The sequence below is a fragment of the Zonotrichia leucophrys genome, unplaced genomic scaffold (genome assembly GCF_028769735.1).
Source record: "Zonotrichia leucophrys gambelii isolate GWCS_2022_RI unplaced genomic scaffold, RI_Zleu_2.0 Scaffold_245_77583, whole genome shotgun sequence".
Lineage (NCBI taxonomy): Eukaryota > Metazoa > Chordata > Aves > Passeriformes > Passerellidae > Zonotrichia > Zonotrichia leucophrys.
This window is the reverse complement of record NW_026992450.1, coordinates 1-71,356: the sequence shown is the minus strand read 5'-3', so window position 1 is coordinate 71,356 and position 71,356 is coordinate 1. Positions and strand designations below refer to the sequence as shown.

The following is a 71,356-nucleotide window of genomic DNA, read 5'->3' as shown; positions in this document are numbered from 1 at the left end:
AAACTACAACTACTACCCAAACCACATCTGCTCCTAAGGAGGGCAAAACTCATTAATGCTTAAAGTCACTGATGGGAGTCAAACCTCCTTCATTCTCCTCTCTCAAATCAACAGGCGTGAGGTTTATCAAGCTCATGATCCAAATCCAAGATGAAGTGGCAATAAGAACAATAGATGCCACTTCCCAACACTCTCACATCAATGCTTCTGCTCCTCTAGGCCTGAAGATCTTATTCTTTTTGGATTACAAAAACACCTTTCACATGGGAATATACATTTCTAACCATTCTGAGATTGCACAAAATTTTTAATAAGTTGAGATTCAGTACCAGGACTGAAAACAACTTGTGCCAAGGATGCATCCAAGGTTAGATACACCTGACTAGTGTGCAGGATAAGTTTGAAAAGAAAACTACAGATGCCTTGCAACATTTTGGGAGGCACCGGAGCAATGTGACCCAGGGCCCTGCCACGCCTGCTCCAAAGGCCGCAGCTGCCCCAGAGCCCCAGAGCTGCAGAAGGCCTGACTGCCCTTGCCAACATCCCTGCTCTGACACAAGCTGGCAGCAAGTTCCAGTCTTTTTTACCACACACACACATTTCTCCCTCCCCTCCTGCACTGCAAATTTGATGAGGGGATGGAGCACCACTGCTGCAGCTGAGCCTGTGCAACTGCACTGCAGGAAGGGAGGGCCCGGCCAGGGCTGACCCACCTCGGTGTTTATCTCTGCTCTGAGCCTTCCAGGCCCAACTAAACCTGCTCAAACTCATCCTTTCAGCACATGAAAAAGCTTGACACTGCACCCCACCGAGAGTGGCAAGGGTGAATTGCTCTTTTACTTACCTCAAGTAGGCTGCTTGGTCACTTCTTGCAGAGCATGTGGAGGCAATGGAGGTATCTTTTCTTGTTCCTGCAGAAAACCACAATTTTGACACTCTTTATCAGGAGATCGTTAAAAACTCAAAAGATCCCTACTGGACAGTCTTCAGAAAGTCTTTCAGAGCCTTCTTCTCACAGCAAATTACTCACAAGAAGCAACAACATTTAATTATAGTGCACATACAACCTTCTCCAAAATAGCCCTTCCTGGGAATTAGAAAGGGGGAATGGCCACTGTATTCTACAGGTTGTGCATTCCCACAGTGTTACCCCTAGCTCAGCTTTTCTTATTTGAAGGCATGAGGTGCATCTGGACAGCCATTCCAGTCATGCAGGAACAGATGCACCTTCACAAAAGACAACAGCTTGAAAAAGACAGATGGAGAGAGAGAGAGAGAGAGATAAACAACGAGGTTCTAACAAGAAATAAAGAAGAAAGCTGAAGTTCTTCTCATGCCATGTTTTTATCTCCACTTCCCTGCCAATTCCTGAGGCCCACAGTTCTAATGAGTGCCTGCACTCTTGTCAGCAGGAAAGCCAATTCTATTCTACAGAGCTTAATGGCACTAAGGCTCCAATACCCTGCAGCCAAAACCCAGTGCTCCTCACTAACATGGCAAAATTGGGTTGGAAACAGCCCTGCACTTGTGAATTGCCCTTTGGCTCTTGGCAAAGGCATTTGGGAAGCATTGCAAACATAACCTCAAAGCCAAATTTTCCAAAGAAATGTTGAAGAATTGCGATGATTGTAAAAAGAGCTGCCACATTGTAAAAAGTCAGCTGAAACAGGAAGGAACACTCAGGATCTTGGTAATCTCTCTCTGCTTTACATTTCAGGTTTTATGGCAAGCAGAAGAAACCCACACAATCCTCTGTATTCCTTATGAGCTTCCATTGCCATTGTTTACACAAAGTAGTCTTGTTAAAACTCAGCCATTCTTGCCAATCTTTAAGCCATATGAGCTTTAATTCTTGAGGAAAGTGCTGTTCTATGATGTTCCACTTGCTTTTGTTGATATTAGTGTTAAAATTATTACACTGACACAAGCTGACTGCTTGGAGCTGACCATGGCTAGCCCAAGCTCCTGGCCCTGCCAAGAGTGGCTGCCCCCTGCCTGCCCCTTGGGCCGCTCTGGGGGACAGTAAAGCAGGGCTGCCTCGCTCTCAGGGCAGCAAAGCTGCTCTGGGCAGCTGTGGTTACAATCCTGAGTCGAGGCGTCCAGAGTGAAGGAAAAAGGAGGGGTCACTTGTGTAGGTTCTCAAGAAGCTTCAATCCAAGAGGGACCAGGGACAAGTGACAGAGACTCCAAAGGGTAACAGCGTTTTACGTACGGGGGAGGGAACAGGGAAGATACAGACTTGGACCAATGGCGAGACACCTGGGGAGGGGCGCAAGGCGGGGTGCACATCATGACATCCAATGGGGGACAACAGGGGAGGAGAGCAAATCAAACATACCAGTAGGTACTTGAGGGACACAAGACGGACACAGAAGCTTCTGGAAACAAAGGTGGGGTTTCTGTGATGGACAGGGGAGGAGGGCAGGGTTTCCCTGAGTGACAGGGAAGAATCTGGAATAACAGGTCAGTCTTCAGGTAGATGGATGGGGAAAAGGTGGATGCATTTCAGGAACAAACCAATATTCATGTGCAACACCCAGAACAAACTACTTTGAACTTATGACAACACATAACAAAAGAAACTCACTAGCACATTACACAGTCTAGCAGAAGTATCAAAAGAAATGTAGGAGTGGTAATAAAACTGGACCTAAATACCAATAGTCACAGTATGTTCAACACAACTTGGAAGAACAGCTTTGCTGTGAGCATTTCACTTCCAAAAGTGTGTTTGCTCTCATGGCTCAGTCCACATGAAAGCTTCAGCCTAAGCCCCAACTTGAAACATAGAACAGATTTTTTCCTTCACCAGCTAGGCAGAATTTGGGAACTGGCTCCTGAAGAAAGCTGCTGACATGTTTATAGATTCAAGCAGAAATCCTTCCAAAGCTATCTCAGGTTTGCAGGTACTGTGTGTATGTCCAGAAGAAATGTGGAAAGACCATCTCAAAGCACCTGTCTCTACAAGCACACCACCACTTGCAAGAGGCATCTGCACACTCCAAACCTGCCTCCAGGCTAAACCCAGCTTGTCATTTGCAAGGTCAACCTCTTTGTCCTCTCCAAAAAGGGAGAACTCACAGATTTAAAAAAGCAACTGAACTCTGCCCTGCTGGGTGTGTCCCTGTCTTTAGAAATCAAGTGTTCTTTCTGCATTTCTGTTTGCTTTTCAATGTTGTTTCCAGTCTGTACCACTTCCACAGCTTTTGAAAAATGAAATTCTGCAGCTAGGATGGAGAGGAAACTCCCAGCCCAGTTCAAAACAGAACTCTAGGAAACCACAGCCCAGGTTTTGTAGCTTTTGCAGTTTCCATGAAAAGGCTGAGTTCAATGAACAACCATGGAATCAACTGAGATTTGATCAACTAGTTTCAGTAAACTAGTCTGCAATAAAGGTGTGACAGGTTTCTGCCTTCAGCATGCAGTCTTGAAAATCTGCTGATGGAAAAAGTGCTGTCTCAGTCCACTGTCAGTTTAGTAGAAATCAGATGGAAAGAAAAAATTCATTCCCTTTGGCTTTCCAGTGCCTGGCTCTTCCTTTTAACCAGCTTCTGCCAAGACCAATCTATTTCATATTTCTTTGTTCTTCATTGGTTTTGCACTACTTAAAGGCAGAATTTCTAAAGATTAGTTTAGAAATTGTCATTTTGTTGTAGTTTTTGACAAGGTACCAGCAGCACAGGTTCTGGGCTTTGCTGTTGTTGTCTTTTAAACCAAGAGGCAAAATCTTATGTAATGGTAGAAAAAAAACAGGTCTTGATTCATCATGACCGTACAGGAGGTATAATGGCAGAGCAGTCATGTAGAGCAGTGCCTTCATGTATCCAGTGCCCACTTTCAATGCTCCCTTTTCACAAGGTGCAAGAGCACAATTAACTATCTCAGAATGCAGTCAAAGAAGGATGTTCCCATAAGGTAAGCCACCACAACAGGAATTTGAGAGAAGCACAATTGTCATGAAGAAAAGCACAAAGCCTTGGCCTAACAGAGGTGAAGGTTTGGAATTAGGACACCAGACAAAAACCTCCACTGTAGAGACTGTAAGGAAAATCACTGCTTGCCTGGCTTCTACCTAAGATGTGGGGACAGCTGTGACCACCCTGTGTGTACTCCAATCTTGGACAGTATAAGGTGGTACCTCCAGAGAGACTTAGGGACCCCCACCACCAAGAAGATCAAGGGTTAAGAAGGACTGGGTGGATGACAGAGAGTCCATGTGGTGATGATATCTCCCTACTTAATGTCTCTCTCTTCCTCTCACCCTGCCTTGTCTTCTCTTATTTCTTTCTATCTGCCCAGTTGCATTTCCTCTTCAATAACATTTTTACTATTGACTGTGGAAAAGGGTCATAGTTGCACCTTAATTTGGAGAGAAGCTTCTCTTAATAACCAGATCTTTACACCACACTTATCCATACAGGAGTCAGGAAAACCAGCACATCAGTACCTTCATCGAAATCCAAGCGGTGCCACTGCTTCAATCTCCCCAAATCATTTTTCTCCCTGTTTGAATTGGGGATCTCCTTCTGCTCCGTGGCAGGTGCTGGGATGCTGGAACTCTGAAATTTCTCTGTTTGCTGCACCACTTGAGTGCAGGGGGAAACAGAGCTGGTACTTGGAGACATGTCCAAAGTGAAAGGAGATGTGGAAGGCAGAAGGCAGGAAGAAAAGTGGCCACCAGCTGCTGGCTGGACTGATGGCCAATTCTCCTCTTCTTGCTCATCACAGGACTGGTAAAGTCAGAAGCCAGAGGCTGTTTCTGCATCAATAACAAATTAATATTTCATTCATTAACCTATGATCAGGAACAGCTTTTGCTCCCACTCTGAACAAGCAGCATTTCTGAACTGGCCCAGCTTGAACACACATCTTTCTTCACTAAAAAGAGCATTCAAACTAGGAAGCACTACAGGCTCTCTCATTCTTACTTTCTCATCTTAGCAAGTCCTACTTCAAATCTGTAGCTAAAAAGCTTTGGGAGAAAGACATTCACTTCAGAGTTCTATAAAAGGCTTCGCAAAAGTAAAGGTCCTGCACATTCCCATCACAGCTTTTACACCACCAGCAAGTCTGCTGAAATTTATTATACAGTCCAGAATGTTAAAAATGCACAAAATACCTGAGCAGGCCTTGCTGGAGTGTCTCTTTTAGAAGGTCCCAGAGATGTTGCTTGGCTGCTGCTAGTGGTGTTCTGAGATGGAGCTGATTTTCTGTATGGATGGTCCAATATTTCATATTACAAAGCCTAAATATCAACTATCAAAACTTGTTCCTTTCAGAGAAAACAGACCTTCAGTGTCAGGACTCAAAAAAACAGCATGAAGCTGAGTTGAGGGAGCTTTAGGCAGGATATCAGGAAAACATTCATGGCCCAGAGGATGCTTGAGCCCTGCAATAGGCTCCCCAGGCCAGTGGTCACTGCAGGAGGCTTCAAGAAATGTTTGGACAAAACTCCTGGGCGCCTGGTGTGCTATTTGTGATGTCCTGTGCAGGACAAGGATCCTGGCAGGTCCCTGCTACCTCACCATATTCTAACAATCTAAGCTTCATTAACCAGGGATTTTTGGTTTTTCCTTTCTCTGAATGTGGTATTGCACTAAACAGTTATTTAGTTGTTTGCACTGGGTGTTGGGAAAATATGTTATTGGGTCACGTGGATGTGGATGGTATATTCCCCCTCACATGGTTTCTCCCTCACCCCCCTGGTCTCTGTATCCCTGGTGGTCTGCCCCACGGGTGGTCCCTCCCCTCGCCCCTCCCCAGTGTTATTCCATTGGCCGCGGTCCTCTTTCCCTGCTCCCATCACCTGGGGCATAAAAACATACGGCAGGTGAGGCTCCGCCTCTGTGCTACCTGGTGGTCACTGACCTCAGAAGTGTCCCTGTCCCAAGCTAATAAACTGGATAACTCATCTCCACGTGGCAGAGAGCGCTCTTCGTCTTTTTTCTCGTTCATGCGATTGTGTGTGGACTTTAGTATTGAGCAGGCTGGCTCTGGATTACAATAAGCCTAGAGACCCACGGTTATCGCACCTGAAAGACTGAACTTACCGAGAAAGTATTAACTTCAAATTCTGTCTATCTACTTCAGCGTAGCCAGGCCAGTCAGTCTGAAGGGTTTGAAATAGATGTTCCTTCAGACTGAAGGAATTATCCTTTGCATTCCACTTGGCTACTTACAGGCAGGATGTAGGAAAACAAATCTTTATTATGCTTGCTGCATGCAAACTACAGAAATACGATTGGTCCTGAACAGCTGCTTGTGAGCACCCTGTTTCAACTAATTATTGTCTTTTTGTACAGAGCTCGATTATTCCTCCATCACATGAGTGTTAAGCCATATTAATGTTTCACCAATTGGAAGCAACCAAGTATCTCCATTCCTATCTAGCAAGAGTTCCTTTGAAAACAACATTGAGAACTACAATGTGTAAGAAGAGGGGGTCAGGCCCAGAGTCCCTCTTCATGTGGCAGAGCCAGGAAAGTTCTGCCATGAGAAGGCCATGCACATGCCTTGCTGTATCCCTTTGAAATGAAATGAGGTTCATGTCTTCCTCAAGACTAATACAAAGGTAAATGGAGGTAGTAAAACATCAAGATCACTGATATCTAAAGTGCAGGTTTAGACTTCATCATCTGACACGTGCTCAGAGTTCCACAGAAAAGCCCATTGGGAAAGTCTCCGTCTATTTGATGCCTGCAACACACTGAATAACTCATCTAACATGCCGCCAACATCTGTCACAACTTTCACTTTTCTCCCGGAAAACATGAAAAACATTGATAATATGGGTCTATGTTGATACCTGTCTGCCCACAGCTGAAAAAGAAATGTAAAAGTGACAATGATACCCAGAATCAGGGATTCACTTCTTCGAAGCAGAACCCAGGTTGTGTTGGAAGGGAAGCAAGTGTGTGTGTACCAGATCTCAGCAAGCTCACACTGCCCATTTCAGATTTCTACAAAATAAATTCCCACTTGCTCTGATGTCCACAAAAGCCTGAGCAAGGCCTCTCAGGCTGCAGGGCTGCTCACACAGCACTTCCAGAATGCAAAGCTGGACCCTGAGGCAGTTCACACCTCCTGCAGCACACTGACACCAGGGAAATCTCGTCAAATATTGCAATGGAACAGGAGAAAATGTTTTCATGCTTTACCTTCTTAGGACCTGAACTTTGAAAATTTATAATCAACTTGAAGTCTAAATGGGCTACTTCAGTTGGGATGGCAGAACATGGCTCTCTATATTGTGAATATCTTCAGGGTAAAAAAGCCCAGCCACTGCCCTGGGCAAACCCAGCAACAAACTTCCTAGGTTCAGGGAATGAGTTTTTAAGTCACTGTGGGATCAACTGAAGCTGTATCCATGTTGAATTTTCCTCCCTTGACTAAGTTCTAAGACACTGTTGTTCTAGCTAAAGAGGAAATGTTCTTACTTGATATATTAATGCTGGCATGATTCAGCAACAGCCATCGGGAACAGGCGATATTGAAAAAGAAAGGAAAGAACCACTTCCTTTTTCAATGCGTCTGCATCCTATTGCTGGCTATAATAACAAAATAACCATGGAATTCAGAGGAGCGCTGGAGAAGTTACTGAATAAAAGAGTTCCAAGGAAGATGGAGATTTAAACCATGTGACAGCAAAGAAACCCTCTACTAAAAGTTTGGCTACCATCTCTGTCATGGAGGATTTGCCTGGAACACCCTTTTTCTGGAAGGCAATCCCCACGGATCCCAGCAGAAGCCAGGTACTACTGAGAGGCCACCAGCTCCATTCAAGTGAAATGCTGCCCTATGGCAGCTACTAAAATTCTCTCCTCTGAAACTTTCCCAGAATAATTTAAGGACCTCAGCTAAGTGTTTCACGCACTTGAGAGTTTCACCCTGTGATGTTACTCCATGAATCAGTTAAACAGGGCAAGGAGAAGAGAGATGAATAAAACAAGGCATGAGAAGCAACAGCATTACAAAGAATTTATCATTGCCAGCCATTCTAGAAAAACAACAACAATGCCTCTGAAGTTCAGAGGGTTTCTTCTTTCCTCACATGGACTTGCCATTGGAGGGAAACTGGGTAAAGCTGATGGGAAAATGTAAACAAGGAGCATTTCCTTAGCATCTCATTAGTTTCTGATTGAAAACCTGAAGTAAGACAGCTAAGAGTTAGCATTACCAGCAGCAACTCCAGGATCTCACCTCCTGAAGGATCTTTCCAAAGGATTCCTTGTCCTTTTACACAATTCCCTCTCTTTTTAAGTGAGAAAATAGCTCTGCCTTCAGAGCTATTCTTCAGAGCCAGCAAATTCTTCAGAGCCAGTAAATGAATCACCCTGTCTCTGATGGGTCCTTGAGAAACAGTCCTGAAAGGTCTCTGGAAGAATTTGGCAAGGTTCGTGGGCATCGTTCTCTTCCTCTCGGGCACAAGATCTGGAGAGCTCTGTGGGGCTCTCTGAGTTCAGGAATTTTCACTTCAGTAAAGGAAAAAGAGAAAAAGAATTGTCAAATGGGTGGGTTGTCAAATGGGTGGGAAGGCAAGGAAGTTGATTCAAAAGGATATACTGAGACTGTTGAAACTCTATTTGTTCAGCATTTATGGATCAGTAAGGATCCAAACACTAAAGCATTAGGAAGAAACAGTCATTAAAAATACCTGGTAAAGGAGTGATATTGGAGGGGTGATATTTATGAAAATTACTTTTATGCATGGTGCTTTGATATGATTTCCCCAGTTTGCAAGCCCAAGCATTGGCTATGTCAAGAATGACATGGACAGTGGGATTAAATGCACCCTCAGCAAATTTGCCAACACCAGAGGCCTGGAATGCCATCTAGAGGGGAATGGAGAACCTTGGCGAGTAGGGCCCTGGGAACCTCATCAGGTTCAACCAGGGCAAGAGCAAGTGCTGCATCTTTGGGGTCGGGACATGCCCTGGCACCCAGGCACGCTTAGGGATGAAGGTGGGGAGGACTTGGAGATGCTGCTGGATGAGAGGCTGGCCATGAGCTGGCAACATGTGCTGGCAGCCCAGAAAGGTAACCGTGTCCTGGGCTGCATCAGGGGAAGCGTGGCCAGCAGGTCAAGGAAGGGGATATGACACACCAGGCACTGTTCTGAAACCAGGAACTTGTGCTTGATGGCTGATGGAGACTTCATGAGTACTGGGGAGAAATCCAGGAGCTTTGTCTCTTCCATCCCACACACAGAGACTGCCCTTTCTTTACCCACTCCTTCAATCTGTCAATGGATCCAACCTCTTTACCTCGAAGTCCCAAAGAGAGCTTCCCGGGGCGCAGCTCTGCTTTTTAACCCCTGTGTGTTCTCAGAGGTGTGTCCAAACCTCACTGGCTACATCAGGTGCCAATATTAAAATCTGAGCACCCATTGGTTTGACTACAGCATCCCAGAATTCCCATTTTCCAGTCAAACCAGCACAACTTTTAATGCCTTTCTCCACTTGCTGTTCCTTGGACCATGCATCTCTGATATTTGCCTGCAAATCTAATTGCACAAACATCACACACTTCTGTTATTTAGAACAATGTAAACATGCCAGTTGTCAAGTGAAGGCACTACTAATGTTTTGAGAAGTTCAATCCAGTGTTGATACAGAAACTTCCCACAGCATTCAAGCAAAAGACCTCCTAAAATCATACCCCTGAATGACTTCTAACAAAAATTACCTGAAACCATAACCAAAAATGAAGATGAAAATTAGGTAAGAATTCTTCACCCAGAGGGTGGTCAGGCATAGGGAAAGGCTCCCCACATCTTAGTGGGCTCATGGCACCAAGTCCCACAGAGTTAAGGAAGCACTTGGACAAGGTCCACAGGTACCTGGTGGGATTCTTGGAGACAGAGCTGCACTTGCATATACTTGTGGATCCCTTTGAACTCATATAATCTCTGACTCTGTGACAAAGCCCAGTCCCTAACTGGTACTGTATGGAGCATGTTGCAAAGGCACCCTGTACCCTACCAGCAACCAGTCCTGTCTCACCTGAGTTTCTCTGTGCCAGCCCAAAGCAAAATTGCCACCAAGTTCCACAACTGACTCACTACTGCCAGTCCTCACCTGCCAGGTATTTAAAGTTAAATGTTCCCTTAGGATCTATGTCGACCACACCAAGAATCACACAAATCATCAATCACATGTGAAACGGAAACCCAATGAGAAACTCAGAAGTTGAGTTTTGTCTCTCCAAAAAGTCACCATGGTGCTGCCTTAAAATGCTCTGCACTAGGCTAAGGCAGAACAAGAGCTGCACTTGCAGGGGCAGGGATGTCCCTGCAGGCAGGTGACTGCAGCCACAGCCAGGTGAGAGCCTGTTTTGCACAGGGCAGCTGGCTGTACCTGGCTCAGCTCACTGCTGCAGGCAGCACCACTGAGTGCCTGGAAGGGGAATGTGCACCTGGTGTCTGCCTGGAGCCAGGCTCCTTGGGGAAACAGCACTCAGAACAGATTAATACAAATGGCACCTCCTAAGCACATTGTGCTTTGTGGCAAATGTTGGGATCCGTGGGCAAGATGACATAATATCTTCCTTTCAATTTCCTTGAAAAGAACCCAACGCAGAATTTTGGCAAACTTATTTATGACGAAGACAAAAAATTAAATCAAGCATGGTTTTCCATATTGATCTTATGAAATTCTCTATGCAACTTTCTCAAGGTCACTCTATTTCAATTTCTCAATTTAGTTTAATGGATAATGACAGTGCCTAGTTCTTCCAAAACCAAAACCTTAGGTACCAAGTTTGTGAATTTAAATGCATAAGGTGGTCCAAACCTTGCTGGACCTCCATGCTCCAAATTTGAGCCCATCAAATGGTATGGAAACAAGGAAGGACTGGCAGGCTTTCTCAGGGGAAATAAACCAGTGTCTGAATGCAGTGACAAGAGACTGCCAGGTTGACATGAGGCCAAACCACTTCCAGATAAGAGCTCCCAACACTAGAGATCCCCTTTCCAATGAATATGCTGCAAAAATGAATTACCAAGTTGAAAATCTTACAGATATTGAGCAAAATATGAAAGGGAACCATACCTCCAAGTGGGTTACACGATTTGACAAGCTGCACATTTCTATTGTGCGACGCCTCACTGGATTTGGCTAAAAGGAGAAAAGAATTTTCTGTAAAATATTCAGCCTACTCTCCATTACTGCTGACTAACTAGGCCCTTCCTTTTAAAAACGAGCTGCATTTGCAAAGGTTTGCTGTCACATCGCTAAAAAGGGTTGCTCTGACACAGTTCTCCCTCTGAAAGCAGCCAGCTACAAAAGTGCTCTGAGAGACCGACCCTCACTTAGCCTCTAATGTAGCCAAGCCTTCAAGAAGAAAGTCATCCTTTCCCAATTGCTGGAATTTATAGGCACTGGCTTCCATTGAAATCAAGTACCTGAGTACAGTTTAACTGACCAGTGCTAAACTAACAAACCAGAGAGGCTCACAAAAAGATCTGAAAGTTGGGACAGCACCTGACACTGGGATTTATTTGGTACTAAGGAAGCACATCCTGGAGTCAGCTCCAGGTACAGCTTCAACTGCAAAAGATGAATTTCGACTGTAACAGGCACCAAAACCCTTTCTCTGTTCCTCAGCACTAGATGCAATTATTTCCATAGATATAAAATGGAATTAGTTTATCCTAAGTTAGTCAGACATAAAAAAATTTGGGTTGCTTCACTGAACTCATGATTTAGTTCAGAATATGTCACATTCCATTGGAACTCAAAAATTACAAAAGTTTCTATTGGCATAAGCATTTTTTCAACAAAAACAACCTACTGCCATCCAATTGCTTCATTCTGAAGGCAGAATTGGCTGGGATAAAATCTAAAAAGCGATGATAAATGGACTGAAAATTGTGAAGTAATTACCATGAGAAGGGAGACATCACTACCCAATAGAAGATAGACTATTACTTAACGGAAGGAATTCTGTAATTTAGAACCAATGAAGGTTAATTTCTTTGTTTACTAAAAGTGTATCAATAACTAGAAAAGCTTTGTCATGGTGTATATGTGGCTGGAGTTCTCCACTATGCATCACAGCCAGGAATAAAATAATGGCTACTCCTAATACTAAAAGATAATTTTAGAGAGTTTCCTTTATCCTGACGTGTTCCGTGAGTGTAGTACAAGCATGGAACCATGAGAAATGCATCCATTTTGGCCGCAAGCCAGGTCCAGAGCATGAATTTCCGGAGTGTCGAAGCAGAGAGAACATGTGACTTCCACTGGCACCTCCTTAGTGTCATCCCTGAGCACCAATTCCTACAGAAAACATCCCACTTCCACTGGCACCTCCTCCACGTCATCCCTGTGAGTCGCTTCCCCCCAGGCAGCTGCCTCAAAGGGGCCCTTGGAGCACCAGTGGGGCCCCAGCCCTGCCCAACAGGCCCCGCGGGCTCAGCAGCACCTGACGCCAACACCATGGCCAAGCCCCCACGCGCTGCCAACCCGCAGAGCCCCACACCTGCCCCTCACCTGCTGCTCCTGGCACCTCTGGCTCACCCTGACGGGCATGGCAGTGCTGGTGGGGGCCCTGTGGGACGCCGTGCAGATTGGGGCCCTGCAGAACTCACTGGATCCTGCCCAGGCCCGCAGTTCCGCCATCCCGCTCTGCCTCGGCTGGTCCCGCTCCCACAGAGCCACTGATCCTGCTGAAATATCTGCAAAATGCAAAATATTTCTTAGGAAAATGTGTTCCTGGATGTTTGGCCTTTGTGGCTTTCAAGGCTCATCAAGAAGAAGGGAGATGATTCCCATGAGACAAGAAGTAGCCAACAAGCTGGAAGTGATGGCCAGGCTTTGGAAAGGCAGGTGACTTCTTGGCTGAATTGCCTTGTGCAGGGCTTGACAGGCTTCAGTGACCTCAGACACAGGGCAGGTTAACAAGGCTTGGGAAGAAGGATGCACCTCTGATGGTGGACACAAAGAATCCAGAATTTATGAGCTCAAGGGCATTTGGACAAACCCTCGAGAAAAGGAACAAATTGATAAAGCCAATGCAGCCATTGTGCTGAATCAGCTTCGGCAGGGTAAAAGGCCATTCCAGCAGGGGCAGACCACTCACCCACCCACTCAAGAAACCTCTCACTAAGAAGAAGGGAGAGACTGAGCATGAGAATGAGCATGAGAAGTGAGAGGATCATTACCCAACAGCAGACGGAATACTTGTTATGAAAAGAACTAGGGAACTTGCAGGCAGTGAACACTAATTCCTTTCTTTGCTCAAACGTATAAATATTCAAACACACAAAAGCTGCTGGCTTTGTGAATTTGTCCCTGAGCCCCCCTTTCTGCACAGAACTGTAAATAATTACCTCCACTCTCTGGGTGGATTGGACTCTTGAACAACGGGTGCTGGAACCAGCCAAGCTGGAACAACACTCGCTGTGGTTCTGGCACCACGGCTCTCGCTGCAGCCGCTGAAGGGTCTGAGCGGTCCTGCCCTGTGCTGGTGACAATGGCCACGTGTCCTTGGAAACGGGGAGTTCCATGTTCCAGGCTGGCCGGGATGTCACTGAGGAGCAGGACGTGACACAGTTGGGACAGAGGGATTTCATAAAGGGCACAGGTAGGGAATGCCCCGCCCTGTCCCATCACTGACTCTGCTCATTTCTAAGTGTAGAACAGGGCACCCCACTAACCCCAGTAGCTCCAGCTGGGCAAACCAGGGCTAATGAAGTGTTTCTGCACAAAAGTGCTGCATTTGGCTCTCTCTGAGGCAAAGGAGCAGCTCAACATCTCTAACCAGGGCAGCAAGGTGCAGCCCTGCTGGCTCTGGGCGATCCTGTCTTGGGCTAGTCAGGCTGTGAGGCTTCCAGCACGTACACGGTCACTCAAATATCATCTCTTTGACACAACCCCCCAGCCTTTTCTCATCCCAATCTCCTCAAAAGAAACAAGCCAGCAGCATGCCCAGGCCCCCATGTGCTCTGCAGGAGGAGCTGACATGGAAAGGCCAGGGAGGAGCATGAACACAATTACAGGCTGACAGTTGTGCTGACTGCAGGTGGCCATTGAAATTACTGATGCATCTGGAAAAATATTTTGTACTCAGTTTATGATGGTTTTACTGTCATTTTCCCCAGAGCCAAGATTATTCCTGATTTCAGTCAGCTGGCACTAAAAATAAGTGTTGTCCAGTCATTACAGGGAGAGATAATAAAGCATGTCATTGAAAATCGGTTGAATATTACCATCCAAAGCTCATTTTCAATGACATCTTGTGTTTGTCTTCAGGACCATGTTCATATCTGCCCATGTCTGATCTCCTGCATGCTACAGCCACAAGGACAGTGTTGTTTGGGGACACAAAAGGAGGAAGCAATTTGTCAAACATCAGAGCCAACATCTGTAAAAGAACTGTGTCCCTTTTTGGGAATGATTGGATTGTGTTGATTATGGATCCCTAGTTATGAACTCTTGGAAAAGCCTTTGTATGAACCAGAAAGGAATCCATGGAGTTGTTAACACTGGGCTCTGGAATGTCCAACAACCTTTCCATATGCTTTAAAGGTTATTGATGACAACTCCTGCTCTGGAGTTTCCAGATTTGACTGAATCCTTTGCACTGTTCATACATGAGTGCCTTTGCCTTGTACAGTAACTCCATGTTTAGGTCAAAGAATGGGAATGAAGGAAGGAACCCTGTGGTATTTTGAGCATATTTCTCAAAAAATAACTAAAACTATGTACTTGAGGGATGGCCAATGCACCTCATAGCAGGAGCCACCACAGTCCTGATAGAATATACCTGAAAATAAATGGGAAAAAAGTGACAGTTTATGTGCTGCACGTGGTTATGCCTGGTGAAGAGCAAAAAGGAGGTCACTGGTTATTCCTGAGCAAAATCTTCAAGTAGCAGGTGGTACTCCTGGAACAAAAGACATGGTGCTAAAGACAGCTACTGCCTTGAACCCTGCTGGATTCGTTACAAGAATCCTGACTGATTTGATATCCAGCAAGTTGGAATATCATCAATCAAAAAAAGGAATGTAACAATGGGAGAAGACCTAAAGACCCCACTCTTGGTGGGACTGGCTTTCCTCATGGCTACCAGACCTTTAAAGGTTTAAAGAATTATTTATAACTTGTGTTAGAATTGTTGCTGTTTGCATTTTTTTCTGTGTGATAATTCATTGTATTTCAGCTTTCATGAGATGTTTTGCAAATATTTGTAATAGCAAACATTATTATCATAGAAAGGGAGACTTCCAAGACAGATCTTGAAAGTATCTACTAGGAGATTAGGTGCAAATAGCTTGGGAGGAAGTGGTGGGTAGTGGAACACTGAAAGCTCTGAAACCATCAACATCCCAAGCCAAGCCAGAGCAATAAAGCTTGTTCAAGAACATATTCTGCAGCTCACATAACCAAGATGAAAATGACTACTGTATGGAAGACCACAGCGAAAGCTCAACCGAAGTCCAAAAGCTCAGCGAACACCCAGGGTCTTTAAAGATCCCCAACTAGACCCTCAGAGACTACCTGTGCACACTCGAGCAATTTATGCACATTTAATGATTTCTGAGAAACAGAATGCGTATGTACTGCATACTCCATTGTGACCTCACGGCTGGTGTTGGCTCTGTCACCGTGTGCTCCGCGCCGGCACCTGTATAAAAAAGCAGGGCAGACACTCACGCAGCACTCGTCCAAAACCACCATGCCCTGCCACGGTCGGAGAGGGCGCCGGAGCAGGAGCCGGAGCCGCAGGCGCTCCCGGCGCCAGGCCGTGCGGAGGAGGCGCCCTGCCATGTCCCGCCGCCGCGGATATCGCCGGCACCGCAGCCAGGGCCGCCGCCGCCGCTACCGCTGAGCCGAGCCCGGGCTCGCCGCACTCAGCCAGAGCCTGGAGAGCGCCAGCCATGACATGGGCCTGGCTCTGCCAGTAAAGCACAGCAAGCTCACACCGCAGTGTGCGTGTCCCCGCCGTGCCCGTGCGCCAGCAGCAGGTGTCACTCGGTGTCTGCCCGGTGTCTGCGCCTCTCTGCTCCCCCAGGGGTTCCCTGGCTCAGGTGGTTCCCCCGTTCTCCACGCTTGGCTGCTCCACTCTTGGTTGTGCCTCTCAGAAACAGGGCTCCTATTGCATGAGTGAATGCCTTGAGACCCGGCCCCTCAAAAACTTTCTTTGTCCTTGCGGCACATGTGCCTAGAGGACATGTGGGTCACCTTCCTCCCAGGTCAGTATGTGCAGAACTGTACTTAAGTGCCACTTCTGGTCAAAGTTCTCTGGAGGCAAAAAGGGAGCTGGGGCGGGGGCAGAGGGGATGATGTCAGTAAGTGAGAGGTTGTCCTGAAGTCCCTTTTGCCGGGGCAGATGCTATGGGGGTCTCTCACCCAGAGCAAGAGCCAGGACCCGCGGGGCAGATCCTGTGTCCTGGATCCAACGAGGAGGGAAATCTTTGCAGCAGCCAGGAGGGGCACGGCCAGGGCCTTGGGGTAATTGCATACCTACCGCCTGACACGTGGCAGGGGGAAATGGAAGGGGGTTTGTTCTTCCTCCAGCGGTGTGCTTTAAGTTTGCCAAGTTCCGTGTGGTAAACGATCACTCTTTCGCCTCTTGTACACTCTCCTTTTACTGTTATTTTTAGTGTTGTTATTACTGTTTGTGCTCTTTTTTCACTGCTGTTTCCAGTACATTGTTCTTATCTCAACCTGTGATCTTTACCTATTTGTGCTCTTCTCTCCATCCTGCCACAGGGAAAGTGACAGGAAAGTCAGTGAGTGGCACATGGTCTGAGGTGTATCAGCGTGAGCACTAAACTAGGGAGTACCATTCCTACAGCACAACAATGTGGAAAACTCAATTTCCTAAGTTACTCTCCTGCTGTAATTGAATTGAATTGAAAATCAGCCTGCTGTAATTGAACTGAAAGCCTGCTAGGTAACACTTTATTTAAAGTACAGATTTAATAAAGTCACACAGAAAGCAAAAATTAAATATTGCCAAAGAGTCTTTATAATAACATTTTTTAATAATTTCAAATATATGATGGGAGAAATTCCTGTGATCTTTTTCCAGTTCCACAGTGACAAAGAATTCTATAACGCAAATTACAACTGAATATTTTCAGCCCCTACAAAAAAAGGTAAGCAAAATAGCAGAAAGAGTTACATTTGAACTGCATTTCCAAAGCAGATGGTTGACTTTAATGCTTAAGGCTAAAGAAGGGGAAATGAGAGAATCTGTGTGTTGAAAAAAAAAAGCCCATAATGGAACTGTGCAAATGTATTCTGTTCCTCCCTGAAATGGAAATTCTCATATTCAAAATATCATTGAAAGGTGAGGCCAGAATTTCAAGTGGTTTGATGTCAATCATCTGCGTTAAATCATTAAAGAGAGCATTATTGGTCTGGCTTCACAGGCATCTGAATGAATGATGAACAGAAAATCTGTACATTCTAAATTATACTTTCTTGGATAAGTCAGATTTTCCAAGGATTCAGAAAACAGGTTTGGGTTTGGTTTTTTTTTCCCTCTAAAAAAAGCTAAAAGAGTTCCTGCATTCCCTTAGTCAGTTTAAGGTTCTGAAGGATACCTTGGCTAGTGTCGAAGTCACAGACAGAAAATTCCAAAAAGATGTCCTTGATTTTCAGACATTTCACAGACAAAATACCATGAAAAAAACAACTGAATTTTTCTAATAGCAAACATTATTATCATAGAAAAGGAAATTAATTTTTAGAAGTGAGACTTCCAGGAGAAATCTTGAAAGTGTCTACGTGGGAGATTGTTGCAAATAGCTTGGAAGGAAGTGGTGGATAGTGGAACACTGAAAGCTCTGAAACCATCTATGTCCCAAGCCAAGCCAGAGCAATACAGTTTGTTCAGTAACATATTCTGCAGCTCAGATGTTTAATTTAGTTCAGAAACCGCTTTGCTCTCCATTAACCCACAAAACCACACTCTACCCTTCTCATTAATACAACCCCAGAAACACTGACAGCCTTGGTTGACAGAGGAACTGTCATTTCCAGACAATTCATTGAGAGCAATGTTAAAGCCCCTGCCCTGGGTTTCACAGCCACTGCCCCCTGTGCCCATCCCTGCAGGGCAGGAGCAGCATCAGGATGACCTGTGGAAAGAGCTGGTGACAGTGGCAGGTCCCTGTGCCCAGGGCAGAAGGCACAGCACCTCTGCTCCTGCCTGGAACAGGGGCCAGGTGGAGCTGGTGTCCCAAAAAGAGGAGGGGCCCCAGCAAGAGGCCAATCCACCAGCAGCTCTAGAAGGGCTCTTGAAACTCCTTATTCAAGGAAAAGCAAATAAATTGTTATTTTCCTCACACAGTCCCTAGACACTGGTTGATCTCCCTTCTAATGCCCTTTCTCATTCCCTTGTGCCCCCTGTGGGTGACACCCCTGTGCTGGGGGCACAGCCTTGGGCCCCTGGAGTTCAAGGGCCATGTCAGTAGTGGTACCTGGTCCCACAGGAAATCTGCCACAGCTGCCACACCTGCAGCAGAGCAGATGCCACAGGCAGAGCGGGCAGCAGGAGCAGCTGCTCTGTCACAGGGACCTTCTGACACCTCAAGACACATCGATCAAAGATGGAAAACAAATTTTGGGTATACTTGAAAGTATCCAGAAACCAGAGGAAGTTGCCGTCAGGCATTGCAGAGCACACCAAGTGGATAAGACCAAACTGGAATTGGGGAAACATTCAGCCAATGAGGCTGCTGAAAAGGACATGTTAGAAAACAAAGTTTTATCTTTAATACCCTTGCCAGAGATACCTCTCCCAGTAGAAAAACCAGAGTATAATGCTATGGACTATCAACTAATTGAAACTGTAGAAGCCAGATTTGATCCACAAGGCTAGGCTATTATCCCAGCTGGGCAAAGAGTAGTCCCAGAATCACTCTTGCATGAAAAAGTGGATTGCAAACACAAAGCCACTCATTGTACTACTGAAAAACTTTTGAAACATTTGCAGAAATCTATAACTGGGTCTGAAATGGCTCAGATTGTACAATCAAGACTCCAAAAATGTATAGTTTGTAAAAGAGACAACCCTAACACAGCTCACAATGTAGTGCTAAGAGGCAAAAAATCTGGATGTGTTCCAAGGGAATAGTGGCCGATGGATTTTACTGAATTTCCCAGAAAATGGGGGTATGAGTGAGTCCCTACTCGTTCTGGTGGATACCTTTTCCAGGTGGCTGGATGACTTCCCTTGTCATCCTAACCAGTCTAGGGAAGTGGCTAAAATGCTATTGAATCAAACAATACCTAGATTTGGGTACCTTTGGGAATGCCATAAGATAGACACTTCTTCTGCACTTTATTGCAGAAGGGATACAAGAGGTTAGGAAAGCCTTGGGAATAGCTTGGGATCTTCATACGCCTTATAGGCCTCAAGCTAGTGGCAAAGCAGAGAGAATGAATTATGCAATAAAATTGAACTTGGGTAAAATATGTTAGGGAACCTCCTTGACATGGGTTCAAGTCTTACCTCTTGCTCTGCTTTGAATTAGATTTCAGCCATGGGGCACCAGTAAAATCTGGCCCTATAAGCTGCTGTATGGCTGACCCTATGAAGTCCCACACATTTCAGGAAAAGCACACATATAAGGAGAGGTTGATTTGAATAATTACCTCATTTCTCTTAGCAAAACTTTACAGGATTTACAACAAGCAGTGGCCATCTCCAGACCAACAGGACTGGACATACCAGTGAACAAGTTCCAGCCAAGAGCTTGGGTGTACTTGAAAGACTGGGGAAACTGCTCTGCTACAACCCAAGTAAGACCTTTGCAATTTCTGTTGACAATTTTACTGCATTGAAATGGACAGAGTAAAATCGTGGACACATTATTCCAGAATCAAAAGAGCCAAAGCCCCTTAGCTCAAGACAACATGTCCTTGGGATTTGAAGAAATGTGGACCACACTTACTTCATGGTTACCCAGCTGGACTGGTTAAAACATCAGTCTATAGCTGTTGGAATGCCTTACACTGTAAAATGAAATTATAGGCATTAAGAAATGAGCTCCCATAAGGAACTTTGTCTCAAGAAAAGGGGGCACTTGATAACAACCATAGAACAGAGCAGCACAGCCTTGAAGAACTGGATGAAGGATGTAACTCAGGCAGACAGAAGTCATGCAGAACACAAGCAGGATGCCAGCTCAGTTCTGCAAGGCTGACAAAGCAGAAGTTATTGTGCAAAAAAGGATATTGTACATACTCCAAAGCAGGGGGTAAGGAACAGCCACCTAAAAAGGACCCCAGACATTGAAGACAGACCCCAAAGAATCATATGAGGACTTCCAATAAGGGGTGCAGATTTGTAAAATAAAGTAATAGATATACATCAAGTAAGCAGGGATCGCTAATGAGTGGGTATCAGTGTGTATGATAAAAGCTCTGTTCACCTGACAGTCGGGGCACTGAGTTAGAGGAGGGATCCTCTGAGCGACCAGCACGGTGTAATAAAGACTGCCTGCTTTCTAATACTCAAATCTGTGTCAGAAAGTTTCTATTTGGCCATTTTCAATAACAACCTCTTCTGGCACAGCTTTGAATTTTTCCCCTGTCACTGTATGCCAGAGAGAACTTAAAAAGCATGATGAGACACATGGCCACAGACACGTGATGCTGGTGACCAAGGGAGAGCAACATGGGAATGCAGAAGTTGGAAACAAGAAATTATATTACTTTTTTTTCTCCAACACCATGTATGTAAAGGGACGGAAGGCCTGCGGTGACAACACCGGGTGAGGAGGCTGATGTTGCCAGCCTGTGGACTGTGACATCGCTTAGCAATGAGTTGTGACCTTACTTCCCTCCCTGCTTCTCTTAGGTTGACCAGAAGGCGAAATGCCTGATTTGCTGTCACGGGTGAGTGAAGGCTGATGTCACTGAGCAGTGGACAATGACATCACACAAGGAAGGGATGATGACATTGTGTCCCTCACTGCCTATATTCAGTAGGCAGAGCCTGGGCCAGTTTGGCTCCAGCCTGAAGTCCATCCAAGCAACATTGTGGAGTGGAGGATCAAGGCAGGCTGCTCTAGTGCTGCGTGGTGGCTGTCACTGCCAGATCCTGGTGCCAGTCTCAGAGCCATCACTCTGTTTCAGTGCCCTGCCTGCTTCAGGCAGCCAAGCACTGCCGATGCAGCACTGAGGGTGAGCTGTGAAGGAAAATGTCCCTCTGGGGTGGCTGTGGGGTGCGTGACGAGATGCAGGGAGCTGGGAGGGTGGCCTTCTCCAGGGGCCTGGCCTGCCCCAGGATAACCAGTGCCCATGGCCTCTCCCTCCTGCGGGAGGTGATGGCAGTGAGGGCAAACAGCCCCTGATCCTTATCTCTCCACAACCGTGCTGCAGAGCACAAAAATGTCCACAGAGAGCAACAGCAACTGTGCCATCTGCCAGGACACTTGAGAGGATGTGGCTTGTACTCTGCCCTGTCACCACCAGTTTTGCCTGGTGTATCCTGCGGTGGACACAGAGAAATCCAGTGTGCCCACTCTGCAGAAGAACAATAGTGACTGTCCGCTTTTCTGATCATGGAGAAGACAACTATCTGGAGACATCCATCACAGTCCCTGAGGAGCCGCTGGATGGCAGCAGCCAGGGAGGGAGAGCTCTCGGCAGCCTGGATGAGAACAGCTCCCATCCTCCCGTGGCGTCCCCTTCCCCTCCTCCACAGGAGATAGTGTCTCCAGCAGAGGAGGAAGGATCAAGGCTGCAGTTTGTGGACAGTGTCCTGCCTGAGGTCTGGCCAGAAATCTTCCGTCAACGACAGCATCTCCTGGACTCTGTGTGGCCCTGGCTGCATGAGAGGCTGGAGGGAATATACCAGGGCTGGTGGTGGGTGGTAGACGCCATAGAGAGCAGCATCTTGCAGGGCCTTTGCATCTATGGGCCAAACGCTGAGATGCTGGTCCAGGTGCTGCAGCCTCTCCTCGTGGAACACACGGTACCACTGGTCCATGATGTCATCAGCATCGTCATCCAGTGCTGTGAGGAGCTCCAGAGGCTCCTGCCCTCTGGAGCTGTCAGGGATGACAACAACAGGATGAGCCCTGTGGCCAGCTCCAGCAACACCTCCAGCTCCAGCAACAGCTCCAGCTCCAGCTCCAGCTCCAGCTCCAGCTCCAGCTCCACTTCCACCAGCTCCAGCTCCAGCTCCAGCTCCAGCAATTTCAGGACCTCCAGCTTCAGCACATCCAGCTCCAGCAACTTCAGGGGCTCCAGCTTCAGCAGCAACAGCTGCAGCTGCAGTTGTAGTTGCAGCTGCAGCACCACCAGCAGCTGCAGCACCACCAGCAGCTGCATCTGCAACAGCTGCAGCTCCAGCAGTTCCCAGCAAAGGACTCCCAACAGCAGCCCCACAGGCTCTGATGAGGAGGAAGCTGGTACATCAGAGGCTTCCCCCTGCCCAGGGCAGCAGTCGCAGCCCCTCTGCTCCCAGGGCAGGGACTGATTGTCCCCTGGGTCCCAGCATATCTGACAAAAGAGGGGGCCCAGCCCTAGAGCTCTCCCCAGGCCTGCCAGAGGCTGCCCCACTGGCAGCTCTAGCAGAACTCTTTCAACCCTTTATTCAAGGGAAAGGAAATAAATTGTTATTTCCCTCACAAAATCTCTGTGTGCTGCTTTTCCTCCCTTCTAATGCCCTTCCCCGTAAGCCGCACTGTGGGTGGCACTCACATGCTGGGGGCACAGCCGTGGGGTCCCAGAGCCATTGGGCCATGGCAGCAGCACCTCTTCCCACAGCTTCCTGCTGCACTGCACACCCCCAGAGCAGCAGATGCCACAGGCAGGGCAGGCAGCAGGGGCAGCTGGCCCTGTCACAGCACCATGCCCTCGGCCTGCCTCCATAGTTTCTCTTACCTGCCCCCTTGGGAGAGGGGAATGTTACACTGGCTTTGACCAGGGTCCATCCAGGGTCAATCCACTTTAACAGATTTTTAACATCTTCTCCTCTCCTGACTGTCCCAAGGGCTACTGCATAAACAGTTTGATTTGTTCAGGACCCCACTTAAAATTATTCCTACATGTCACATCTGACCGAACTCTGGAATACACATTCTTCAAAAACCCACAGGGCATAGGAAAGTTTGAGATCCTACTTGCTGGTTGGTGGGGACAGATGTGATATTTTGTTGGCTGAATTTATTGGACTTAGAGGATATCCATCTTGACATTTTACTCCTAAAAGATGAATTTCCTGTGAAGTTCCCTTGGTCTTGGAAAGGTGCCCTGGGAATTGGCCTGATCTGGGAGGGCACCAAAAGGAATTCCCCAAAAAGTAGAATAAGATTCTCTGGAAGGAATAGGTGATGACAATATTTCTGCAGAAAAGCAAAAAAAAAAAAAAATAATTGAAGCATTTCAAGAAGTGCCCAGACTGAAATTTGTTTGCCAATATAACAACCCCAAAGTCTCTGTGGTGTGTCAGGAAGCCCAGCAATGAACCTGCAAGGCTTGGATAAACATCACTGGTGTCCGCCTCCCAGAGCACAAGCAGCTCCGCAACAAGACTTCAAGACTAAGGGACAAAGTTTCTCCCTTCAGCTCCCCACAGCAGCTCTAGGGAGTCTCTCTCCATTGCAAGATCTCCTTTGTCAGTCTACAGTGACAAGAGTTGGTTGCAGGAGGCATTTGCATGGGAGCTCTCCCCAGATGGGGAGAAGAAAATGAAGAGGTGATTCCTGAGGAAATAAAAAGGCAACGCTGTTTGGGAAGACACCAACATGAGTTCACTACAACTCTAGGTCAGAAATCCTTTGAAGAAAGCAACATCCATCCATGAGACAGCACTTTAGCTTTGATATCAATGCTGACAAAATTGCTGCCCATTCCTGCTGCTGTAGCTGACTCCAAATCATGAGAAATGTACCAGCTTTGCCAAAGACAGGCAGACAAGCTGAGATAAAACCAGCTAGTCTGCTGAAAAGGAGACCAAATGAATGTTTTCTAATCACACCTTTTTATCCTTTCCCCAGCCAAGACAGAGCAATGTCCTTCCTCTCTGTCCCTGATGGTTACCCAGGCACAGGATGCAGCGTAGGGGCAGAGCCTGTCATGCTCCCAGTGCCCTGCCCTGCCCTTCTGTGCCTGCCTTGCCCTTCCCTGTCCTGCTGGAACCTGCTGTGCTGTGCCGAGCCAAGCCTGGCCAGTGGTCATGCATTTCAGGAATGACCCTCCCCTGTGCCACCTGCCGGCGTAACGAACGTACCACTTTCTGACTTTGACTAGTTAGAGAGTCTTTGTCCGTAGTTTTCAGTTTTAACAATTCAGGGAGCTTTTGTTTTCCCTGACGGAAGTACAGTTGCTGACAAGGGAAACACACCAAAAGACCAATAGCAACCCAGCCTTCCCTTTGCTTCCCTTTTCCTTCCCTCACTCCTACACAGCGCTCTCATACCAGGACCTCAGTGCTGCCTCACCCGAGGATTTAGAGCTGACTCCAGGCCCTTCCAGGCTAAGTGCAGGTGCTCACGACTCTGAGGTTTTCCTAGCTTCTTGGGAGAAGGTTTTTGCTTCATCTGGACTTCTTGGGGTTTCAGCAGAGAGGCCAGGAACAGGCAAATTTCATCTCAACTGTGAGCTCCTCATTCTGCTTGTTCCCATGAAGCTTAAATGCCAACCTGAGCTCATCATTCCTCTAGTTCCCATAGACCATCACAACCCTTCCATGGCCTCTCCAGAGAGGAGCAGCTGCACATCTTCAGAGCAGTAGTTGCCAGCCCGCAGGCTATCTGGTAGGGAAAGAGTTTTTGCCCTTGCTTTCCAAACAAGTCCTGGTTAATGACCCTTTAAAGTGTTTTCCTGCAGTGCTCTTATCATGGGTAGATTGCAGGTGAGAATCAGGTAGAAAGTGTCAAGTCACCTAGGCAGAGGGACCTTGAAAACAGAAAGATTCTCTGCCTGCTTTTCCTGTCCTGGCTGCAGATTTGGAAGGTGTTCTGGGCATTTTGCAGACGGCCTCTCTGTAGGGGTGCAATGGCAATGTGAAAGATATTGCCTAACAAATGGTCAGTGTTAGGTGCACTCTGCTCTTTCCTTGAATGAAGCCAAACTAGGACTCTGATAGGATATTGCGGATGTTTAAGACTGTTTGCCCTGCAAATCAAGCTGTGCCATTGTGAAGCAGCGACTGCTGGTGACATCCCGGCTAGCACGGCCAGCACCACTTACAGCCAAAGGGGGCACTACCCTGACTTTGCTGCCAGGCACAGCGCCTAAGGTCAGCACCCTACCTAGAGACGTGGCCGCCTTAATAGCTTCTATCTGCAGGACAGGAGAGCGTTCTTTGGCTTGTGGCAAATCTGATTTATTAAGTCCAGGGGACGCCAGGAACCGAAGAGAGCGAGGGGAGGGGGTTGCACGAGGTTATAAAGGCGGTGGGAGGTAGGGGTGGAACCAACTTAGGAACAAATCGGAATCCAGTGGGGAGTGGGGTACAGGGGATTGACACAGAAGAAACTCCAATAATAACAGGTGAAAGGAGGGGCCCCGGTCTCTGAACCAATCACGCCAAGCCTTAGACAGAAGTTTCCAGAGAAAAAGGAGGTGGCAAGGAGTGACGGGCAGAGCACTGGGGTGGGGTTTGAGAGAAGGTACATTGATAACCGGGGAAACCAGGGAGGGGTTAAGAATGGATACAATGGTGACCATAGCAACCAGGGCAATTGACAGTTACTGGGAGGGGAGGGAGAACAAGGGCAGAACCATTTTAAAACAGAGGGGGAACAGAACAAACCAACACAACAACATCTCCCCCTTTGTTGTTTAAAAAGAGAAAGAAAAATGATTGAGGGCTCAAGCAGAAGTGAACTGAACAGAATAATTGTCCTCAGAGTCTGTATAAAATTAACCGTGCCGGGGTGGCTCCAGCAGTAGTACATTGTTCTTCCTCTGTATCTTCTGCTTCACCGGATTGTCCATCTACTGAGGCCACCACCTGGTTGACACTCAGGATAGGAACAAGCTTGCTCATCAGTCTTTTGATTAGCGTCCAGATAATGGAGAAAGCAACTAAAACTGTAACTAAAATTAGAAAGACTAAAAAGACAGTTTTTAAAACCAACCCTCCCCAACCTGAAAGGCCCCATGAGAAAATGTCCCCCAGCCAGCCCAACATCTCCTTTTTTATGTTGTGGATCACGTCCCTCATCTTTTTGATGGAGCTGCGCACGTCCTTGGCCTTCGAAGTTAAATTAAGGCAACAGAGGCCCTCAAACTCCTCACACTGATGGTTTGAAACAAGATGAGGAAGTCAAGGTCCGCCTGAGTCACCTTCCTCGTAATCTCGTCTGATAAGAGGTCCGACAGAGAGGCTGACATAAGATTGGCTTGCTTAGCCACCCAACACACTAGGTGGGCCAATTCACCTAGAGCCTTAGCTGCGGACACCCAAGGCAAAAACACAGTGATCACAACTCCTTTTGGTTTCAACCAATGAATAATTTTGGAGTCACACTCTGGGTCAAGGCCTCAGATATTTCTTTTGGTGCGGACCGAATTTATTGTGACATTCTTGGATTTCTAATTACTAATTTGAGTTTTGTTGGGGGTAAACAACAACAGCCATCTGAAAGTACAAAGGCCTCTGATAAGGCGAGAGGGGATGCCTGCCCATGCTCGGTCTCCGCAAATCAAAAATATACCACGGGGTAGGGACAATGGTTTGCCTCCAAAGGTGGATGCAGTATATATTTGTGCGACTACTTTGCACCAATAGCTGGCGTGTACTCTTTTTGGTACTGGCGCACCATTTGTCTCCAGGGACCGGGGTGAACACAAATTGGAAACAAAGGGAGGCATTAGAGGAGCCGAGAAATTCAAATTTGAGGGGTTCGGAATCGAAAGGTACCAGCCTTTTGATTCCATTTCTCCATCCAACCCTCGGGTCAAAACCAGGGGAGGAAGCAATTCTTTTGGGCATAATAGGGGCAAAGGAGGTATTAAAGGGAGAGGGTAACTCATTGGGACAGAGAGGGATCCCTACAAGGCAAGATGACACCAGGTCCTCTGCTGATGCCGTGTTGAGACATATGTGGTCTTGGCCGAGGACTTTCACGAGGGTGCGCCAGACATTTGCCTTGGGCTGGGGGACCATCCAAGCGTCTGAAGGTGGTATAGAGGACCAAAGGGCTGCTGCCAGCAGGATGACCATAGTTGTGGAAGGAGCCATTCGGCTGGGGTCACTGAAATGTTAAAGAAAAAAACGTGAGAAAGGGAGCTTAAAATTCTGGTTCTGCCCAAAGGGGAAGCTTAGACAAGGTCAAAGTCCAAGGAAAAGGGCTTCCTTCTCCTCCGCCAACAAGCCTCCTCAACCTGCGCTACGCCCCGGACTTTTAGTGCTTTCTTTGGTAGGAAGGGCCTAACCCACTTGGATGTTACCCATCTATGACCCAAGGGAGGGGACACTCAAGTGTATCCCCTCCCCCAGGTAACCAAATCGAAAGGCCCTTCCGTCTTCCAGGGAGGGCCTTAACTAGGACCGGAGGCCTGGCTTTCAGCTGCATCTGGTTGTGATGCCCGAAGTGTCACACGATTAGCGGGTTTAAATTCTCAAAAGAACTGTTTAAAAAGTTGATGGTAAATAAAGCTTTCGTGAGACAAACATGGGACATGCACCTTCACAGCCACACATTTTTGTTCTAAAACCCTCTTAAGGCTCTGGTGGGTCCTCTCCATCACGGCTTGGCCTGTCGGGGAATAGGGGATGCCAGTCTTATGCTCTATTGCCCATTGCTGCAGGAAGCTTCGCAGTTCCCTGGACTTGCACGCTGGGCTATTATCAGTTTTGATGACCTTGGGGACGCCCAGTAGAGCAAACATCTGTACGAGATGTCTTTCAGCATCTACTGCCACCTGCCCCGTGTGGGCAGAGGCGTAGACAGCACTGGAGAAAGTATCCACTGACACATGTATGTAGCCCAATCGACCAAAAGAAGGGATGTGTGTAAAATCCATTTGCCACATCTTGCAGCTAGAGAGACCTCTGGGGTTAGCTCCAGAGCTGATTGATGGGAGCTGAAGGGATTGCCATTGTGGACATGTAGCCACTATTGCCTTGGCCTGTTCATGCGTGAGCTGGAACTGCCGAACCAGGCCAGGGGAATTCTGATGGAACTGCCAGTGGCTGATCTTAGCTTGACCAAACAGATCCAGGAGAGGGGCCATTTAAACTGGAGCAGCCAGGGCATCAGCTCTCCAATTGCCCTCTGCAATGAACCCCGGCAGGTCGGTGTTTGACCTGATACGTATCACAAAGAAGGGCTGCTCTCGGTGGGAGACCAATATGACTGATTTCGAGAGCAAGTTAAATAGGGGGATGTTGGATATCTCTTGAAGAACTGCTTCTTCTGCTCTGGACACCACACCGGTGACATACACCTAATCAGTTACTAAATTGAATGGTTCATAGAACCTCTCAAAGGCCTTGACGACAGCGTCCAACTCAGGTACTTGTGGAGAACCCTCCACTACAGCAACATCAGCCTCCCACCGCTGAGTTTGAGGATCCTTCCAAGCAATCACTGACTTGTGGGATGCTCCAGACGCGTTGGTAAACACTGTCAATGCCTTCAAAGGGGTTCAGCTCTGGACCCTTTTCAAGGACAAAGAGAATTCCTGATTAAACAATTTGTGGGCCAGCCGATAAACAGCAACTTGCCCGGTGTAACTATCCAGAGAGAACTGTAACATTTCATTAATTTCAAGCAATTCATCAAAGGTTTTCTTTTTGAATTGGCCCGACTCTAATTTGATGGGAATGTGGATACAGTCGAAGTCACAGCCTGCCAACTCCCTGATCCTCGATCTCGTTTTTCTGATCAGTTCTGCCACCAGTTCTGATGGCTGTGTCGTTTTGGACCTGTGGTGGCTGAGTAAAACCCACTCTATGATCAAGAGGGGATCCCCCGTGAAATAAACAGGGCCAGGAGACTTCTTCTCCTTTATAATGCCTTTATTAAAAGTGATCAGCTCAGGATTGGGTGGCTCAGCAGGGCTGCAGTCCCCGTCGCGTCTCCCAGGGCGACTCAGAAGAGGAGGATATGTGCAGCTCCATCCACTAGGGGCAGAGCCGGGGGATCCAGTCCTCGTGGGAGCTTTTTAGGGCTTGATGTCCCCGTCAAATGTTGTTCCTGTGACCTTCCCAGCTGGCTAGTCCCGGCGTTGGGACCACTCCCTGCTCGGGGCGAGAGGGACTCCGCATCTCTGCAGGCTCAGCCATCGGCTCCTCATGTCCAGACATCATTTTAGTCTCTCAATTCTTATTTGGGTCATTGTTTTTGGGGTTTTCTCGTTGCATTTCGAGTCGGGGTCCCACAAAGCATTCTGGACTTTGGAGTCACTTTGCATAACCCCCCCCCACCCTCTCAGGTGTCTTCCCTATGTTGTAAGAGAGCACAGCCTCGGGGGAAGGGTCCACCGCACCCAGCCAGGCTTTTTACTAATACAAAAGAAGAGATAAGCCTTAACGACCCGGTATTACAATAACAAAGCACTAAGGATCCTGGCAGAGACCTACCTGGCTGCGTCCCTGCAACTCCCTCCCACAAAAAAAAAAACATTAACTGAATTTTTGTTCATAACAGTCCCCCCTCTTTTTCTTTGATCGAGCTTAAATTCTTAAGGTCGCATCAACTCACAATTTTTTGTTTTGAATCTACTATAAATATCTTGTGCACTTTGGTAATCATGCTTACTTAACCTTGTTTCAGGTTGGTCTGTACAGCCAATACTGTTTTACTAAAACAGACAAATAAGCATAGTAAAAAGAGCAATCCTCCAAGTACACACACAGCGAGAAAAACCACTTTTTCCCATACATATTTTCTGAAAATCTCTAAATTCTCCCACCCACTGGGATCAAGTGTAGGAGTTTGATCTTGATTATTTACACATGCCAATCTTTTTATTTCGTTTGAAATGTCTCTAATAATTGAATTCTTTATTTTTAATACTGCCTGTAGCCGGATGACTTTGTTCAACACAGATTTTGGGATCCGAACTTGGCTTTTACAATTTTGGATTTTCCCAATTTCTATTTCACTTTCCCGGTTTTGTTTAATTTCTCCCAAATCATTATATATAGGAACTCCCAAACTTGATCCAGTTTCTTTGGGTAATAAGAAAATTGGTTTTACCACTCTAGCAATGCAGTTGCCAGATGAAATCAAACTTAGGGGTTTAGAGCTCCCCTGAACTGTGTTCCAAAAGGGGTTTATCTCTTTTCTGGTACACTCATCTAAATACTTGTAACAAACAATTTTTCTTACTATTTTCACCATTTCTTTGCTTTTTACTAGATCTGCTGAGCTTGTTTCAGCAGCATCACATTCAAAGCAAAACCAGGCTTCCTCTATAGGGCACTCTCCTAGGAGTGGCTGCCTAAAAGTGGCAGTATTCTGGGCTATCCAATACATTCTCTTATTTTTCTGATAAAGGACCAATTGGGAGGGGTTAACACAATCAGGGTTAGAACTGATGTGGACTCTCGACAAGGAGCTCACTTCCTCCTCATAGAGGGGTTGGTAGCATTCATTGCACAGCTCAGCTGGGCTCCCCTGAGCACCACCAGCAATCAGAGCCAGCATTACTACCCTTCCCAAGAGTCCGGTATGGGTCATCTTGCACAGCCTGCCCACCCGGCCTTGCCTCTTGGGGAATTTTTTTGAGGAGAAGCTTCCAAGCTCTTTGGAGTCCCTTCTACCCGCTTCTCTGGTTAAGCCTCTCTTGGTCTGTTCCCTACAAATTTAAGTTTCCCCCCCAGGGGAGTGTTCTGTAGAGGGTTAACCTGGAGTCTTTAGAAGTATATTGGGAAACTTAAACTAGAATTACTTATTTACAGCCTTAAACTTTTTACCAACATAATTTACACAAAACAGTTTTGAAACATTTTAAGCAATATTAGAACTCTGATACCAATTTTTCCCATACAGTTCAGTCTTTTTTGACTCTTCTTCCTGAGAGTCAACTTTAAATCTCAGTATACTCAGGTGAATTAACTTGTGATGTGGATGAATCCTTATCCAGTGCCCGGAGGTGAGTGGTGTGGAATCTGGCCCAATGCCAGAGGGGAAAACTGGGAGTCTGGCCCAATGCCAGAAGTAGACAGGGGTGTAGTCCGGTCCAATGCCACAAGGAGAAACTGGGAGTCTGGCCCAATACCAGGGAGAATGCAGTGCAGTCCGGTCCAATACCAGAATGCCAGAGGGAAAAACTTGGTGTTGAATCCTGGTCCAATACCAGGAGTGAGAGTGATGTGAGTCCAACCGTCTTAGTAATGAAGAATACCTGAAACGGGCTTTCAAACACAGGCATTAATGGTCTACTGTTAATGATTTTATCAAAACTCAGCTTCTCTGTTTAATGTTATCAGTAATTTCTCTTTTTCCATAGCTTGTATGTTTCTCTCATCAACTTCTACATACTCTGTATTTTGCAAGGAGTTGTATTTCTCAGCTAACTTAACTCTCAAAGTACTTTTATTCTCCTATTTTTCTGTGTATTTAATTCACTGGTTTTCTGTTCTATTTTCAAGATCTTATTTATTTATCCCTTGCTTCTGTTTTTTACTTTTACTTACAGCTTAAATACTTCTTTCAACCCCTTACACTTTATCTCTTTTTTCCCTTTTTTTCTTCTTACACCATTCTTTTACACAATACACTTCCCTCTAAGGAGATGTGGTAAAACTTGTAATGCACAAAATACATTACTTCTATTCTAACTCATCTATATTCACTCTCTCATTTCTCATTCACTTTCACACATTCCTCCACACCTTTAAGACACAAACTTATTGCTAGAAAATCACGGGTCCCTATAGCCCCCCTCACCTTGGGGTTGGCCCACAGGTCTCAGTATCTCTGGGCCTCTTGGAAGGGCCCTGACTGTGGTTGCCTCTGGTGCACATTCACCTGTGAGGCTGTCTGCATGTCACTCACACTCTTACAGCTACGGCTCCCTCACCCATCTGGGGAGCACTAGTCTGGTTTGCAGGTCACACACACACTTCCACTGCCCCTTTCCTACCTGCCCGGGAAGTTGAGGCTGACTTTGCTTGTGACTCACTCTCACACACACAACAAGACAACAATAAGGTACCTTTTACTTTCACACCACTTATAATAAGTTAAGTATTACTGGCCAGATTTGGTGGTATTGGATATCCTTTCTGCCTAGCTGTTTTTTGTCTAACTTCAGATGCTACTTTGTTGAGACAGGACTTACCTGCTCCTGTATCAACCAAAAATTCAAATTCCTCATTTAGGGGTCCCACTTCAAAGTTTACCAAGGGCTCTTTTAGATGTTTCATCGGGTCCCCTAAAGTGTAAAGCCCTTGACCCTCTACTCATCACCTCTAAGGATCTTTCCAGACATCATCTTGTTCCCTGGCTATTGCCACATCAAGACTGAGCTTTCTACAAAACCTCCTGGTGTGTCCTGGCTCTCCACAGTAATAGCAATGTCGTCCTCTCAAAGGGACTTGAGGGGTCTCTATCCCCATTGCACCTGACAGTACAAGAGGCCTATCCTTGCCTCCTCCTGGTGGTGGTCCCGCCCACCCTGCACTTTCTCTAGCTACAGCAACCATGATCTTAGCCTTGGCCTTTGCCTTTTCTTCCTCCCTCCTTAAATACACCTTCAATGCCTCTCTTAATAACTCATTAATGTCCTTCGCTTGCCACTCTTCCATCTTTTCCAGTTTCCTCCTTATATCAGGCAAAGATTTGGTAACAAATTGGACTTTTAGTAGCATTTGACCTTCTGGGGTGTCTGGGTCTATTCTAGAGTACAACTGGAAGTTCTGCCTTACGCGATTAAGCCAGGCAGCAGGAGCTTCCTCTTTCTCCTGCGTGCCCTCAAATGCCAATTGGGTGTTAGTTCCTTTGGGAACTGACTCTTTGATCCCCCGTATTATCAAAGACCTATATTCCATCATGGCCTTCCTCCCCTCCTCCTGGTTAGGGTTCCAGCTGGCATCCGTTAGTGGCAATTTCTGTTCACCTGATGGCACCTGGGGTCCTGGACGGTTATCTTTCTCCCAAATGCTTATGCCAGCCATCCTAATCATCTGAACCTCTTCTAGGGAAAACAATATGCTCAGGATGGAATTCATCTCCCCCCAAGTATAGATATTTGGACCTAGAAATTGATCCACTTGTTAGCTATGCCCACTGGGTCCTCAACTAAATGCCCCAACTCTTTCTTGAATCTTCTCACCTCAGAAGCAGTTAGGGGAGCATTCACAAAGCCAACACCTCCCACTACTCCTCCCATAGGAACCTCTCTGAGGGGAAAGAGTCTCTCTGCCTTGGAGGTCTTGGATCTGGTACCACAGTACGGCCCATCTTCAGATGCCAAACTACTTTGAGGGATATCTGGGTTACCCTGAACGTTCTGCCCATCAGCAGGTGTATTTGCTGATAGCTGTTTATCGGGCGAGGAGGCATTTGTGCCCCAACTAGGAGGAGGTAAAGGGACAGCAATAGGAGGGGGAGAAGAGCCTGAGTGAATATTAAGTGGAGCTGGAGAAGGGGTGGAGAATGCAGCAGGTGGAGTAGGCCCTTGTGGTGGTGCAGAAGAAACTGGAGGGGATACTGGGTTTATCATAGTGGAAGCTGAAGAGGTAGAAGGAGGAGTTTGAACAGGTGGTAGTGAGATGGCAGCTGGGGGAAGAACCGGACCTGCCATTTGAGGTGCTTGAAGAAGAGGATTATAAAGTGGAGGGGCAGAAGGAGGCAAATAATCCAGGGGATCCCATCTTTTACTAGTCCTATCATCCCCTCCTTCATTCCCCTCTTTCTTCCTCTGTACTTTACAAATTCGCACCCCTTCATCCCCAACAGCGCTCTTTAACCAGCAAGCTACATACAATAATTGCTCAGGATCAGTATCTCCTCGAGCTGTCAGATAATTATTTAATAGCTGGCACATCCACTTATCCTTTGTCCCACACCAAGGCCATCCTCCTTGTATCTCTAATTCTGGCCACACTTCCATACAATAATGGATCATTTTCGCTTTATCTAATCCCTCCGTGGCCTCTATAGAATCCCATTTTACTAACAGTTCTCCTAAGGGACTATTGGGATGTATATACCTCAGTCTCTTACCAGTCTTTTTACTATTACACCCTCCCATTTTACAGGTCTTAACAGTAAAAACGACCCAAATATGCCTTTACTGACTGGTAATTTCAAAAAGAACCTTCTTTGAGGAGCTTCAGCCTCCTCCACTGAACTTCAAAATTTCTGCCTGATGCTCAGGACTTTATACTGAAACAACTGCCCAATCTCTTGATTGCCTAACTTTCCCCACGTCAGGTCTTACATCTATCAGGACTTGAACACACGAAACCTCGGCCTAAGAATCCGGGTCGTGCCTGACTCCCTCTGTCAGGAAAAACAACTGCCTGATTTTAGTTTGCCTAACCCGCCAATTTTTAGGCTTCACCGTATCAGGACTTAAAAGCAAACCACAGCCTCCTTCGCTGGGGTTTGTGCCTGGCTCCTTGTGCCAGGACTTACTTTTTGCCTGCAGGGCTTGTGAGCTACCCGAATCCTTCTCGGGACTGATAAAATCTTACGCGAATCCTTCTCGAGACTTACAAATGCTACCCGAATCCTTCTCGGAACTGACAAATCTGCCTGACTTCCCTCTGTCAGGGCCTATTTTGGGTGCGTGCCACTCATACAAAAATTCCCTCCGCACGCCCGGAGGGGGGGGACCCTTTATTCCCCCTTGGGAGACGACTCACTCACGCTAATTCCAAGCTCCGCCCCCTGTTCCCAGCCGGATCCTTCGCAGGAGTCCAGAACCGCGGTACTGAGAGGTCTGCTCTCACTTAGAAAGTCCGGCTGCCGGCCTTCGTCTCATTCACACACACATGCGCACGTCTCCCGCTCCCGCCACCGGCTTTCTCACCAATCCGGTGCTCCGGTGCTCCTCTGCGTCGCTGCTCCTGAGCCGATCCCTCTGGTCCTGGTAGCCAGCTGTCCTGAAGTCCAAGATGGCCAGTCTTGAGTCTTCTTGCGGCGTGGCTATTCCGGACGAGCGCCCCCAGCTGAAATAAACAGGACCAGGAGACTTCTTCTCCTTTATAATGCCTTTATTAAAAGTGATCAGCTCAGGATTGGGCGGCTCGGCAGGGCTGCAGTCCCCGTCGCGTCTCCCAGGGCGACTCAGAGGAGGAGGATATGTGCAGCTCCGTCCACTAGGGGCAGAGCCGGGGGATCCAGTCCTCGTGGGAGCTTTTTAGGGCTTGATGTCCCCGTCAGATGTTGTTCCTGTGACCTTCCCAGGTAGCTAGTCCCGGCGTTGGGACCACTCCCTGCTCAGGGCGAGAGGGACTCCGCATCTCTGCAGGTTCAGCCATCGGCTCCTCATGTCCAGACATCATTTTAGTCTCTCAATTCTTATTTGGGTCATTGTTTTTGGGGTTTTCTCGTTGCATTTCGAGTCGGGGTCCCACAAAGCATTCTGGACTTTGGAGTCACTTTGCATAACCCCCCCCACCCTCTCAGGTGTCTTCCCTATGTTGTAAGAGAGCACAGCCTCGGGGGAAGGGTCCACCGCACCCAGCCAGGCTTTTTACTAATACAAAAGAAGAGATAAGCCTTAACGACCCGGTATTACATTAACAAAGCACTAAGGATCCTGGCAGAGACCTACCCGGCGGCGTCCCTGCAACTCCCTCCCACAAAAAAAAAAACATTAACTGAATTTTTGTTCATAACACCCCGAGCCTCAGTCCTTGCCCTTGATGTACTCATCCCATTGAAAAATGACCCCATGGAGGTGTGGCAACTTTTCCAAGATAATGAATTTGAACAGCAGGCCCGGTTGGTATCTGTGGGCCTGCGTGGCTGAAATAGACTGCTGGATTTTCTCCAGTGCTGCCTGAGCCTCTGGGGTAAGAGCCCTAGGAGAACTGAGCTCCTCTCCCCCTTTCAATAGATTGAAAAGGGGGGCTAGGTCGTTGGTCGGAATTCCTAGCCAAAGCCTCACCCAGTTTAAAGACCTACACAACTGATGGACATCTGCCAGGGTCTTGATGGTTGTATGAATAGCCAATTTTTGCAGCACAATGGTCCGCTTATATATCTCCAAACCCAGATACTTCCATGGCAGCATCCATTGAATCTTGTCCTGCTGAAGCTCAAACCCTGCAGCAACCAATGCATTGATTGTCAGGTCAAGTGTGTGGGTAAGTATATTGTCTGTTGGAGCACAAATGAGGACATCATCCATACAGTGATGTATTATTGCATACTCAGCAGCTGCATATATGGGGGACAGCAAGGAAGCGACGTACGATTGACAGATAACAGGGCTGTTCTTCATTCTCTGTGGAAGAACACGCCAATGGTAAAGTTTGCTTGGGGATTCACGGTTAATGGCAGGAACTGTGAAGGCAAAACGCGGGGCATCGTCCGGGTGAAGGGGAATTTGGAAGAAACAGTCCTTGATGTCAATGACTGCCAGATTCCAATCTCGAGGGAGCATTGTTGGAGACGGCATCCCTGGTTGGAGGGGACCCATATCTTCAGTAATATTATTAATTTGGCGGAGGTTGTGAAGGAGCCGCCACTTATCCTTGTTTGGTTTCTTAATGACAAACACTGGGGAGTTCCACTGACATGGTCTCCACCATGTTGTCCTTACACAGCTGCTCCTTGATGAGCTCATTGAGCGCCTTTAATTTTTGTTTATTGAGCGGCCACTGCACTACCTGTACTGGTTTATCTGATTTGCAATTCAGCTTCCAGGTAGGGTGCTCTTCAGTGACTGCAGCCCAAAAAACCTGGGGAGCTGCTGGTAAGTCAATTTGCACTCCCCACTGGGCAAGAAGGTCCCTCCCCCACAAGGGTTCCATAAAGTCTAACGTGAATGGGCGTGTAGACGTCAACTGCCCATCTGGCCCCCTAATTTGTATGGTGCTCCTTGATTATCTTGCCGATCGTAAACACCCAACACCACGGATGTGACCAGCCGCGTCCTGCAATTCCCAATGTGACAGCCATTCCTGAGAGGGAATGATCGTCACATCTGCCCCTGTGTCCAAAAGACCCTTAAGGAGTATCTGATCTCCTCCCTTCATGAGCTGACAAGTGAGTTTTGGTTTCTCCTACCCAAGGACCTGAGCCCAGGCCACCGTGGGATGTTCGTCTGAAGCTGGCGTAGATGGCAGTCCTGGGACCCAGGTTAGCTCGGGCACTGGGATGGCCTGAGCGATGATCTGACCTTTGGGCAGGAAGAGGGGAAGGAGAAATAGGAGGTGCAATGGGAGGGGCTAACCAGGGAGGAGGAGCGGAGGAAAATTGGGAGGAGTCTGGGAGAAGGAAGGGGTTATTCCTGGGGTGAAAGGGGTTGTGGAGAGAGGAAGAGATTTTTTCCTGCCTTTCCCCCATCTTGTTGGAAAGCCATGTGGCTTCCTCCATCTTGGGCTCCATGGGAGCCATCTTGGCAGGGAAGCTGAAAATGAACTGATGGTCTTCTAACTGGGATTTTGCAAACTGGGGAAGAGAGAGAAGGAAAAGATCCCCTAGAAGTCTGGTCAGGACTCCTAGGGCGGGGGGATTGGGAATTTTGAGGAGAGCCAAGGGAATGATGGACTCCCTGCGCTTGGCTGGAGCGAGCAGCTCCCCTCAAAATCTCAGCTTTGGGACAGGCAGGGGAGGGAAAAGGGCTAGAGCATGGGTAGAGGAAGAACTGGGGCACAAACTGGACCATGAGGGCTGTCTTCCCAATTTCGAATTCGATTTCAATATAGACCGAATTTGAGAAACCCAGAACATAGTTTTTATTAAAGAGGAGTCCCCCTACCTAATCGAATTTTGTAATTTAGCCCCCATATTGTTCCAAAAACCAAGATCATAAATTTGTTTGGGGGGAACCTCGAGAGGTTGAGAAGACAGCCACTTAATTAATTTATATAATTCCCCCTTTTAAACTTTAAACTCCCCCCGCCCCGCTAGGATACCCGCAACTTGTGTGTAAGCCCTCCCTTGGGTTGTAGAAAGTCTGGCACCCATGACTAGAGATCTTAAGTGGTGCAACCCAAACTGGCCCCCCCGCTCCAGAAAATTACAAAGAAAACAAGGAACAGCCCCACACCGGCCCCTGTCAAAAGGGTAAAGCCACATCGCAAAAAGAGAAAAAGCCTTTAACACCACCCGTGGTGCAAAGAATAAAAGAGGACTAAAAAGACAGGGTAGAAAAGAGAAAACAGTTACAGATCCGATGGGGGCCAAAAGAAATCCACAACGAAGGGTCCTCCAGAGGGAACGACTCCCTGGGCACGAGGAGCTGCTGTTCCACTAGAACTGAATCTGCTCCCACTGGGGGTAGTTCTGTGGCCAGTAGGACTCTCGTGAGTCCCATCCGTAGGGCCTGCAGACGCCCTCGGGCGAAGCACTCAGGCGAGGCGATGCCAGGAGCTGCTTTCAGGCCCCACGTTGGGCACCAGAACTGAAGCGGCGACTGAAGCGGCGCCTGCTGGCGACTGGCCAGCTAGCATGGCCAGCACCACTTACAGCCAAAGTGTCAGGCACAGCGCCTAAGGTCAACACCCTACCTAGAGATGTGGCCACCTTAATAGCTTCTATCCGCAGGAGAGGAGAACACTCTTTGGCTTGTGGCAAATCTGGTTTATTAAGTCCAGGGGACGCCAGGAACCGAAGAGAGCGAGGGGAGGGGTTGCACGAGGTTATAAAGGCGGTGGGAGGTAGGGGTGGAACCAACTTAGGAACAAATCGGAATCCAGTGGGAAGTGGGGTACAGGGGATTGACACAGAAGAAACTCCAATAATAACAGGTGAAAGGAGGGGCCCCGGTCTCTGAACCAGTCACTCCAAGCCCTAGACAGAAGTTTCCAGAGAAAAAGGAGGTGGCAAGGAGTGACGGGCAGAGCACTGGGGTGGGGTTTGAGAGAAGGTACATTGGTAACCTGGGAAACCGGGGAGGGGTTAAGAATGGATACAATGGTGACCATAGCAACCGGGGCAATTGACAGTTACTGGGAGGGGAGGGAGAACAAGGGCAGAACCATTTTAAAACAGAGAGGGAACAGAACAAACCAACACAATACAACGACAAGTCATTGTCCAAAATGTCTCGCCTGTACAAAGGTCTTAATTCAAAACCTTGCTCAATGTCTATACCTTCATCCACTATCTGTATGAAATTTTGAGAACTCTGTGAATCCATTTCCCACCTCTCTTTCTTGTGTGAAAAATACTTCTTTGGTAGTTTTGTCCATCATTTGTCACACACACCGATGTATGCAAGGTATTACTACTAGTATCACTGCCAAAACACCCAATCCATAGAGACCTATTCTACAAAGTTCCCTTAGCCAAGGTGCAAAGCTCCATCCTTGGAACAAATCATCTAACCATGACCCACTATCTTCCATAATTTGAACTGTCAAATCTTCCAGATTTTGTATGCTTTTGTGGATGGATTCAGAGTGATCAGACAGGTTCATGCAACAAAATCCTTCAAATTCTTCACCATGTCCATGTGCTAGTAAAAGAAAATCAATTTCTGCTCTGTTCTGTAAGGCTACATGTCTGACAACATTAGCATCAGTTATCATGTCGCTAATTGCAATGGAAGTAGCACTGTCTTCTTTCTTCAGCCAACACCCCAATCGCTATAATGTTTTCAATGTCTCATCCAAGGCAAGTTGCTGTGGAAATAAAGTAGATGTAACTAATTTTGCAGGGCCCTAGGTCTGAAATTGCTATTACAGTTTTCTTTATAATAATCAGCAAATCTTTTTTCTCTGTGTTTTCTCTTGATGGCTTTTTTAGTAATAGGTGCTATCACAGTGAGTTGTCTGATGCTACATGGGGCACCTTTAATTTTTGAGGGAATGACCTTCCAGCCTCTATCTCCACAAATAAGCCAATATTCTCTTGCTAATTGGCGGGGGGACTTATCTAGGTCATCTGCTCTTCAGCGGTACTGAAACTCAGCACAAAATTCAATTCCAACTGAACCAAGAATTCCAATTCTTGAGGTTCACAAGGTGCTTTAAGAAGATTAGGGGCCCAGTGATGCCAGCTGGTTATGGGATTGGTCTCGTTGGCAGCTTCACACCAATATTAGTCACGATTGGGTATTGGCCACTCCTTGGCTGGCACTGACACACCGACCAAACAGGTCACAAAGGATTTGTCTGGGCTCAAATTGGTCAAACATATGGTGTCTGAGCCTGCTGACTTGGCTAAAGCAAGGTAAACATTCATTTATCGTTGATCTACAGGCATATATGCGCTGCAAAAGCAAGCAAGCAAAACCAGTATATCATTTGATCAAACCAACAAGCGCCAGTATATCATTTGATCAAACTCCATGTTTCTGTTCAGCTGCTTTTTGGCAAAAGCTTCCCCATCTCTTTCAGTTCTCAAGCAAATCTTTTAACACTTGGTTAGGGACTGGCCAACTATAGGGCACTAAAATGTCCCTCTGACCTTCAGTTTTTACAAATTTGGATATCTTACAATTCTTTTGAACAAAACGGACACCGTGCTTTTCCTGAAAGACCTCTATGATACAAACCATTTTCACAGTCCAAAAATCAACAATCATACTCAAGAATTTTAGCTTTCACAGGTTGAACAGGAAACGTCTGGCATGAACCATAGTTTCTCCCTGCTGGTGGAATTGTCGGTGCGCTCTTGTGTATGAGATGGTTTTACGTCCTTCGCGGGAACACATTTAAGTCTGGCACCTGTGCAAATAAATACAAGCATACCCTTTGCCCCAAGTGATTAGTGCAAATGGTCCTTCAATATGTCCTAACTCAAGGTTTCTAATCAAAACTGGAGGATTTTCTTACAATTTTGCTTGTGTGCTGTTTTAAAAGTGCCTAAAAATTGGGAGGATTACGTCCTGCAAATGAGCTATTCAAAATATAAAGACATCTAAAGCTTTGCTCTACCTTATCAGAGGTGTTGCTTGGGCCACTCCTCCTTTTGTTGACCTAGAATGGGTTATAGAGTGTGGTGCACCCTTTCAACAATTGCCTGACCTGTGTGGGAATAGGGAATTCCAAAAGTGTGGCAAACACTCCAGTCCATCAGAAATGTCGCCAATTTTTGAGCTCTGCATGTGGGGCCATTTGTCGGTTTTTGCCTCGTGGGGGATCAGTTTGGCGAGCTCTGGACCCCAGTGACACTGACAGGGACAAAAGCAAAAGACGAGAGGCGCTCTTTCTTCTCGGGACCAAATTCCCACAGCTTTAATGGAGAACAACTCCAGGAGAGAAAGGGAGCATCCAGGAGAGAAAAGAGGATGTCCAGGAGAGGAAAGAGAGCGTCCACCTCGTGGCAGGAGATTTGTAACCCTGGGGGAGGGCGGGTGGTAGAAAGGAACTACCATCGTTCAACATACATAAATCACCACACTGTAGTTTTCTGCATAAATTGTTGCACTTGTTTCAATCAAAATCCTAAAATCTCCCCAAACACAACCATAGAGTCCCAAATGATCACAATGAGGGAGTAAAAACCACTCAACCCCCCTGTATACCCAGGCACCAGGTGTCACAGGGAGTACCAAGCCCTGCAACTACAAAGTCCATACACACAAGCTCACCGGGAAAGGAGTATCTCTTTATGAGGGGACAGAGTGCTCGCTTTTCTCAACACAACACACACCATAAATCACAACAGCATCCACCCACACCATCTCCCTCAAACATTCACACACACAAAACACAACCACAATTACCACACAGACAAAAAATTGCAGCAATAAAACAGCATTTGTTCAATTCACCCCCAGAATTGCTAGCAGGTCCTTATTGACACAGCAAATCCTTTCTGCCGGCAGCCAGACCCAAACCCAAACTGTACAGGCGTACGTTGTGCGCAGGACATCTCTGTGTGACTTAGGAACGGCCCTTCCCCTGCGTTTGCCTTACGGGTTACTTTATACAGAGTTAAACATTCCCCTTCTTCACAGTCCCAGCAGTCTTGTCTGGCCCCCACGAGGAACAGCCCAGAGCGGAGGTGCCTCCACGAAAGGAATGTCCTGGCAGCGCCCAGAGACGTCCACAGCGCGGTTGTTCTCGCTGGAGCAGAGAAGCGTTCCTGCCGCGGTCACCAAATGAGATGTGGAATAGAACTCACCACAGCTGAAGTTAGAAGGTGGTGTGTTTATTACAGCGCCAAGCACGGGAGGAGTTGTCTCCTAAAGGCATGTCTGAAGAATCACTGGCTCTCTACTCATCTAAAATGAGTACACATTCATAGAATTCCCAAAAAACCTAACACATATTCATTAGGTAACACTGCGTACCCCCCTCTGTACTAAAATGTATTATAATTGAGTCCAAAGTTCCTTTGCTTTCTTCAGTCTTTCACTTCAAATGGGTTGGTGGGTTTTAAAGCGGGGAATGGTGTCCTTCTGATGAAGGCCAAGACGTCTTCCTCAATTTGACCTCTTTACTCATGACCTGATGGCAGGCTTTTGCACTTCTTGCCTATAGCTGAAGTTTCGGGGCCCAGGTGCAGGCTCTGGTCCTCTTCTTTGTCACAAAGAAATCCGCATCCCATCCTCCTTCTTTAAACATAGTAAAGACAAGCAAGTGATATATTACCCTTCCCTCGACTACCTTACCTGCAAAACAATAACTATTCCTTATTATTTCTTCTCTTCTTGCTATACTCTTTCTGCTCAACTAAATCTGGCTGAAATTTTAACTCTCCAAGTTCTTTTAAATCCTTGATTCATTGGCCTCATCTCACACGCCAATCATGTGTGAGCCAATACTGTAACTGGGAAATTCCACTCCTGAGCAGGAGGTATAAGGCCTGGTTCTGAGCTGGAAGGGTGAGAAGGATGAGATGCACACCATTTTCATCCAGGGGATGTCCTGAAAGAGCACTGCCTACCCTCCCCTGCTGCCGAGCACCATGCTCCACCTCCTTCTCCTGCTCCGCAGATTTTTAGGAATCCAGGGGTTGCTGTGTATTATTTGCTAGCACAACTAATAGAATCAATTTGCTTTGGAAGTTCAGTTTTGTCCTGGGTCATTTTGGGCATGGGTCTCCTCCTGAACCTGTTACAGAAACTGGAATGGAGCTACAGGACACTCCTATTCTCATGTCAGTAAATTCTGAGAAGTGATTTAGGTATCAATAAGTCAATAACTACAAGTCAGTAAATCAAATAATTTGGGGTAATGTTTAGCCTGTGAGTTTCAGTATTGAAAATGTCTTAGATCCATGAAGACAAACTAGTAAGTGAGATTGCTGGGTGTGCACATATTAGGGAAGTGATTCCCCACACATCCGGTGCTGAAATCAAGTATTGTCTCCTTTCTAATCCTGAGCTGGCACCAGGGATCGGGCCCTGCTTGGTAATGTTCATTTTGAAGACTTCTGTTCAGCAGATAAGAATGGTCCAAATGAAAACTTTTCCAGCTGTTTCCCTCTGATTTACCTTTTTGAGGTTAAAATTCTGTGCTGCAGGTGTCCTGGGTGTGTGCAGAGCAGTGCATCCCCAGAAACCCCTTGGTTTGCCCACAAGTTGCCATGCCTTGTTCCCAGGTGTGCCCAGTTGTGGCAGGAGAAAGAGCCCCAGCGCAGTGGGCACCGTGCCCTGCCCAGCCGGGGCTCTCTGGCACAGAGCAGCAGCAGCGCCAGCACCGTTCAACCCACTCCTGCCTTGGCTTCCCCTGGGACACAGAAGCCTCTGGAGATCAGCACTGCCAGTTGTGTTCCCAGCTTGGAGCAGCTGCTGCTGGTGGGCAGATGCTGCCAGTTTGACTGCTGCCAAAAGGGAATAAAGGCAGAGCAGAGGAAGAGATGTATATACAGCGCAGCCCTGGAAACATCCAATGAATATGCAGATATATGGGGTGATTTGTTAGGAATTACTTCAGCTGCTGTACCAATAGTGCTTTCTCTCCTGGTTCTGTACAAGGCTTTGGGCCATTTTCTTCGCCTGGTTTCCTTTGTTTGGGTCCCATCTGAGGGCTCAGTTGGGGTACGCTCTGTAGGTGCTTGGGGCACTCTTGGAATTACTCTTGGATCCCTTGAACAACAGGGTTTGGCCCATGGGGGGAGTTTGTGCTGCTTTGTGTCAGAGGAGAACTTCCGAGGCCATGTTGTGTTTGCTGTAGGGAAGGTTGATTATTGCTTTGCATAAACTCACAGACTAACATGCTTTGTGATGCTTTGCTTTGTCATACTTTGCTTTGTCATACTTTGCTTTGTGATATCAGGGCATGGTCGCCAATTGTCGTAGTGACATCAGAAGGTTGCCTTGTTGCACGGAAGGCCTCAGTGCCAGAGCAGCCCTAGGGCTTGTTCAGATCAGGAGCATCCTCCTGACTGCGGCCTTTGTGAGTGTGTAGCTGCACACTTACAAGAGTTTTCATTTTTCTAGACTGGTATAAACTTGCTACAGTGATGGAACAACTTGCTGGAGCAGTTTGCACAATGGGTGGCACAGTTTATTCTGCCTATTACATGACTAGTCTGGCAAGTAAGTAGAGGTTTCAACTCTATTTAGGTTGGGGTGTAAGCTAACCTGGCTTTTGCATGTCTTCCTGCACTTTCTCAGTGACTGAGTTGATTCTGAAAGAGAAAGAGCACTAGGATGCCACTGGTTTGGTAAAGCTCCTGTCAAGACATTCAGCTAAAAAGGGGGTGTCTGTCATTTCCTCAGTTTGCTGGATCAAGCAGGACAACTTCCAAAATGCAGACTGGGAGGCCTTCTCAGAAGGCCTTCTAAAAACTTTGTAGTTCTCCCCAGAACTGAGGGAAAGCTTCTTTTATTCTGAAGTTGGTAATGAAAGGATTTGACTGTCTATTTTGACCCTTGACTGAGTGCTAAAAGAGTGATTCCCTTAGCAGTGAAGTGCAAACGCCAAAGCAGTGAGTGTCTGCTCCTGAGCCCTGGAGCTGCTGCTGTGCTGTTTCACAATAGAACTGCCACAGCTCAGGGGGATTTTGGGGAAGCTTTTCTGGGTGACTGTTTCCAGCAACTTAATGGGAATTAGTGCATGCAACTTCTTCTTTTAAAAAAGTACCTGAAAGAAAAGAGAGCAAAAGCTGCTTTATCTGTTGGACAAAATAGAAGCATTGAGTGTTGAAGAACAATTTGCATTTTCTTGGTCATGTTTGTATTCATTTACTGGCTGAAAAAGCTGAAGTGTAGACACAACCAAGATTATTGTCCTGATCTCTTGCTGGTTGTGTGAAAGAACTATGTCATGTGGAGGGATGTTGATAATGAAAAATGCTCTCTGTTTGGGTTGACCTCTTCTGTGGGATTCAGCAGCCCAGGCAGTTTTCTCACAGCACTTGTTCCTTTTCCCTTGCCCACTCCAGATCACTTGATCCGTGTATTCAGAGGTGCTGATCCTGAGGTGAGTGAGAAAGGAATATTTCATGTTCCTGGTGCTTAAGAATTGTAGAGCAAGCTGCAAGCTTGGCCTGTGGCAGTAGAGTGTAGAGGGCCAGCTGAGTAGGCTGAAAGAAAATCCATTTCCATGTCTGCAGCAGCAATAACAAAGGCATCACTGGCTATTTCCTAATTTTCCATTTCAGAACTTCCAAGGAATGAAAAGCTCATTTTGCAGTGAGAATGTTGCCTCTTGATAGTAGTCAGGGCGTAATGTCTAATTCAGAACTATTAGCAATTCTGTTGAATTAGCCCATTTATATTTAGTTGCAGTGACTTAGAATCCCATTGTTATCAAAGTTTCTGATTTGTCCTTAGTACAGCTGGTTGTAGAAATAGAGCTGAATAGAATAAAGTGCTGAATAGAAATAAGGTTCTAAATTATAGGTATCTTTCTGTCCGTCACACTGCTGTCTACCCACAGATCACAGAATCAACAGCAGTCTCTCCTCTGGCTCCCTCTGCTCATGGAGAGGAGACCGAAGAGGAGGCAAATGAGGTGGATGAGCGCCAGCCTCCAGCTGTGGTCACACCACAACCTGAACATTCTGAGCCAGTAAGTGCCAGTTGTGTGTGCTGCTGTCTTTAGTGCAAGGCAGAGCTGCAAGTTTGTGACCAGCTGGCACTTGCTGTTGCTGGCTGAGGATGCTGAGGGCTGGAGTCCTGCCAGGACCTAGTGATTGCCCCAGCCTGTTACAGCTGGAAAATGGGCTTTGATCTGTCATGTTTAGGCACCAGCTTCCTGGCACTTTGATAGGGGCCAGCCTGAAGCATGAAGGTTCCCTGATCCCAGAGCAGGGAGCATGCCAAAGACACTGTGCTCAGCTCACTGTGCACAGCCTTGTCGCATACACAGGGGACACTGTGGCGTGGAGAGACCTGTCCGCCTGCACAGATTGGCCAAGTAGCTGCAGGCACAAGAAAATGTTGATCTGACCACACAAGCTCTTTGTGGTGCTTTGTCCTCACAAACTTCTTGGGTGTACTTACTTGGGAGTATTTCAGAGACATACTGGGGATGTAGAGTTGCTGCTTGAAGTCAGGGATTTTGGTGCCTTTGTTGCCAGGTAGCTCTTTTGCCTCTTCAGGAGGAGCAGCCAGTAGCAGAGCAGAGAAGTGCTCAGAAGTCTGCCTGGTTTTTGGCCTTTGATAAGCTGCAATGAGATGACTCTTTCTCTGGGAAACAACAGGCAGAACAAGACGACACAGTCTCAGGCTGCACCAAGGGAGATACGGGCTAGAATTAAGGAGGAAGTTTTTCATAGAAAGAGTGGCCAAATACTGAAATCATCTACCCAGGGAGGTGGTGGAGTCACCATCCCTCGATGTGTTTAAAAAAAGACTGTATGTGGCACTTGGTGCCATGATCTAGTTGAGGTGTTAGAACATGGGTTGGACTTGATGATCTTAAAGGTCTCTTCCAACCTAGAAATTCTGTGATTCTGTGATTCTGTGTGTTGTCCATGAAGCTGTGGGGGGCCATTCTTATCTAGTGCGGCAAAAGAAACAAAGTGAGTAGTTCTGAACCCTTCTTCTGAGGCAAAAACCAGATGCTGCATGTGTCTGTTGATACCTTCTATTGTGTAGTCGGTTTTAAAAACTGCATTGGAGCCTAGAGTGGGAGCAAAGCTGCAAGTCCTTGACTGCTGTCTTGTAATGCTAAAACCAGGATGTACACCTTGAAACGGTGGATGCTGTGTTTGAAGTGAAATGGGCACCTTTGTGGCTGGGAAGCTGCGTGGGCCAAAAGGACACAGGGCTGGCGGCCTTGAGCACCTGAAAATGAGACAGCGTGTGGCCGGGGGCCCAGGAAGGCCAAGGGCATGGTGGCTGTGCCAGCAGCAGTGGGGCAGCAGGAGCAGGGCAGTGAGCGTGGCCCTGTGCTGGGCAGCGCTGCGGCCACAGCTGGAGTGCTCTGTGCAGCTGTGGGCCCTGGGAAGCAGAAAGGCATGGAGGGGCTGCAGCGTGTGCACAGAAGGACAGGGGAGCTCTCAGGCAAGGGGTGCAGCACAAGGCCAGTGAGGAGGTGCTGAGGGAGCTTTAGCCTGGACAATGGGAGGCTCTCGAGGGACCTTCAGGCAGACTTCCATCAATCCCTGAATGACCGTGCTCAGCACAAGGGCTGTTTCACTGCCAAACATCCCCTCACTGCATCCAAGGGCTTTAGACGCTGGAGTGGGTGACACTGCCATCTTGTGCTTTGTTGGTTCCTTGGTTTGCTAGGAAGAGAAGGCCTGTTCATTTTCCTCTTTTTCCAGCAAGCAAAGATGCTTCTGCACAACGTTTCCTGCACTTTTGCAGCCCTGGATGGGATTGTGATCCAGTTTGAGTTTTCTACATCTGCAGCAGCAGTAGCCAAGGCATTGCTGTCGCTTTCCTAGTTTTCCATTTCAGTGCTTTCAAGCACTAAAAGCTCTGTTTTGCCAAAACAACCTTGCTTGCTGATAGCAGCCAGGGAGGAAAATCAACTTCATATCCATCTAGAGTGCTGTTGAATTGGCCCATTTTAATTTGGTGGCTGTGACTTAGAACACCTATGTTGCTATGAAGTGTTTTGATTTCTCCTTAGAAAATGTGAAAAGAAATGAGGTTCTGCATGGTAGGTAACAGCCTGTCCCTCATGCTTCTCTCTTGCCACAGATGACAGAACCAAGAGCCATCTCTCCCCTGGCTCCCGCTGCTCCTGGAGAAGAAGCCAACGAGGAGCAAAGTGAGGTAGAAGACCGCCAGCCTCCATCAGTGGTGACACCACAAAACTCAGAACCTGTAAGTTCCATTTGTGTGTGGTGCTGTCTTTAGTGCAAGGCAGAGCTGCAAGTCTTGGAGCAGCCAGCACTTTGCTGTTGCAGGCTGAGGATGCTGGGTACTGGAGTCCTACCAGGAGCTAGGGATTCCCTCCAGACAGCAACCACAGAACTTGGCCTTTGAGCTGTCATGTTAAAGCAGCAAAGGGCTGGTGCCACTGGGAGAGCATCTGGCTGCTTGGCTCAGGGAAGTTCTCTCTCTTGGCTTCTGCAGTGCTATGGCCAAGGTCAAAGGAGGGAGTGCTGGAGGTGCCAGGCCTTGGTTTGTTTGTTTTCCCTCTTTGGAATGGTGTGTTGGGCTTGTGAAAGCGGTCTGCACTTTCCTTGAGTAGTTCTTCACTTGTACAGTGTGTTTTGGGCCAGCTGTCTTTTGGCTTTTGATAAGCTGCAAGGGGAGGATTGTGTTGTCCATGCAACTGTGGGCGCCATTCCTGTCCCGCGTGGCCAAAGAAACAAAGTGGGGAGTTGTGAAGCCTTCTTGTGAGGCCAAAAGCAGAAGCGGCCAGTTTCTGTTGGTGCATATTTTGGTGCAGTCTGCAGCTTTGGCAAGTGCCTTGGAGCCTGGAGTGGGGATAAAGCTGCAAGTCTTTGACTGCTGTCTTGTGTTGTTCGGAAGAGAAAGGCCATCGAGCAATGGTGCCTGCAGTATTTCAGGGGAAGTGGGCACCTTTGTGGCTGGGGAGCTGCGTGGGCCAAAAGGACACAGGGCTGGCGGCCTTGAGCACCTGAAAATGAGACAGCGTGTGGCCGGGGGCCCAGGAAGGCCAAGGGCATGGTGGCTGTGCCAGCAGCAGTGGGGCAGCAGGAGCAGGGCAGTGAGCGTGGCCCTGTGCTGGGCAGCGCTGCGGCCACAGCTGGAGTGCTCTGTGCAGCTGTGGGCCCTGGGAAGCAGAAAGGCATGGAGGGGCTGCAGCGTGTGCACAGAAGGACAGGGGAGCTCTCGGGCAAGGGGTGCAGCACAAGGCCAGTGAGGAGGTGCTGAGGGAGCTTTAGCCTGGACAATGGGAGGCTCTCGAGGGACCTTCAGGCAGACTTCCATCAATCCCTGCCATAGATCCATAGATCCGATCTCACCACAAGGGCTGTGTCCCTGCCAAACATCCCTTCACTGCATCTAAGTGCTTTAGACACTGGAGTGGGTAACATTTTCATATTTTGTTTGTTTATTTGTTTGGTTTTTTGCTAGAAGGAGAAGCCTTGTGTAATTTCTCCTTCTCCAGGGAGCAAGGGAGCTTTTTCTTAATCTTTCCTGCCTTTTTCCAGCATTGGCAGAAGTTCTGCTAGAATTTTATTTTGCAAGGAGGCAGTTCTGGAAGATGCAGTATTTTTGCACAAGAACACATAGTTTGGGGCAGGGATGTTGGTGCAGAACAAGCTGTTCTGGTGCCAGACCAGCCAGTAGGGCTTACACATCACTTTCAGGTTAACGGCTCCTGTGTCTTTTGGCAGCCCAGGGAATCAGTGTGGGCTGTGTTTGGGAATTGAGCAGGAAATCAATGCCCTTGCATTCCAGCTGCTCCTCAGAGATCACAGGAGCTGGGAAGGGCTGGGCTGCATTTCTGATTCCCAGCCACTTCAGCACCGTCAGTGTGGTCGAGTCCAAGAGAAGAACTTGCCCGAGCACAGATGTACAAAGAGTGCAGTTCCCAGTGCAATGCTCTGGGTCTGATTGCATTCCATAAGGACCCACATGCTCCAGATTCCCCAAGAGTGTGGGTTACTGAAGCAACAGGAGAGCAAGTTCAGGATGGCTGCTGATTGGGGCACTGCTACCGAGTGTTGATGTATGTAGTGACAGAAAGGACAGTATTGATTCAGGGTGACCGCCACGTGGCACAAAATGAGCTTTGACTCTAGGATTTAGAAGTTTAATCAAATGCTTTATGAAGCTATGTTATGTTACACTAGTACTATATAAAACTAATCTCAAGGAGATATTATACTTAAAAGATACTAAAGAAAAACTCGTGACTGTCTCCAGACAGTCATGACACAGCTTTTATCTAATTAGCTAATCAATCTAAACAACTATCACTAAAATCCAATTAACAAATCACTTTCAGTAAGCAATCACTATAACACATTCTACGTATACTAAACAACAAGAACAGCAAGTAGACATAATAATTGTTTTCTTCTCTAAGTTTCTCACTACCTTCCCTTAAAAAACACCTAGGCGAGAGAATTATATCTCTCTCCTGTTCTCCATATATATCTGTTCAAAAAATGTAAATACCACAATACAGTAAAGAGAGATTATAAAAGTGGGATCTGTCTATCTCTCTATCTATTTGAGTCTTCCTGGCTCTGCCCAAAGCCGTTGAAGATGCAAAGCTCACCTAAAGGCATCCGTTCAGGAGAGGAGAAGAGACAAGTTCCATTGACTGATCCTGAGCAGGCAGAGATGTTTCACCCTCCACAGATGGTTGTTTTTTTCCCCTCATGTTTTCCTTCTCCAGCCTTTTCTGACCTGAAGTCTTCTTTTTATCCTTTAAATTTTTGTGTGTCCTAAGGGAGTGGAACTATCCCATGCTGTAGTTGGGGTCTGGTAACTTTGCTCATACATGCATTACATGACACATGGTTTCCTTCACTGGCATCCCCAGGGCTGTGTAAGTGCATTTGTTAATGGGGCCTTAGGAGAGACTCTGTTAGGGCTGGTCAGAATTCTCAGTTGACAAAAGAAGGAGAAGAAACACCTTGGTCCCCCTCCATCTACTGAGATGGATAGAGGTTGTCTGACTTCCATCAGAGATCTTTGCATGCATCCTTATCTCCTGAATGACCAGGTTTTCTAACAAGAGTGTGAATGTCCGGAAGGAGGAATGCTGATGCAGGCCTGAAAAGAACGTGAACTCCACAAGTGTCTCCCACAAGGAGTGAGCTCACACAAGAAGCCGCCTGCAAAGCCAGGATGGAGCTGTGGGACAGGGCGGGGTGTCAGTCACTACTGAAAGACAAACAGGACATGGCAGAAGCAGAGGGAGGCTCTCACCAGACCCCTGAGAAATGCCACACCTTCCGTGTCAGCTGCCTGAGACGCTGTTGGAGCTTCAGTCCCAGATGGCCCCTGATTGTAGTGCCAGGGTCACTTTGGAATCTGTGCCTCCCCTCAGAGGGGAACAGAGAATGACCCAGGAGAGCAGCAGCACAGTGCTTTGGGAACATGTGAGCCCAGCAGTCTTGGAGTCTTGGCCCACAAAGGTCATATGGGAAGTTGAAACACATCTTCTCTTGCTTTCTGTGCAGGTGCTTCTAGAGAAAGAGCAGGAGCACACTGCCTTATCTGAGATGCCATGCCAGACTCAGGGAGAGCTGTTCCCAGCCCAAGAGGAGGAAGAGCAGCTCGGGCAGCAGGTGGAAGAGGCACAGGAGAATGAGGTAAGCCTGACTGGCCAGGTGACAGCGGGAAGGGCAGGAAGAGGGGCATAAACCAGAGCTCTTGGGACTGAGGAGGCCAGGAGTCCCACAGGCACTGGAAGCACAGAGCCTTGGAATCTGCAGAGATCAGCACCAGGACAGGATGGTTACAGTGGAAGCAGAGCTGGGTAGGGAAGCAGAAAGAAGTGGCTAAACAAATGTGATTTTGAGGCTAAAAGGGGGAAAAGCGGAGCCTGATGGCACCTCTTGTGCCATCACTTGCTCTGCATTTGTGTGTACAGAACAGCAAGGCAGAGCCAGAAGCGGAGCTGCATGAAGCTCAGAGCGACATTATGGCAGCAAAGAGGAGGAATGAAGACATCCAAGAGGAGAAGGATCTGCAGAGGGGCAATCAACAAAACCAGGTAAATGAAGGAATGGCAGCCACTCTGCTCATAAAACAGAGTCCTTTCCGTTGTTGTTTACAGGACACTGATGAACAGATGCAGGCACGGCTGCAGGGAACTGAGGCTACGATCAAGGCAAGGGAGAAGAGGGAAGACGAAAAAATTAAAATCATCAAAGAGAAAATTAAGTACTTCCTTCCGGAGAAAAAGGCTCTAGGAAAGCAAGTGAGTAGCAATAGCCACTGCAGTCACGCAGCGGGTGGTTTCTGCCCTCCTTGCTTTTCCTCTGCAGAGCAGCGGGGGGTGGGATGATGCCTCTGAGTGCCATCCTGATGAGGCCCCTATCAGAGCTGCTCTGAAGGACCCTTCCTGGTCTGCTGAATCTCAGCTGATGCTCTAGACAGTGGCATTACTCCTTTGGCCATTTAGCCAGCAGTCATCCGAATGAACTCCTACTGGCTTCTTCCAGGTGACCTTGTTTCTTGAGGTGTTTTTGCAGGTGAACATGGTCACTCACATAGATTTGGAATATGGGCTACAAGCTGTCTGCATCCCTTGTGAATCTGCTCCTCTCCTTTTCTTTACTTTCTTCCCAGTCGATGATTCCTGCCTGATGGGGACAAGCTGTAGTCTCTGACTGCTTTGTTCTGTTTGACTTGAGGTGGAAGTGTCACCATCCTACCTGGCAGCCTGCAGAGAGTTCCAGCAAATGACGGGCAACCAAGAGCCCCGAGGTGGGCATGAGGCCCAGGAATTGTACCATCCAGAGATGCTGCAGGATAAGCATGTCCCGAGAAAGGTGCAGAAAAAGAGAATTTCATGGCAGGAAGTAGAACATTAGAATGAGGAGCTGCAAATGTATCTGCAGACCTAAGAGGGGGAAAGGAGTCCTCGGGAGGAAGTGGAGCGGTTGTTGCTGCAGTCATCCTTTAGAACAAGAAACTGACTATGAACTCCAGTAAAACCAGCCTTCTGTTTTGACCATTCGTTTCACAAGTGGACATCCAAAGCAATCCAGTTGAAGAGCTCTGCATGTGGCTGACAGCAGCTTCCTAAGGGCTTGCATTTCAAATGGCAATCTCTCTTGCATTTCACGGCAATCTCTGCCACACCTTCCTGACATAAACTCATTTCTTGTCTCAGATCTACACGGACGCTGAACCTACTGAACCTGCTACAGCAGCAGCAGCACCGTCCCAAGGAGCCTTTGCTCCCCAGCCAAAGACGTGGAGCTCGAGCACTTGGTTCACCTCCCGTGCTGACCCAGCTGCTGCTCAGCAACAAGAGATGGCGGATGACTCCCTGGAGCAACAGAGTACGTCTTGTATCTTTCTTATCTGAGGGACAGTGTGCACGTGTGCACATGTCAGCATATCTGTACCAAAGGGTTCTCAGTTTACTGTCACAGAAGTGACAGTGAGCTGGCAGTGCTCCGAGGCAGCAAGAGAGAGCTCTGGGTATTCCTGCTGCCTCTGAGGGCAGCTTAGACTGGCTGGAGTTTGCCTGGGTTTCCCTCTCTGCCAAAGGCAGAAGCGGGGATTGTTCCTGGATCAGCAGAAGGCTGTGACTGCTTGAGTCCTAAGCATTTGCAGAAGCCCTGCTGAGATCAGTCTCTAGGAGAACACATCAAGCCCTTTGTGATTCTGCAGCACAACCCAATTAATCTCCTTCTTGCCCATAACAGCTGCCAGTGCTGTGCTATCAGATAAGACCTGGTAGGATGAGAAGAGAGCCCAGTGGATTCTGTGTCTACCATCACCTGTTGGGACAAAAAAGGGCACTGATCTGTGCCTCGGTGTGGCTGATCTCAAAGCCCATCCTGTTGTGTCCTGAATGGGGGCAACAGCTTGGACGGGGCTCAGGCTCACTCTGGTTTCTTCCCATCAGTGCCTGTCAGTGCTCCTGCTTGGGCTTTGCCGGCCTTGTTGTGGTTGCTGCCCTGCCCCTGAGGGCTGTGGGACTGCAGAGGCTGGAGCCTTCCTTAGCTGGGAGGGTCCCGCTGCTGCCCGGCTGCTGCAGCGCAGAGCTGCCTGAGGCAGCAGCCCCTTCTCTGGGCCAGCTTCTGTGACACACGGCCTGGACTCACAGGAGGGTCAGCATCTCCTCTGGGCAGCTCTCTGTGTCACAGGGACGCCTGAGGAGCACTGCTGTCCTCTGTGCCTGTGCCTGCCGTGCCGAGTTGGGAAGACAGGGACGTGTGTGGTGCTGAGAGGGCGAGTGCAATGGGAGCGACTGATCCACGCTGTCAGGGTGAAGAGAAGCGGCATGGTTCTTCACCCGGGGCATGGGCAAGGGCGTCTTTGACCTCAGCCTGCTCATAAAGGGTGAGGGTCCTGATGCTGAAAGCCCCGTCGGGATTGGTTCTAGCATGAGCTGCTCTGGTTTACAAATGCAGAGGCATTCTTCTGGGAAGCTGCTGCAAGGTGGAAAAGATGGGAACACTTGGCAATATTCCTCCTGTTCTGAACTTGGCATCTGTTCAGAGGAATTGATTCTAGATGTCCAGGTGCATTTATCTTAGCAAGTAGGACACCTTTTATAAATCTCACAGTGTTTATTCCCAAGAAAACAAAGGCACTGTTAGTTTCAGCTCTCCTTAATGTTTCTAGATGACAAACTTACTTGCCTTGGTAGGTATTCTCTTCTGGCCTCAGTCTCCTCTGAATGTATCTCCCTGTGCTCCCCTGTGTGTCTGCTGTCAAGAGGTCTCTCACTTCAAAGGATGCTAGAAATCAGTCTCTGTGCCAGCCACTTATGCTGCGCACCTGCTGTTCTTTTCTTGTTGTTCTAGTTCCTGTTCCTGTTGTTAGCCAGCTGTCCACAAAGGGAGGGCTCAGAGCCCCAGACAGTGGCACTGCCTTTTGTATCTCCTAGAAGGTGGGATCTCTGCTTTAAAATGAGCATCTTGCATTTTGTTTCCCTCAGGAAGAATGGTGAAGATGGAAAATCCTATCATAAAATACATTGAACTGGAAAACATTGGCAGTGGGTGAGTGCAAGCAATGTTAATTTTACAAAACTATGCATCAGGTGTTTTGCCGGTGGAATAGGTATCCAGTGTGAAGTCAGACAAGCTGCAAATGTGTTCAGGCACTGGGCTTAGATTGTCAGTGCTGATCAGAATTTCTAAGCGTGCTCAGAAGGCATTGTCAAAGACATCTCCATGCTTCCAGTGTCCTGCAGGTCTTAGGCATTGACAGCACAGATCTCCTGTGTGGGCTGGCTTTCACTGCAAGATCTAAATGGCTTCTCCTTTCTCTGCTTCTGTTTTGTTTCTAGGACTTTTGGAGATGTTTGTAAAGGACTCGACACTGCCACAGGAAGACAGGTAAATGTCAGCAGCCACTGCAGACTCTGCTGCACTCGAGGGCTTTTCCCTCTGGTGTGAGCTGTGGCTGGAGCTTTGGGCAGAGCTGTGCTGAAAAGGCACAAGAAGCACAGACTGGTGCCAGCCCATGAAATACATTTGGGACTTTGTCCTCCTCAGCTGTCGGAAGGAAGGCACGGAGGGCAGCGGTTCCTTTCAGAGAAGGACGCGCTCACTCGCTCTCCATTGCTAAAACAAAGGTGGTGCCTTAGAGCACCTCACTGCTCTTTGGGGCTACAGCTTCAGAGTCCTGAATTCTCATTTCTGGCTGCCAGCAAATACATCTGAAAGTTACTGGTAGTTCCTTAGCCACCTGCAGAGCTGCACTTGGGAACTGCACAGAGGGAGAGATTGGCAAGGCGTCCTTAAAAGCCCTAAGCCCTGCCCATAGCCCAAGATGTATCCACAGAGTATTCAGGCATGGATTACTTCTTCTGAATCTCAAACAAAGCAGCAGAGATTGTGGTCAGAGCTTTGTGGGTGATAGTTGAGACACCACTGTTACCAAATGGTCAAGGCAAAATGTCATTGGCCCCATATGTCCTGTAACTGGCCCGTAAGGGAGCAAAGAAATGGGCTGTTGGAATGTCATTTCCCATTCTGATGTCTAATCACAAGGCAGTTGGCACAGTTTGGCTGTGTCATTCCAAAATCACTCGCTCCATGTGAGAAATTGTTCTCATGCCACCAGCTTTTAATGTTACCGATTTTCAACGTCATTTTAGGTGGCCATAAAGAAAATAAATCTTCAAAGACTGATCCAAAAGGAAGGGACCTTTAATCAACTTACAGTCATGAAAATTAATAAGCACCGAAACATTGTGAATTATTTAAAGAGGTGAGTGATTGTTATGTTATCCCAGCAATGTTTGTTTACATGCTGCAAGCACACAAAGTTAAAAACCCACTTTGGTCACTGGCAGAAAATAGAGCTGATAATTATTGGTTAATTATTATTTCTCTACTTATCACCAGTGGATGGGAAGAGAGTGCATTTTGTCTGCATTAATCCACCCTGACAAACGCAGTTTGAAAATTTTTCAAAAACCTGGATCAGCCCTATTTTACTAATTCAATACCCTCGAAGTTCACTGCCTCCACTTTGTTTGGAGGCTTGATTTTTTCAAATTTTTCTCAGCACCTTTTAAGTTCTGATAAACCATCCTAGAGAGGATTTCCCTTGGATGCTTATGCCTTTTCCATTACTGTGTATGCCAGGACGAATAGGTGTTTATTTCCAGAAACACCATGTGTGACAGGTTTTTTATCTGGGCTGTTACTAAACTGCACGTTTCACTTGTTCCCCATCTAAGACGTCTCCTTTTCCACAGCTGTGCCTTTCTCCTTGAGACAGCGCAGATTGCAAACAATGCACAGCCAAGAGGGAATGTCTATTCCTTTTATTCTGTCCTCATCACAAAGGCACCCAGAAACAACCGTTGCTGTTTCCAATCTGCAACCTAGCCATGCATGTTTATCTCCACACCCTTGTTTGTTTCTTTCAGCTACCTTGTGGACTGGCAGCTCTGGATGATTATGGAGTACATGGATGGAGGCACTCTGAGTGACATCATCAATGAGACTTACGTGTCTGAAGGACAGATTGCAACCATCAGTCGGGAGGTCAGGGATCCCACCTGTGCTTCCAAGGGCTAGGGCAGGATTGTCTGGGAAACGGGCTTGGAACTGGAGTGATTTCCTGTGCCAAGCTCTGTTTCTGTGTTGCTGGTATGCTATGGGCAAGCAAAAGCATCTCAGGTGAAATGCCTGCCACTGCCCCTGCACTCACTGTACTCTGTTCCCATACTCTTACCTTCTTCTGTTGTATTCTCACTCTTTCTCTTGTATTTGTATTTGCTGTTCTCCACCTTGCCTCTCTAAACATTTATCTCAAGGCTTTCTGCATTGCATTTCTTGCCTGTAAAAGCAAAGGTGCTGGTGGCAGGATTTGAAACTAATGGCAAGGAAAGAGACTCATTTCTCAGAGTCCTTAACTGAAAAGGACAGTACTCAGACAAAACAGTGTTTGCTTCAGGAAGGTGACTGATGTGATACTTCCAAGTCTGTGCTGATGCCAGCAAGAAAACCTTTATCATGCAGCCTCCCACCCAAAAGTGATCTGCTCCATACCAGAGGGAGGGACTTTTTCTTTCTTGGAAAACCCTTGTTTGGAGAGAGCACGTCCACTGCAGCAGGAGTCATCCTGGCTGGTTTGCAGGGGACAGCCTACAACAGCAGGTGCTGCTGCTCTTTCAAAAGCTGGCATGCCTGTCCTTAGAAAGGTCCTGCTCTGCAAGTGTTGGAGAAGCAAGCTCTTCCTCTCAGTGGCACTGTGTTCTGCCATTACTCCCCATCCACCTGGAGAGGGAATCTTTTAGAGCTGTTTCCTTTCTTGTGTGATGAAATCATTCATTTTTGCCCTCTTGTTTCTGTTTTCTCTCTCAGTGCCTGCAAGGACTGGATTTTCTTCACTTGAACAACGTGATCCACCGAGATCTGAAGAGCTGCAACATCCTTCTCAAAACCGACGGCTCTGTCAAGCTGGGTCAGTATATTCTTGGTCAGGTGCAGCATTCCCGGGATGTGGGTGTGGGGCAGCTTTGAGTGACAGCCAGCTCCCCAAAAATGGTGCTGGTGGCAGTGCAGGGACACCCTCTGTGAGCTGATGACATGGTTGCAACATGCACAGAGGTATGACAAGAAACCACAAGAAGTCAAGACTGGTGTTGGTCTGTGTGTGTCCCCTTCCAGAGCAAGGGAGTTACAAGTCTAAAGCTTCAGGAAAATAAAGGCCACTGCTGGAGGTGGTGTAAAAAATGAGGGGGTTTTTTGAAGTGGCCAATTCCATATTTTCTTGGCTAAAGGCCTGAGGAAATAGAGCAGAGACTGATTTTCAACAGATGACACAGTGCATTCTTAGACTGAGAGTGGGGAATTTTTTTGCTTGGTTTCCTAATTAGAGCTGGCTTTCATGGTTTGTTGTTTTCTCCACAGCTGACTTTGACCTCTTTGCTCAGCTCACCCCTGAGCAGAGTAGACAGAGCTCTGGGGCCAGCACTCCTGGGTGGATAGCACCTGAAGTGGTGACAGGTCAACCATATGGCCCCAAAGCGGACATATGGTCCTTGGGAATCGTGGCCGTCGAAATGGTGGAACGAGAAGTTTGTTACTGGAATGAAACTTCTGTCTTGGTAAAGTGCAAATACTCACTGATCCCACTGTCTTTCTCACCTGTCCCATGTTCTGTGTACCATTGGACAAAATCCCATTGCCATTTGCTGGCACCACTTCCACCAAGGTCCCCTTCTAAAAATGTCCCTGCAGCACAGCAGCATCTGCTGTAGCTTTGGTTGCATCAGAAGGGGACGTGGCAGTTCAGAAACCTGCCATTTTGGCCTCCAGCCATGCCTGACCTTTCTCATTTGCTTTTTGAACCCTGTTGGTGCTCTGTCTCTTAAGGACAGGAAGTTTTCAGTGCAACGGTTGGATGTGTGATAAAAATCTTTTGAAATGGACATTGAGTCTTCCCAGCTGAAATGTTATAGGAAAAGGAAAAGAGAAAAAGAAACAACCAACAAAGCAATGCCCAAGTCGTTCTGCTTTCTTTTTCCTTTTGGAACCACAGCACATCATATTTCCTCTATACTGTAGCATCTTTTCCAAATCCTGTGGGTCTTATAAGCTTATCATGTGTGTGGGCCTGGATAAGTTTAGGATGTGTTTTTCTCTGACTGCAGTTAGAATTGTATGCCAAACTCTTGGCTGTTTCTTGGTACTTTAACAAGTTGATGAGCTTGCAGGCAGGTGCCTGTGCTGGGATCCAACGTGGGCAGTTGACACTGGTGCTGTGTTCCTTTACCACCGGAGCAGGGCCATCCCTGGCCTGCACAGTTCTAATGACAGTGAGGACTCCAGCTCCCCACCATGGCCAGTGGCTGAGCACAGCTGCAGAGGGACAGGATAAAACCTCCTTTGTGACCTCTGGTGGTGTGAGAAAAGGAAAGAAAGCTGCCACAATTATTTCTACTCAAGGGGAGTGTGGTTGCATTTTGAGACTTGGAAATTTTCCTCTGGGTTGAAGAGAATAATAACAAAGCCTCTTTGGTCACCATCTCTTTCAGTGCCACCAGCACAGAGCTGTTAGCATTGTGATGGGCATTTTTATGGAGACCAAGCCACAGCCTGGGGTCATGGAGATCCTGCCAAACCTCCCATTTCTCACCTGACACTTTCTGCTAATGGGCACACCTTTAATGCATTGACGTGAATATCCAAATGAGCAGAGGATGACCATAGGAATGACAGTTCTCCTTCAGATTTGACCATGAAAAGGTTTCCTTTTGTCACATAAAGAAGCTAAAACTTGTAGCCGAGAGACAGAGCTGCAGGTGGCTCCTGTGCACCCACCAGGCATTTTCATCTCAATATATTTGTGCATGCATCTTAATGTGTCTGTGTTGAATATGAGGCTCTAAATGTTTGTTTCCTTACCTGAGGAATACCTGGTGGATTTCCTTTCTTTCCTTCAATTACCACTGTTTTCTAGAAGAGGACAAGAATCTCGATGAGTTTTGTTTTATGGCAGCTGTGCTTAAGGGACCAACAAGCACTGCAGAGATACTTTTCATGTACTAATCCTTTGAAATAGTAGAGTTAGTATAGCAAAGTCCCTCTTCCAAAAAGCCTCTCAAGCTGGTGTGAATCCTCAGGGAAGGAAATGTGGTTTTGGTGATGTGGTTCCCACTAACTAGGTCAGTCAATGAAATCAGCTGCCAAGGCAAGATGTGCTGAATATTGGAGAAGCTGTGGCTGCACTGGGGTTTGGGTTTTTGGTTGGTAAAGGAAAGTCATCTCTGGGTATCTGCCAGGGCAGAAACTGCCACTGCAGAGTGGGGCTTAATCAATGGGATCTGGGAAAGCAGTTGCAGATGTGAAAGGAGCAGGTGGAGCCTCATGTTTCCTTTTTCCCCAGCCTAAAGTCCTGAGAGCCATACAAGGGACACCAGAGCTGCAGCAGCCCAACCAATTCTTGCCTTGCCTGCATGCCTTCCTGAGCTGCTGCCTGCATACAGATGAGGAGAGGCGCTGGTCTGCCAAGGAGCTCCTAGAGGTAAAATGTGAAGGGGTTGCAGGTGAAACAGGGTCTGAGGGATGGGCTCCTCCACCACTGAAGTCCAAGATATCAGATGAGCCCCCTTCCTCCTCACCTCCAATTTTGGTGCTATTCAAATTAAAACAGTAAAGAATCCTAGACTGGGCTGGGCTGGCAGGACCCTGTATAGGTTCTCTGTTGCAAGTGTCCTGCAATGAGCAGGGACATCTTTAAAGAGATCAGGTTGCTCAGAGCCCCTTCCCACCTGCCCTGGAATGGTTGCCCTATCCCTGCCCAGGAATGGGGCACCTACCAGCTCTAAGGGTAACCTGTGCCAGGGTTGCACCATGCTCCAAGTAAACGAGATCTTCCTTAGACCTAATCTGACTTGATCCCCATTATATATTATAAATACTATCCCATGTCCTATTGCAACTGACCCTCTTAAATAAGGCGTCTCTTACTTCTTGAGAATCCCCTTTAAAATGCTGGAACATAGCAATGAATTCTCCCTGGGGCCTGTTTTCCTCCAGGCTGAATAACTCCAGGTCTCTCAGAGGAGAGGTGCTCTGTCCTCTGACTGTTTCTGTCGCCCTCTTTTGTAATTTGGTGGGGTGTTCAGTTTTATCTAATGGCAAAAGAATTGAAGCAGAGCAATGCAGGGTACAGAGACATGAAATGGTGGTGGAGGAACCCAAGGAAGCCAGTCCCAGCTGAGCAGTCAGAGATTTGGCTGTGGGCAGGAGGGGCTGTGGGGGGCTCACTGTGAGCCTCTGAGGGGCCCTGGTTTGTGCCCCCCAGCCCACCCTTAGAGGTTTCTGCCACGCAAACAGGGACAGCTGGGAGGGACTTGTCCCAGCCCCATCTGCTGCCTGGCACGCTCAAGCAGATGGGAACTGTGCCAGGGTTACTGCCAGGTTGTGTGGCACAGAGGGAACTGCAGGGCCCAGTGCCACTGGGCTGGCTCTGCTGGGAAGGAAGGTGGCATCCAGCACGCGAGGGACAGGGCATGGAAAGGTAGACACTGCTCTGTCTCCCGGTGGGAATTAGCACAGTGCCTGTCTTTTAAAGACAGGGACCAATGTAAGGCTTTGGAGTTTCCTGAAAAGAAAAAAACTCCAAGGACAGAAAGCACCATTTCTAGAGCACTGGCAGGGCAAAAATCTCAGCAAGATGAAGACACCTCGTAAATGGATGAGTGGGATTCTGGGCCAGGTTTGCCTATGATGGCAAGGTCCTGCACATAAAGAGGGAGGTGCAGATGGTCCCATTGGTCCTCTTCCTGCATCCTTCTAAGTGCCAGAGGAATCCTGTGAAGCACTGATCTTGGAAAGTCGCGGTTCATTGTTTTTTGTTGATTTGGTTTTTTTCCCTTTGGGCAGCATCCATTTGTAACATTTGCTGAGCCTGCGTCCAGCCTGGTGCCACTGATTGTTTCAGTGAAGAAGAGGAAGGAGACAAGAATGTGACAATCACAGCAGGACCATTTATTTCACCACCAGTTTAGAGTACGATTGTAGGTTAGGACTAGGATTAGGATTAGGATTAGGATTAGGATTAGGATTAGGATTAGGATTAGGATTAGGATTAGGATTAGGGTTCAGGTTAGGATTAGAGTTAGAGTGGGATTGTCTACTAGGACTGCAAAGTGGGATTGGAAATTAATAAAGTTTCTGAAACCACAACTCACCTTGAAGATTCCCTTCCTTCTCACTCTGTGAATAAACTCGAGAATTCCTTCTGAATTGTCTGTTGCTTCTTAAAAGTGAAAAGTGACACATTTTTTTGGCATGGTGTGAAAGTGGGGAAGGATCTTCTTCATTCATCCTCTCCAGACCACAGTGCCTTTGGAATATGTCCCACTGGTCTGGTTTTGGCCAGCTTTGGTACTTCTGTTTGAGGCAGAAGGGGCAATGGCGTTTGCAGGCAAAACCAAAGGAAGAATGGGACAGCCCAAACATCCTATGCAGATGCAGGCATTGAGCTGTGACTGGAGAGCACTGGGGCTCCTGCCACTTGCATTTGTATCCCGAAATGCAGTCTCTTTGGCTGGAGGAGAGCCTTGCTCAAGTGAGAAAGCAGAAAGATCAGAGAGGGTGCTCGGGAAGGTCTCCTGTGGTGCAGAGCTGTCAGCGCCTGGGAGGTGGGAGCGGGCCCGGCCTTGGCCGGGGTGGAGCCCCAGCAGAGCCCCGGCAGAGGCTGGAGCAGCCTGAGCCCTGGCAGAGGCAGGCTGGAAGGAGGCCCTTGGAGCTGCAAGAGGCAGCAGCCGGGCCCTGGGTTCCTGGCCCTCCTGTTCCTGGGAGCGGGCGAATCCTCCGCTCTCAGAGCCCAGGTGGCAGCTGGCTGCTGCCGAGGGGAAGCGCAGCCGTGCCGGGCACAGCCCAGCCTGGAGGCATTGGCCGTCTGGAGTGTGGCCAGGAGCAGGGAAAGGCCAAGGGCAGCCGAGGGCCGCTGGGCTGGCTGAGGATTCCTCCTCTTCTGCCGGTGCCCTGCAACTCCTGGCAAAGGTCAGCAGTGTGTGCAGCACTCTGGGCACCGGGGCAGGGAGCCGGGCTGCTCGGCAGGCTGGAGCACAGGGCAGCCTCCTTCAGGCCCGGCTCTTGTGCCAGGGGAAGCGAGGCCAGCGTGAGGCAGGGACAGCTTGGCAGGGCACATCTGCAGGAGCCAGAGCCTCACGGAGCTCTGGGAGGAAGCGCCTGCAATCCTGCAGTGCTGCACTGAGCCAGAGCAAAGGTGTGAGATGCAGAGTGTTTGGCAGAAATATTCAGGCCCACCAGGCCAGACTGCTTTGTGCTCTCCAGTGCACAGCAAGTGCTGTGCAATGGAGCTCTGAGCTGCTGGGAGAGAGGCAGTCAGCGATGTGCCTGAGGGTTTTGTTTAAGTAGTGAACTGATTTGGAATGGAGAAGAATAATTTCAGTAATCATACTGTGTTTTCTTTATTCCTTTCTGAAAGACAGATACAATGTGGCTTCATTAAACAAAAGCACAGCCCTTTTTTTTTTTTTTTTTTGGCTGCATTTTAGTATGGCAACTCAGGCAAGCCCTTTAAAAAAACAGCAACTGAAGCAATTCCCACTCAGTGAGCAAAAAAAACCCCACCCCATCCCCCACATCTTTCTATTGTCATTGATCTTGACATTTTGTACTGGTCCTGCAAAGGACAAAGCAGCCTTTAAGGTCTGAAGCACCTTCTTGTCTTGCCAGCTTGGACATAGGTGCTTGAGTAATTCTGGAACCAGGCTATGAGCTTGTTTGCTTTTGGCTTCTCGTTTTGTTGCAGCCCCTCTATGCAAATAACCCTGCAAGCTGACTGAGTCTTGCTCACTCTCTGTCCTCCTCTCTGGCAGAGGCAACAGATGGAAGTCTCTTCTTCTGGAAAGGGAACCTATTTGCAACAGTGTAGTGATCCCAAAGTCCATACAGTACTGCACCAAAGGATTAGGCCCTTCACTCTTCAAAAACTTGTTACTGATCCTGCCTAAGGTGGTTCTACTGAGTATCAACCAGGGCTCTCACCTCTATTGCAGGGCTGTTCTTCTCAGTAATCATTGCTCAGCTGTCTCTCACTGACATATTGCTGGCTGAAGACCTGTCTCTTCCATATCCCCTATAAAAAGACCTTACCTTAGATTCTCAAACTTAGCATGCATGCATGTGTGAAAAAAAAACCCCACAAACCTTTAGGAAAATCAAGACATTAAAGCAGATTTCATTTATCAAACCCACAGCAACTGCATTAAAATGTGGGTGTATGAGCCTTTCTTCAAAATTTTCTTAAGAATATCTCTAGAGTAATTTTTGAGAGATAAGTATGCTGCCCCTAACAAGTCCAGATTACTTGGCAAAGGGTAATCAGTCATCCATTAAGCATTCCAGCAGTTGCGTAGCATTTTTTTCTGATAACTGATCCCTGGATATTGCAACCAGCTTCTGATTTGTGTCTGCCCACTTCTTTTCCATGTTCTGAGCCAAGAGCAATAGTATCCTTGTGAGTGCATCTGAACACATTTGACCTCACCTATTGCCTAACACCTCATCTATTGCCTGTATTCTCCCACGGAAGATTCCTTGCTCTTTTTTCTCTGCCACCAAAGGGGATCTGCAGTCCCTGCCCGGCACTGCTCGCTGTGGATTGTCAAGGCAGAGGCGATGCTCTGGTGTACGTGGCGCAGGTGAGCCTCGGGCCCGGGCAGGGACCAATGCTCCGAGCTGCCGCGGATCCGGCGGCGAAGCCGAGCGGTGCCGTGGCCTGGCTGGGAAGCGAGGCGCCTGTGGCGCTGCCTCGCCGGGCAGGGCTGTGCTCTCAGCGCCGTCGGGGCTGCCGAGCCGCGCTTTCCATGCGCCTCCGGCTCCGAAGCCAGCCCCGCAGCCCGCTCTCCCGAACCGCACTGACCCGCGCCCATTTCTTGGCCTGGCTGCAGGACTCCATGATCCGGGCTCTCCCGGTTCCCGGTCCGCCTGCAGGAGCCTCTGCTCCCGGATTCCTGCCGCTGGGCTCTCCCACGTCTTTCCCCCCTTTCTCAGGCCCTCTCCACTCTACTCCAGATCTCTCCCCTCTTCTCAGGCTCTCCCCCGTCTCCTGGGTTCACCCTCCTCTCTCGGGTTTTCCCCTGTTCCGAGCTACCCCTTGTCCCAAGCTCCTCCCTTTCCCGGGCTGTAGCCAGTGCTTTTATTCGTCTCCCTGGATCTCCCCTTCTCTCGATTAGTCCTCCCTCTTCCAGGATCTCCCCCCTCTCCCAGGGCTCTCTCCTCTTTCCCCGGCTCTACCCTCTTGGAAGTCTACCCACCCTTTCCCAGGGATCTCACCCCGCCTCTCCCGTGATCTCCCCTACTCCTGGGTTCGTCCCCCTCTCTTGGGATTTACCCCCTCCTCCCAGCATCTCTCCCCTCTCCCGCTCACTCCTCCCTCTGCCAGGATGTCCGCCTGTTCCCGGAGCGCCACATCCCCTCGGCCGGGCCGCTCCGGGGCCGGGCCGGGGCCGCGTCAGCTCCGCCCCGCGGGAGGAGCCGCGACAGCGCCCCGGCTGCACCCGGAGCTGTTCCTGGGGAGGGGCTGCGGCATGTGGGAGCTTCTCCGGGCTCCCTCCGGACAGAAGGAGCTCCAACATGTGCTCGCTTTGTACCTTCAAGGCTGCCGGATGCCTTCCAGGGAAGCTGGAGTGCCCGGGCTATTCCAGTCACTTCTTGTCCTCAGCTCAACAGTGTTATAAATAGAAGGCAAAATTATCAAAAATACAAAAAGATTCATCTTTTTCTGTGACCAAAATACGGTCCTCAAAACCACCACAGCCAAAGAGACAGCGTCAAGCCCGGGATCGGCGCTGGGTGAACCTGGATCCGACCTCTATCGCATCGGACCCCCCCTCGTTCACGAGAGCTGCTTCTTGCAGGGATATTTTATACCGTTTATTATGCCCAAGGTGAAGGAGTCCCAGTTTCTTTTGTAACTCTTCATAGTTGGTTCTTTCACTGTGCAGAGCTGGACAGTCGCCGTTTCCCTGTTGATAGCCAGTGTTGATGGAATCCGAGAAGTCGCATATTCACATGTATCTTTCTGGAGACTTTGGCCATCTTGATCGATGTTATCAACAGGGCGGTGATCGCTCTCAGGCGTCTTCCGATGACTCGGGATAATGGTAATCATCATGCTGGGTGTGTCTGTTCATAAGCTAAGTGCCGATTGTTCTCCCGCAGCCTTCAGGAATTTCGGAATTTGAATAGACGTCTGCCTCTCAGGCTGCTGGTGGTCAGAGATTCGTTTGGATTTCACAATCATTATAAAATACATTCTTTTATAGCATGAATTATTTCTACCATATATCACAGCAGGAAGGTGGTTCCAAGCATGGGTGTGAGGGATGTGTGTGCGGTTTGTGTCCTTGCGTCCCTGTGTGTTGGAGTTTGATGTGTTCACTCTGGTGGTAAATTCTTGGGTGTAATGATTATGAGCCTGGATTTCCCCAGGCTTTTAAGTGAAGAACACTTGGAGACATTTTTCTGTGCAGTTCCTAGAAAACAAGTATATTTTCCATGGAGTTCTGTCATATTTTGATTTGTCTCGGAGGAACTTGTGGGTTTATTTGCTGCTGGATTAGTTGCTGAATATGAATAATTTTGAGTAACTAGAAGAAAAATACTACCTTGTGGAAAAGGATGCTCACTTTTAGAATTTCAGAGGTTTATTATAAAATACAACAAGACTGAATAAAGAAAAATTGCACCAGTGAAAGCATGGAATCAAACTGCCACGTGCTTGTTTACAAAGTGGGTGCTCCGCCTTTCATACCTCTGTGGTTACATCACTAACCCTGGCCCTTCCCCCTTCCCTGTCTGTCAACTCTTCTTTACCATCCATTGGTAGAGGCTACTTTCTTGCACCTTGATTGTAGGTGAGGTGGCGCCACAGCCGTGCCTGCTAGCAACAAGTTTTTCCCATCAGGCGCAAGGGGCACAGTGTACTCATCGCCTCTTTGAAGCAAAGTAGAAATTTTCCAGGGTAGAAATCCATTTTGATTTAGGTGAAATGTACATTTTTGAGTTGAGTCTGTGGTTAGAAAACATAGCTGTCTAGCTCGACTGCAAAACCTAGGCTCAGAGAAACTGCTTCAATGAAGGACAGAGATAAGGCGGTGGGGAGGGAGGGAGACAGAGACTGATAGAGAGAGACAAGAGAGACTGATGTGAGAGCAGGTCAACCTGACCTAGGAATTCTTTCTGATGAAGAAGAACTAGCGGCAAATGTCACGCGAAATTTGTAAAAATGAATATGTATGAACCTATTGTGAAATTATACGCATATGTATCTGAGAGGGGGATAAAAAAGGACCTGAAGTTCCCAGAAAGTACACATGTCATTTTGAGGGGAACGATTCCCACATGCGTCCAGTGCTGTAATAAACATACCGGCTTTACAACTTTCACAAAAGTTGTGGAGTTTTGAGTATCTCGGCAAAACATTCTGGAGACCCAGATGGGACCATCTCTGTCCGCACAGGGGCAGAAGGGATAGGTGGACCTCCAAGGCACACCCCGGGATTTTCCCGGAGGAGCTCCGCTCATCTCAGCTTGCCTCCTGCAGAGACAGACAAGGAGCTGCTGGTGTGCGGAGGATACGGTATGTGTATCACCTTCGCAAGCCTTTTGCAGCCAAGGCAGTCTGGTGATGACAATACTGAGGGGGGAAGGGGACGACAAGTAGAGCAAAGGATGTCTAAACAAGATTACGAGATTACGATAACATAACTACATATCAATAAACTTATTTTAACATATATTCAATTTTCATCACTTAATTATGAAAGCAAATCCATCACATTATGTATCTATAACACTGAAATGTCAAGCATTTTTTGTTGCGAGGTAGTAGCGGCTTTCCAAAGTGTTGTTTGGGTTAATTAATTCTATGCTTTGGGATTTAGTTTTGTTTTGTTTTGGGACTTTTGTTTCACAATGGTTTATGAAATAGCTAGCATAGTTTTAAATAGGAGGTTCCCATTGTGGTACTTCAAAATAGGAAAGATTCCAGGAAATAATGGAAGCTAGAGTTTTTCTTATGGTAGTGTAAAAATGTTTTTAGTGATATAGTTGATCATTTCTGTGTATAAATATTCAATAACTAAAGCATTAAGAATGAAATATTGTAGGTGTATAGGCAAACTAGCCTTAAAAAGATTTTCTGTGTCCTGGTGCTGATGCTTCAAGGATCCCTATTGCTTGCTTCCAGTTATTACTGTTTCCAGTTTGGGGTTGCTTTTTTATTGTAACAGTGCTATTACTGTTGAATCTCAGCATTTGAGTAAAATCTGTTGTCACAGACATCTTTTCATTAAAATCCTTTTGTTAGGATTTTTCCTGCTGAAGCTAAGAAGTTTCAGCTAAAAAATGTAAACAATGGTTATCTGCTGCCGTGGAATGTAACAGGTGGATCCATGATTGGTCTCCTGTGGATGTTGGGATTTACTGACCACTCATGGCAGAGCTGGGTCTCACTTTCTGCTGGGACACAGACCTTTGTTATTGATTCCTTTTCTATTCTTAGCTTAGCTAGCTTTTGAGAACTCTTCCTTCTATTCCTTTTAGCATAGTAATAATGTAATATATCATAAAATAATAAATCAAGCCTTCTGAACATGAGGTCAACATTCTCACCTCTCTCTTCATTCTGCAACCCTTGCAAGCCCTGTGACAATCTGTATGCAATGATCTTTGTGTTTTAGGCTGTAGCAGATCTGAGTCACTGCCATCAGGATTGAATTGGTCTTGTGAACGGTGGTGTGAAAATGTTTAAGGGCAGTGTCTGACACAAAGAGCTGCATTGCTTGCTGTTCTAAGTCCCATACGTGCTGGCTTACAGATGAATCCTGTGAAAAATGAATTAGACATCTCTTTCAAGAGGTGCTCCTAAACAAGACGTTTGTAGTCTGTACTTTGACAAGATCTATGGACAATATTTTTTTGGAAAGTGGGTAAATGATGTTCTGCTGGTGAATCACAGGCATCCTGAACAGACCATCAGTGTGGTGTGAGCTTGCTGGATCAACATCTGCCTCAGATTCATTTGTCATTTAATTATTGGCGTTTTGTAGCAGTTTTCCCTGTCACATTAAATATCCCCATGGACAAGGTTCTACATTAAGGCTGAGGGAGATGGGGATTTGGCTCAAAATCTTTGCAGTGTTTCACTTTCTGTTCTAAGTCAAAACTTGGTTCTGTGGCACTTGAAACAAAGTTTTTAAGAAGCAGCCTCTAACCAATCTGGCTGTAAGCAATTCATTTTCCATGTCACTGCCCCTTATGCAGTAGGATCTGCATTGTCACTAAACCCTGAATATTTTGCCTGAATGTCAGTAAAGTCAAAATGAGAAGAAAACCATTACAGTTCTCAGTTAATATATATATTTGAATATTGTATTTCTGCGTCTTCTAAGATACATAGTCATTCATGGGAATACAGGTTATGAAAAATGTGTATTTTATGATTGGCTTTTCACAAATATTAAAATGAATATTATATGTGTTATGTTAGAAAGTTATGCTGTATTAATTTTCTTAAGTAGTGTGTTAAATATAGTTTTATGTTATAACATAATGTTGAAATAGAAAGTATGCTATGTAAGATAGTTTTTTTAAAGAGAAGAATGAAGTACTTGCACAGAGATAGCAGCTACAAGACACCTAAATCTTTCAGAGAAAAAAAATTATTACTCCCTAATCAAAAGAAACTAACTTCTTACTACCTCACTCAGCCCTGAAGACACCATCAAGATTAAGTTAACATTAACCAGACAGAATCCTTTGTTTAAATAAAAGTTATGCTTCATATATAAAATATATGAATATACAGCAAACTATTACTTTTAAGAGTTAATCCTCTGTTAATGTCAAGTGTCCTTTTTCAAGCTTGTTTTGCCCAGAAAAAGGTACCCAGACTGTCCATAACTCTTTGTTTTTATCGTCTCATATTGTCCTAATTCTAATTGTCCAAATTTTTATTACTCTAATTTTATTGCTATTTTATAACCATTTTATTACTATTAAACTTTTAAAATTTTAAAAACAAGTGATTAGCATTTTTCACAAGGTTAAACCCATGAAACCAACACTGAAATACTGAGTGTGAAATGCATAGGGATGTTAATGTTTGATGTTGTTCTGCCTTTGCAGTATGTGCTTCTAAACCAACATTTTCCTTCTGAATAAAGTTATTTTTGTTGGTGGTGGCAGTGTTGATTAAGTTCCTGTCTGGCAAGTGAATTCCTCTTAAGAATTTAACATTCGTATCTGATGTATATCCTAATCTAGATGAAGAAAAGTGGACTGCCATTGCTTTTTTGAGATTTTTTTTTTTTTTTTGTGAAATGTACCTGCCCATTTGACTTGTGGAGCTTGGTTGGAGCTGATTCGAAGGCAAATACTCATTTCCCCAGCAAAGCTGGCATTTAATACTGAAATCTGTCCTTAGCAAGAAGGTAACCAAATGAAGGCTGGAGGCTGGAATTCCTTAGAAAAAGTGAAGACACTTAAAAGGTGGGGTTTGGGTGTGATAAAAGTTGTATATGTCAGTGCAAACAGACTTCTGAACTCTCACCTTTCCTCTGGCTCTGGTCCAATAATCTGATTTTCATCATTCTTCCAATTGATATGGGATTGTTAGCCACTTGCTGGAAGAGTGTGCTGCCAGGTCTGGCAGATCTCTGGAAGGTTTTGCTTCAGATCTATGCAGGAAAAATAAAGTCTTAATTCTTTGTCACTGCAGCTGCACATGGAACAGCCAGCACTAGAGTGTGTTCCACATCACTGCTTTCATGATATACTTTTTCATGATACAGCTATGCAAACCATGGTAGGATAACTTAAAATAGCATATGAGCTAATGAACTTGGGCAAGTGCTGAGGGGCTTCTTTGTGAGCTACAGACTTGAACAATAGCACTGCCCCAACTGAGAGATTTGGAGGGTCTTTTTCTACTTCACTTTGAGTCACTGTGGCAAATTTTGCAGCCCTGGTTGTTTGCTCTGGTTGTAAGTGACCTAATTATGGAGAGATCATGTTAATCTCCTTTCTCACTTAGACCATGCAGATTCCAAGTAGTATTTAGCTGAAAAGGAATGTCTCTCCATTATATTGTCTTCAATTGTAAGTGACCTGGAAGCAAAATTCAACTGTAGTTTTTTCCATAAGGTGATTCAGCTATGCACATTCTTCTCTAGGCCACTGTTTTCTTTCTTTTCTTCTTTCTTCAGATCCTCCCAAAATCTGTACTGTGTTGCAAGTTGGTGCTTATGTGCCTTCCTCACTAAGCATCCCTCTATTACCCCTACTGGGTGAATATTGCCCTCCTTGGGGCATTCCTTGATCAGGGAGATCTCCTCCATGCTCTCAAAATCAAACCAACCATTTCTATTTACACAATTA

The 71,356-nt window shown here is 47.2% G+C and overlaps 1 protein-coding gene across 1 annotated transcript; it reads left to right on the top strand.

Moving 5' to 3' along the window:
- Positions 1–44,413: 44,413 nt before the first annotated feature.
- Positions 44,414–61,909, top strand: LOC135441332 (serine/threonine-protein kinase PAK 3-like). Its single transcript, XM_064700876.1, has 11 exons — positions 44,414–44,489; positions 45,338–45,375; positions 45,835–45,966; positions 51,464–51,613; positions 51,877–52,206; positions 56,074–56,186; positions 56,854–56,971; positions 57,794–57,893; positions 58,343–58,539; positions 60,321–60,458; positions 61,823–61,909. Exons 1-11 carry the CDS (start codon positions 44,414–44,416, stop codon positions 61,907–61,909), a joined length of 1,479 nt encoding a protein of 492 aa, XP_064556946.1.
- The last annotated feature ends 9,447 nt before the right edge of the window (positions 61,910–71,356 follow it).

Excerpts from the sequence above, each read along its gene's own strand:
- LOC135441332 (XM_064700876.1), top strand. The coding sequence starts at position 44,414 with ATGGAACAACTTGCTGGAGCAGTTTGCACAATGGGTGGCACAGTTTAT. Across the intron at positions 52,207-56,073 it reads AAAAGGCTCTAGGAAAGCAA|GTGGCCATAAAGAAAATAAA; the intron begins GTGAGTAGCAAT and ends ACGTCATTTTAG. Across the intron at positions 56,972-57,793 it reads TTGCAACCATCAGTCGGGAG|TGCCTGCAAGGACTGGATTT; the intron begins GTCAGGGATCCC and ends TTTCTCTCTCAG.